Below are 72089 nucleotides of genomic sequence, written 5' to 3'. Positions count from 1 at the left end.
AAATTGTTGAACTTTATGGTGGGAACTTTATTGAAGTTTTGTTATTGAATTAAATAGTGAAATAAAAATGTAAATAATTTAATGTTAAAATCCAGCTTAATTGACATTTGATTTATGGTGACTTGATGACTTTAATTTGAAATTTATTTGTCTGCTTTAGATTGTTGGGTCACATGTCAATGAATCAATGTCAACTTACAGAGATTTAGTGACCTTTTGTTATTAATTGCATTTGTAATTTGGAATGTAAAACAACTAAATATTAAATAAAAACAATGTTTTCTAAGTAATGGTAAACAAAATATTTAATATTAAAGAATTCCTTACACTTTATGTTAAATAGTAAAATAATTAGGACCTCCCCAAATTTAAGACAATTTGAAATTATTAAGTAGATGAAATACACATACTTTAAACTCTTTACATTGAAAATTTCCTATTTCTAAATAAAGAAATGTGAACATTTTCCAGATGTACTGTAATATTTTGATAAATGACTTCATCTAATTACGTTTTAAAATTCTATTAATATGCAAAACATCTTCATTTGCCAGCACGACTGCATACTATTTAATATTTATTCAAACATTTATATACCCAACTAATCAACGCATTAGAAAATTGTATAACAATCGAATTTCATGGAAATGTTTCTCTTACATTCTCAAATCTTTAGTTTAACACAATTTAAAAGATTTTCTATAGAAAATCTTGTGTGTTTTTTCACACAAATTTTTCTATAGAAAATCTTGTGTGTTTTTTCACACAAATTTTTCTATAGAAAATCTTGTGTGTTTTTTCACACAAATTTTTATATAGAAAATCTTGTGTGTTTTTTCACACAAATTTTTCTATAGAAAATCTTGTGTGTTTTTTCACACAAATTTTTCTATAGAAAATCTTGTGTGTGTTTTCACACAAATTTTTTCTATAGAAAATCTTGTGTGTGTTTTCACACAAATTTTTTCTATAGAAAATCTTGTGTGTGTTTTCACACAAATTTTTTCTATAGAAAATCTTGTGTGTGTTTTCACACAAATTTTTTCTATAGAAAATCTTGTGTGTGTTTTCACACAAATTTTTTCCATAGAAAATCTTGTGTGTGTTTTCACACAAATTTTTTCTATAGAAAATCTTGTGTGTGTTTTCACACAAATTTTTTCTATAGAAAATCTTGTGTGTGTTTTCACACAAATTTTTTCTATAGAAAATCTTGTGTGTGTTTTCACACAAATTTTTTCTATAGAAAATCTTGTGTGTGTTTTCACACAAATTTTTTCTATAGAAAATCTTGTGTGTGTTTTCACACAAATTTTTTCTATAGAAAATCTTGTGTGTGTTTTCACACAAATTTTTTCTATAGAAAATCTTGTGTGTGTTTTCACACAAATTTTTTCTATAGAAAATCTTGTGTGTGTTTTCACACAAATTTTTTCTATAGAAAATCTTGTGTGTGTTTTCACACAAATTTTTTCTATAGAAAATCTTGTGTGTTTTTTCACACAATTTTTTATATAGAAAATCTTGTGTGTTTTTTCACACAAATTTTTCTATAGAAAATCTTGTGTGTTTTTTCACACAAATTTTTATATAGAAAATCTTGTGTGTTTTTTCACACAAATTTTTATATAGAAAATCTTGTGTTTTTCACACAAGTTTTCTATAGAAAATCTTTGATATAACAGTACTGTTTGGACGGGTGGGTATATCCAAACATATTTTAAAATCAAAATGACTTTAAACATCTTCATTATCATTTTTCTATTGTACGTATTTTCCCATCAACAACTTGTCTTGGCAACTTAACAACCAGAAAAAAAATATAAGAAAATAAAAATTATTTCAAAAAGGCAATGAAATTTCATAAATAAACATGATTTTTCATTAAACACGCCTTCATATCTCTGAATATCTGTTCATTCCCTTTAATTTTTTTTACTGTTTAACGGAAATTATTTTTTGCGAAATGTATTTTTCGTGTTTAAATGAAGATCTTCTAAAAAAAACATACAAAAAATTGTGATAAAAAAACCGGCAAAAACTCACTTCCCTACTTTTGCAATACAATTTTACCAATTTAAATTAAAGGCAGAGGCAACGAAGAAGTTAGCTGCAGCGCCAGCAGAGATAACAATAAAATGTATTGTTATTGTTAAAGTAATTTAAAGTTATTACTGTTTTTTTTTGTACAAACTTTGTTTCCACATAAAATTGATAACGTTAAAAATATATTAAACACAGTTCTATCTATGAAATGTCACAATAATAAAATAATGACAAAAAATAAAACAAAATTGCTCGGAATTGCAAAATAATATCAATCATTTGTTAAATTAACAAAAAAAAATATATAATAAATATAAACAAGTAAGAGAGCTATAATCGGCAGTCCCAAAAATTATGTACTCTACATCAAATTATGCTAAAAACAAAATTTAAATTTTTTTGTTTTTAATTTTCATTTCAAAAAATTTTTTTAATATTTTAGGGGAAAAAAAATTATTCCGAATTTTTTTTTATTTTTTTTTTTAAATTTTTTTATTTTTTTAAAAAATTTTTTTTTATCTTTTAAAAAGTCTTTTTTAAAAATTTTTTTAGAGAAAGAAAGTTAATGATAAAAATTTTTTTTTTGGTAAACAAAAATCAGTTTATAAAATATTTTTCCCGATTTTGACCCATTGCAGGTCCGACTTACTAGTTCGTTGTAAACGTCTTCCAAATATCTGTCATTAGATATCCATATTGTCTATATTAATGACTTAGTAATTCAGATATAGATCAAAAATAGGTAAAAAATCGAGGTTGTCTTGTTAACTTATATCTCAGCCATTTGTGGGCCGATTTTATCGATTTTAAATAGCAACCGAACCGGGTCTATAGCGGATATATATATATATGAATCATGTATGTAAGTTATTTGGGGGCTACGGCAAATTAATTTCAACGATCCAGAATATTTTAATTACAAACGGAATGACAAACTTATATTTCTTTGCCACTTATGGTGAAGTATATAAAAAAGTAACTGTGAAATATATGCATAAATACAATACAAACAAAAAGCTAGATATTGAAATTATTATTATTATGGCTGTTGTTAAAATTACTTTGGTGACAACCACGACACACAAGGCCAACAAAAAGACAAAAAAACTGTAGATAATGAGCATGTAAAAAAATATTATTACAGAAAAAAATTGTATTTAAACAAAAAATATACTGTGTTTGCCATTAGTAAAATGAACAGATGTTTTGTTTAACATTAAAAAATCTTAAATTACACACTATTCAAAACCACAAAAATCGGTGTAACAGTTCCACTGTTGTCGAGAATTCTTTCTCGGGGGATAAACTATAGGTTGATACAGCTGTCGCTGGGTTGACAATCTTTGTCTTAGTGAGACTCGGCTAGTTCCGAAACGTTTTCTTTCCAATTATCGTGCTCCTAGGCCTTGGTTGTGATAATCTAATGATTCAGTCTTAATAACACTGTGTGTAATTTTTTAAGTAATGGAAATATAACCATTTACGGACACCACTACGCGATAAAAGACCAAAAAAAAAAAAGCCGTATCTCCCAGTTTTGCCCCCAAAGATTTGGGGCCTCGGTATAATTTTTGCAAAAAAGTGATAATTTTCTCAGGCTTATATCTTGGAAACAGTTCCGAATTTTTATTTACTCTCTGAGGCAAAGTTGTAGCCCTGTCCATAAAGAACAAAAATTGTGAACATATAAAATCAAAAAAACTTCATCTGAAGATCGAAATCTTCAAAAAATTCGAAATAAATTTAGAAATTAATTTTTTTAAAAGCTGCCTAAAAGTATGCTTTAGTTTATAATAATTTAATACTTAATTCCTTTAGTGTTTTCTTACTAACTTATATTGACCTACCTAAACGGTATTAAGAATCATTCCTAGGAAGTTCATAAGTTCTAGAAAGTTGTTTATTGAGATCTTAGGAACATTTTTGTAGTTAATTGTTTCCTTGAATTTTGAACGGTTTGCTACCTATGGACCTGAACAGTGAAAAAATTTAAAAAAAATCGATTTTTTTGAAGTTTTTTGCGATTTTCATTTTGAAGATGAAGTTTTTTTGATTTTATTTGTTCACAATTTTTATTCTTTATGACAAGGACTACAACTTTGCCTCAGAGTGTAAATCAAAATTCCGAACTGTTTGCAAGATATGACACCGAGGCCCAAAATCTTTTGGGGGCTCATAAGAAAAACAGTGCATGACTTTGGGCAAAACTGGGAGACACGGGTCTTTGGAACTGTTACACCGTTTTTTGCCTCAGAGATTAAATCAATATTCCAAACTGTTTGCAAGATATGAGCCTGAGAAAATTATCACTTTTTTGCCGATGACACCGAGGCCCCAAATCTTTGGGGGTCCATAAAAACCAGTACATGACTTTGGGCAAAACTGAGAGACACGGGTCTTTTTTTTTGGTCTTTTATCACGTAGTGGTGTCCGTATATGTTTATTTTTTTCGTGTTGCACTGTGTAATAGAATTTGTTTGTTGTGACTGAAAAAATTTAGTTGTTGAGACAAAAATTCGGTTATTTCAATCATAATTCTTTTTTTTCTACAAATTAATTGTTGCTAAAACCGAAAATATAAATGTTGCAAATTTATGTCGTCTCTTCTTAACCATGCTAGGTACAAAATAATGAATTTATTATTTATTTTCCATTACGTGTAAAATAATATTTTATTTAAATATTTACAATACTTGATCTTCAAATTTTTGGTCATATTTAAAAAGACATTGACTGGAATAATAAATCACAATTTCAATGACCAAAACAAAATAAATATTTATACAAATATGGATTTCAATAGAACGATTTGTTATTTACCACCAAACTAAATAAAAAGCCTAAAATTATATGCACAAGAAATTTTCATTTTTGTTTAAATAAAAATTTACATTTTCAAACAAAGAGAAATAAATGTGTTGTTGTGACAGTTGATTTCGATATAAATATGGGACTATTTTGATAGATGTTTTAATTAACAAATATAAATATTTGTGATGTGTTATTATTAATAATAAATATGTTTATTTTAATGGCAATTAAGTTTTCCTAATTGAATTTCTTTTGTTGCTTACTATAGCAACAAAAGAGGTATATTGATATAATTAAACCTCAAGATCAGAGTCAACCAAGAAGAGAAATGTTTTAAATCAGAATGTACTGATTTTAGAATCTTCATTGTTTGTAGGTAAGCTTAATTTTGAATTCTTTGTTGAACTCGTGTTGTGTTAGTGAAAGAAGTCGTGTCACGGGGCTGTTATTTTGACTCTTATTTCTTTAGATCATTGGTAGGCTCTTATAGATTCCAGGAGCAAAGGTTAATTTACTGTAAACAATACGAAAGGAAACTTAAATCACTGTCAGTAGCAGGTCAGTTTACAACAGAGAAAGAAAGAGCATAACGTGTTATTTAAATCCATATTCTCTCTATGCCGACCACTGCTTTAGACTCATTTTAAATTTAAATTCAATGCTCAAAGTCTAACCAATGAAAACTGTGGAATTTTTCAAAGATTTACAAGTGGCAGAGTAATACAAAATCTAACAGTTAGCAATAGTAATGACAGGTGGTAGATTTTTGGATCTAATGGTTTTGCTCTGGAAGCAGATGTGAAATGTCACTAAAATTAATATCTCTGCCGCCAAAAAAAGTGTTTACATGAATAGCTCAGCTACTTTAATTTTTTTTTGTAGAATATAATCAACAATTTTCTATTAAATATACCGTATTAAACAATTTAAACTGTTTATTAAATTCTAGGAATTTTTTTTATATTCCAAAAAATTCTACTGCTTTTGTGATATGCATTTAATTCTTTCGAAATATTTCATATTCATTTCATGATTTTGTAATTAATAAAAATCAATGCCAGTTTCATTTATTTATTTTTCTTTTTTTGTGTTACAACAGCCATTTAATTACATTTAATACACTTATCAAAACAAATAATTTGTTTTTATAATATTTTAAATGCCACTGATATTTCAATTGTAAAACTAAAATTTCATTTATTAAAAAAGATAATAATTATTTAACGCATACATATAACAAAGTTAAAGACATACAAAAAAATTAAATACAATATTTTATTCACTTGGTGTAATTAAATATAGTATTTCAAATTGGTATTTATCTTTCTGATGCATACAAAAAAATATATTTATGGATTTGTTTGCAAAAGTGGCTGGCTGGAAAATAGGGGTTATTCCATGAAATGGATGAAATCTGAAACTAAAATTTTAAAATTATAAAGGAAATTTTGTAATTTGCAAGAGTTTAGGAAATCAAAGGAAAAATTTTATTGAAAAATATTGAAATTTTTCAAATCTATTCAGCTGATTTTTTTTATTCGATTCGAAATTTTTTGGAGATGGTTTGTCAAAAATTCCGGGTAAAACTCTGATTTTTTTTTTTTGAGTTCAGTCAACTATAATAAAAAAGCTCAATAAAGTATGCAGTACAAATTTATTTTATTTGCAAATAAGTGAGAACAGGCAGGTGTATGTGGGTTGGAGAAACTTGAAGAACTAACATTAGTAAATGCTACCGGGCGAAGCCGGGGCGGTCAACTAGTTTGTTATAAATTGAGGTCATTCAACTCCGATATTATGAAAATAATATCTTAAAAACTATTAAATTGTTCCCTATCATATGGAATGGCCCATATGTTGTAGCTTTACTCACAAATTAAGCTTACAAAACAATTCACGAACAATTTTACATATTTTAAAGGAAGTTAGTCTATTATCACAAATAAAATGTTAAAAACTATAAAAAATTGAGTTTAATATGTTTCCTTTCAATGGAATGACCCATACGTTGAAGAATCTCTAACAAATTAAGCTCACAAAACAATTCACGACAAATTTTAAGATTTTTCAATTTAGATTAAAAAAATATTTTATCAATAATTATCATTCAAATAAAAATTATTCGGATAATGGTCAAAAAAAACAAATTTTTTATTCGAATGAAATAACATTTTTCAATTGTGAATAAAAAATGATTCGATTAATAATTGTCGATTAATCGATTGCCATTGGAATAAAAAAATATTCGAATAATCGAGGAAGAAATATATTTTTTATTCGAATGAAAACTATTTTTCAATTTAGAATAAAAAAATATTCGATCAATAATTGCCGAATAACCGAATAAATTGACTGTCATTCGAATAAACAACAAAAAAAATTTCTTTAAAGGAATAAATTTTTTTTAATCTTGAAGAAGAAATTATTCGATCAATAATTGTCGAATTGTCCTTCGAATAATCGTAAAAACACACATTTTTTATTCGAATGAAATAATATTTTTAAATTATAAATAAAAAATTAATCGATTGGCATTTGAAGAATCTAGAAAAAATATTATTTTTATTCGAATGAAAACAAATTTTCAATTTAGAATAAAAAAATATTCGATTATTTGTCGAATAACCGAATAAATTGACAGTCATTCGAATAAAAATTTTCGAATAAACAACAAAAAAAAAATTTATTTGAATGAGTAAAATTTTTTTATTTTGAAGAAGAAATTATTCGATTAATAATTGTCGAATAATCGAATATATTGATGGTCATTCGAATAAAAATTATTCCAAAAAATACAAATTTTTTATTCGAATGAAATAATATTTTTCAATTACGAATAAAAAATTATTCGATAATTAATTGTGGAATAATCGAATATATTGATTGTCATGCGAATATTAATTATTCGAATTACCGTCAAAAAAAACTGTTTTTTTATTCGAATGAAATAATATTTTTTAATTACAAATAAAAAATTATTCGATCATTAATTGTAAAGTAATCGATTGTCATTCGAATAAAAATTATTCGAATAATCGAGTAAAAAATATATTTTTTATTCAAATGAAAACGATTTTTCAATTTAAAATAAAAAAATATTTAATCAATAATTGTCGAATAATCAAATAAATTGGCTGTCATTCGAATAAAATTTTTCGAATAAACGACAAAAAAAAATTCATTTGAATGAATAACAGTTTTTGATTTTGAAGAAGAAATTATTCGATCAATAATTGTCGAATAATCGAATATATTGATTGTAATTCGAATAATCGTAAAAAAAAAAACTTTTTTTCGCATAAAATAACATTTTTAAATTATGAATAAAAAATTATTCGATCAATAATTGTCGAATAATCGATTGTCATACGAATAAAAATTATTCGAATAATCGAGGAAAAAATATATTTTATTATTCGAATTAAGAAGATTTTTTAATTTAGAATAAAAAAAATATTCGATCAATAATTGTCGAATAACCGAATAAATTGACTCTCTTCGAATAAAAATTATTCGAATAATCGACAAAAAATACTTCATTGAATGAACCAAATTTTTAAATTTTGAAGAAGATATTATTCGATCACTAATTGTCGAATAATCGAATATATTGATTGTCATTCGAATAATCGTCAAAAAAACAAATTATTTATTCGAATGAAATAATATTTTTCAATTACGAATAAAAAATTATTCGATCAATAATTGTCGAATCGATTGTCATTCGAATAAAAAATATTCGAATATTCGTGGAAAAATATATTTTTTATTCGAATGTATAGGATCTTTCGATTTAGAATAAAAAATAATAACCGAATAAATAGACTGTCATCGAATCAAAATTTTCGAATAAACGACAAAAAAATATGTCGTTTTATGATAAAAATTTCGTATTGCATAATGGTATAAACTAAAGTTGTTATTCGAATAATCGAGGAAAAATTTAATTTTTCAATTCAGAATAAAAAATATTCGATCAATAAATAATTGTCGAATAATCAAGTATTCGAGTAAATTGATTATCGAATAATTTTATTGTCACTCATAGAAAAAATCTATTTTTTAATCGAGTAAATAAGATTTTTAAATTTGGTGTAAAATAATTTATTGAATAATCGAATGTCATTCGAATAATCGAGGAAAAAAAATATTTTTTTTATTCTAATGAATAAGATTTTCCAATTTAGAATAAGAGAATATTCGATCAATAATTGTTGAATCAAATATATTGATTGTAATTCGAATAAAAATTATTCGAATAATCAACAATAAATTTTTTATTTCAATGAATAAAATTTTTAAATTTTTTATAAAAAATTATTCGATCAATAATTGTCGAATAACAATTATTCTGTGTGTTAGAGTATCATGCTGATGACTGTTATTTGAAATGCATATTTTAGCAGCTAGGTTTTTCTTTTTCTCTCTCTCTCCATACAATGTACGAGTTCAAAAAAATAATCAACAAAATAACAGAAAAAAAATACAAAAATCCAATTATTCAATACAATATTGTCGTGAATGTGTAAAAGTTGAGATAACAGTGGCAGGAATGGCAACAGCAAACACATTGGACGCAGTGGCAATGTTTTCGCACTAATGTTGGGTTGGTCGGTTGGTGGGACTTGTGGTATTTTTGGTTGTTTGTGTGGCATACATGCATAAATGTAGCACCACATAAACCAAAATTAGCAACAAAAACCAACAAAATAAAAAAAAGAAACTTCAACAACACCAGCAAATAATATGCATGTATGACAGTGGTCGGCAGTTATAGCCATCAGGGGACAAACATGATCTGTTATTATTTACCTGTTAACATGGCGAATAACATCCAAAATTTATAAAAATTATCACATAAGAAATAAAAATACAACAGAGAATGCAAGTGCATAACATGTTATTATAATCCATATGCTCTTTATGCCGACCACTGATGTATGACTACATATGACAACTAAACTATATACGACAAGAGTTGCCGGTATTTCAAAGGCAATTTCAAGGGAAGGAGGGCAATGAAACTGAATAATTTTGCATATTCATTGGAGACTCACTTGCTTGCCCCTCTAAAACAAACTTGCATGTGTCTCCCTCCCCTCTTTGCATCACACATTTATATTTGATGATTCACACTTGTACACACACATGATACCTAATGTATCATTAGTCTTGGAACGTACTGTATGTTGTATTGTGTTACAAAAATAACCGTTAAATGGCATTTATTTAAAGCCATAAACAAATTCCATCCAAAAAAAAAACAAACAGCAACAACATAAATGCCAGTACAAATAACCCAACATGTTTGGCAACATTGAATTTTAAACAATTTTTTGTAAATTTTTATCTATTGCTGTTTTTATACTCTTCACATTGTATGTAGTTGTTTGTTGGTTTTTGTAGTTTTTTTTTTATTGGCTTTTAATCCTACCGATAGCCATGAACATGAATTTATTTATAAATTTTTTATTTGGTTTGTTTTTGTTTTCTCTTTCTCTCTTTCGAAACTTTAAAGATATTTTGAAGTTAGACATCAAATAGTCTACAGCAGAATTATATTGTTACACTCATAGCAATATGTTGGATGAATTTATATGTCCAAGAATTAAAATATTGCATTGCAAAATGGTACAAACTAGAGTTCGAATAAAAATTATTCGAATAATCTAGGAAATTAATAAAAATGTTCAATTTAGAATAAAAAATTATTCTATCAAGTATTCGAATAAATTGATGGTTGAATAATCAAATATGTATTCGAATAAATTTATTGTTATTCGTGGAAAAAATATATTTTTTTATTCGAATAAATAATATATTTTAATTTGGAATGAAATAATTTTTTTAACAATGATTGTCGAATAATCGAATAAATTGATTTTAATTCGAATACAAATTATTCGAATAATCGAGGAAAAATATGTTTTTTTATTTTAATGAACACAATTTTTTGATTTAAAAAAGAAAAATATTCGATTATCAATTGTTGAATAATCGAATAAATTTATTGTTATTCGAATTAAAATTATTCGAATAATCGAAAAAAAATAAATAAATTTGTTATTCAAATAACATTTTATAAATTTAGAATAAAAAATTATTCGATCAATAACTGTCGAATAATCGAGGACAAAATTTGTTCTATTTGAATGAATAACATTTATAAATTTAGAATAACAAAATATTCGATCAATAATTACGAATAATCGATTGTCATTCGAATAATAGAGGAAAAAATACATTTTTTATTCGAATGAATAAGATTTTTGAATTTAGATTAAAAAATTTGTTGATCAAGAATTGTCGAATAATCGAATAAATTGTATACAATTATTCGAATAATCGAGGAAAAAATATATTTTTTATTCTAACGAATAAAATTTATAAATTTAGAATAACAAAATATACGATTTAGTTGTCGAATAATCGATTAAATTAATTGTCATTCGAATAAAAATGATAATCGTCAAAAAATATTATTCGAATGAATAACATTTTTAAATTTTGAATAAAAAATTATTCGAATAATCGAGGAAAAATATTTTTTATTCAAAAGAATAATATTTTTGAATTTGAATTAACAAATTATTCGATCAATAATTGTCGAATAAATTGATTGTGATTCGAATAAAAATTATTCGAATAATCGAGGAAAAAATATATTTTTTATTCTAACGAATAAAATTTATTAAATTTAGAATAACAAAATATACGATCTATAATTGTCGAATGAATAACATTTTTAAATTTTGAATAAAAAATTATTCGATCAATAATTGTCGAATAATTGATTGTCATTCGAATAAAAATTATTCGAATAATCGAGGAAAAAATATTTTTTATTCAAAAGAATAATATTTTTGAATTTGGATTAAAAAATTATTCGATCAATAATTGTCGAATAAATTGATAATGATTCGAATAAAAATTATTGGAATAATCGAGGAAAAAATATATTTTGTATTCAAATGAATAGTACATATTAATAAATTTAGAATAACAAATATTCTATTAATAATTGCTGAATAATCGAATAAGTTGATTAACATTCGAATAATCGACAAAAAGAAATTGTATTCGAATGAATAACAATTTTCAATTTTGAACAATCGATTCGAATAAAAATTATTCGAATAATCGAGGACAGGCATATTTTTTATTCGTATGAATATGATTTTTCAATTTAAAATAAAAAAATATTCGATCAATAATTTTTGAAAAAATATATTTTTCATTTAAATGAATTACATTTTTCAATTTTGAATATTTATTCGATTAATAAGCATTCGAATAATCGAAAAAGAATATTTCTTTATTCGAATGAATAACATTTTTCAATTTAAAAAAAAAAATGTTCGATCAATAATTGTCGATAATCGATTGTCATTCGAATAATCGAATCGAAAAATATATTTTGTATTTGAATGAACAACAAAATATTTGATCAACAATTTGTATGGGTATAAATAAAAATTTTCAATTTAGATTAAAAAATTATTCGATCCATAATTGTCGAATAATCGAATAAATTGATTGTAATTCAAAGACGAATTATTCGAATAAAATATATTTGAATAATAATAATAATATCTATAAATTTAGAATAACAAAATATTCGATTAATAATTGACGAATAATCGAATAAATCGATTGACATTCGAATAACCACCAAAAATAAAATTAAATTCGAATGAATAACAATTTTAAATTTTGAAGAATAAATTTCACGATCAATAATTGTCGAATAATCGATTGTCATTCGAATACAAATTATTCGAATAATTGAGGAAAAACTATATTTTTTATTCGAATGAATACGATTTTATAATTTAAGATAAGAAAAATATTCGATCAATAATTGTCGAATAATCGATTGTTATTCGAATAAAAATTATTCGAATAATCGAGGAAAAAATATGTTTTTTATTGGAATAAAATAATTATTAAATTTAGATAAAAAATTATTCGAATAAATTAATTTTCTTTAATTATTCGAGTAAATAAGAAAAATATACATATATTTTGTATTTGAATGAAAAATTTTGAAATTAATAATTATTCGATCAATAATAATCGAATAAATTGATTATCATTAAAATTAAAAAAAAATTAAATTAAAAATTATTCGAATAATCGAGAAAAAAAATATAATTTATTCGAATAACATATTTAAATTTAGTGTAAAAAAAATTCGATCAATAATTTTCGAATACTCGAATAAATCTATTGTGATTCGAATAAAAATTATTCGAAAAAATGTATTTTTTATTCGAAATAATATTTTTTTTAATTCAAAATAAAAAATTGTTGGTTCTTGGCCTCAAAAATATGTTGCCAGAAAGATGGAAAAAGTTCATAGCTAACAATGGCCAATACTTTGAATAAATTTTTATTGTACAAATGTTTCAAAATAAAATCTAAAAATTTGAAAACAACCCACATTTGTATGCCCAATATGTTAAATATATCATACTTTTCAGTTTTATATCTACATTTTGTATATGATTAGGGTTCTATAAATCGACAATAGATTAGGTTATCTCAAAAATGTTGACTAACAAAAAAGAAAAATTTAAAAAAAAAATTCTTATCAGTAAATTTTACATCAAATTAGGTTAAAGAGTCGAAAAAAGTCAGCTTTTCATAAATTAGCAAAATTTGAAAAGTTTACTATTCAAAACTGTATAAAAGTCGAAAACTCAAATCCTAATATGATGGGAGGACCACCATGACTTACCATTTTCTCTGAGTGCGATTATGGTAAACTTTGCACACTTTGTCATATCCACAAGAAGAACATCAACAGCAGCAGATTGTTTTAGTGCAGTTTTTGTTGGTCAACAGACACGAAACACTAGCAATCATACACTTGAACTCAGTTATAGCAGCATATAGTCAGTTGTAATCCCGTAGCAGGGACTGGGAGACAATGTTGTTTGTAAATCACCAACAACAATCAGCAAGCAGCATAGTTTATCTTTCGTTCTGTTCTGGTCGTCTGTTTACTATTCTCCACAATATTTGTGCAAAAAAAAAATTGTTTTAGGTTTTGAGTTTTGGTTTTATTTTATTTGAAATTGGTCTAAAGGATTACGAGGAGTTAAAGTTGTGTTGTGTGGATGAGAGAGAGAGTGTGTGTTTATGAGATTGAGAGATTTTTGTAGACATCTTTTTATATGTTATTTATAGTATTACTGTGCAAGTCTGTGCATGTTTGTATCTATGTTGAGTTTTATAAACAATTTACAAAGTTTTGTTGTTCAAAACCAAGAGCGTGATGTGTGTACCAAAGAAAAACAACAACAGCAGTAGTATCAACAAAATAGTTTAATCCAACAAACCAATGTAGAATACTCGAATACTAAACTGATACTTGCTTGTGTGTATGCTTAGATTTGTTCGTTCTTTCATAAAATTTTGTACGAAAGTCCAACAAATCTTTTGTATTAACTACTGACCAAACCATTCATTTTATGCACATTTTACTGCATTTATTTTCAACCACTTTAGATTTTGTGTTGTGTTGTCTTATTTGTTGAACATAGGACTGTCACTGACAACCAGTTAAATTTACCTTCGTGATGACAATTTAGAGAGAGTACCCTACTTTGAGGGAAGTATATGTTTATGAATTTTGAGACCATAGTTTTGATTGTTTAAACTGATATTAAGTTGATATCACAGTGCAACACGAAAAAAATAACCATATACGAACACCACTACGTGAAAAAAAGACCAAAAAAAAGACCCATGTCTCCCAGTTTTTCCCAAAGTCATGACTTTTTTTGTTATGGGCCCCCAAAAATGTTGGGCCTTGGCGTAATTTTAGCAAGTGATCATTTTCTCAGGCTCATATCTTGCTAACAGTTAGGAATTTTGATTTACTCTTTGAGGCAAACTTTGAGTCCTTGTCATAAGGAACAAAAATTGTGAACATATGAAATCAAGAAAACATCATCTTTAAGATCAAAATCGCAAAAAATTATAAAAAAATCGAAAATTTTTTATACCTTTTTTCCCCTGTTCAGGTCCTTAGGTAGCAAACCGTTCAAAATTCTAGGAAATTATCAACTACAAAAATGTATCTAAGATCTCAATAAACAACTTTCTAGAACATATGAACTTCCTAGGAATGATTCTTAATACCGTTTAGGTAGGTCAATATAAGTTAGTAAGAAAAAACTATTAAATTATTATAAACTAAAGCATACTTTTAGGCAGCTTAAAAAAATTATTTCTAAATTTACTTATTTCGATTTTTTTAAAATTTTTTGGAATTTTCAGCTTGAAGATGAAGTTCTTTTGATTTTATATGTTCACAATTTTTGTGACAAGGGCTACTACTTTGCCTCAGAGAATAAATCAAAATTCCGAACTGTGTGCAAGATATGAGCCTGAGAACATGATCAGGTTTTTGCAAAAATGACACCGAGGCCCCAAAACTTTAAGGGCTCATTAAAAAAAGGTGCATGACTTTGGGCAAAATTGTTAGACACGGGCTAAAGCATACTTTTAGGCAGCTTAAAAAAAATTATTTCTAAATTTATTTATTTCGAATTTTTTAAAGTTTTTTTTTGAATTTTCAGCCTGAAGATGAAGTTCTTTTGATTTTATATGTTCACAATTTTTGTTCTTTATGACAAGGGCTACTACTTTGCCTCAGAGAATAAATCAAAATTCCGAACTGTGTGCAAGATATGACCCTGAGAAAATTATCAGGTTTTTGCAAAAATGACACTGAGGCCCCAAAACTTTAAGGGCCCATTAAAAAAAGGTGCATGACTTTGGGTAAAATTGTTAGACACGGGCCCCTTTTTTTGGTCTTTTATCATGTAGAGGTGTCCGTATATGGTTATATTTCCATGATTCAAAAAATAACACACAGTGTATTTAATTAGCTTGGGTTTAAACTCGGGTTTTGTAAAACTTAGCTTTTCTTAAGTTCCTTGTTGAACTTATCTAAAATTTTGAAATTGTAGCTCTTAAATAATTCATTTATGCCTATTACTAGACCCCTTCATTGTTGTCTCTTTATTACTGCAACTGAGTTTGTTGTCAATAAACTTTAAATGAAAATGTTTGGTTCATTGTTCAGAGTTATGGTCTCGGTGCGTGTGTCTGTTTTAACATTGATAATTTAAATTACACCAACCAACAAATCCCCCAAGCACATGGTTAATGGCATGACATGTGTGCCAACAATTTACAAACTTTAAACATTTCAACTATTTTATATTTTCTTAAATTTTCCACAAATCAAGCCAAGAAAATAACAAACCAGTACTTTTGAAACGAATACCAAATATTTCATAAATTTAAATACACGTTTAACGAAAATTATTTTCCATAATTTAAATATTTCATTGCTAATTATATCGATAGATATATTGTAGATTAATAAATAACGTGATACGGTACGTAACTACATGGCAAACATTCAATATTTAATAGTACCTAATATTTCATAAATTATCATGAAATCAAGCATTTTGCAAGCTAATTTTACTACTACATACAACAACAGAAATACAATTTTACACTTGGTTTGTTAGTTTAATAATAATTACCATATTTAACACGTTACTGACCATACACACTGAATTTATGCTCCGTAACTCGATTTTTTACACACAAACACAGATATTTCCCTATAGTTTCAACCGGCAGTTACCCAGCAGTTTTGGAAAGGTTATTTTGTAATTCGTTTACAGAACTGCTGGGAAACTTCTGTGTTTGTGTGTATAAAAGCGAGTTAGGTAGCATAACTTTAATGCTCAAACTACTGATTTCACACCTTTTATAAGGGGCACCGAAAATTTGGAAAAAAAATTTAAAATTTTGGAATTGAGCTAGATCTAGTCCTAATAGGATGGAAAGTTATGACTTCATAGATTTCAGAGTTGGTTAGCTTTTATGCAGAATTTATTTCAGATCGAAGTTATATGATTTTGAAAATAGTGAAATTTCACACTGCGTTAAAAGGTGCAGATGGATATTTGGAAAAATAAGTCAAATTTGGAATTAAGCTAGATCTAGTTCTAATGAAGTGAAAAGCTATGACTTCAGAGATTTCAAAACTGTTTAGCTTATATTCAGAATTTATTTCAAATCGGAGTTATATGATTTTGAAAAATAGTGAAATTTCACACTTCGTTAAAAGGGACAGATAGAAATTTGGAGAAAATGGGTAAATTTTGGAATTGAGCTAGATTTTGTCCTAATAGAGTGGAAAGCCATCACCTCAGGGATTTCAGAACTGGTGGGATTATATTCAGAATTTATTTCAAATCGGAGTTATATGATTTTGAAAATTATGAAATTTCAAAAATTCTTAAATTTTGGAATTGTTCTACATACATCTAGTCCTCATAAGGTATAAAGCTATGACTTCAGAGATTTCAGAACTGTTTAGCTTATATTCAGAATTAATTTCAGATCGGAGTTATATGATTTTGAAAATAGTGAAATTTCATACTTCGTTAAAAGGGACAGATATAAATTTGGAGAAAATGGTTAAATTTTGGAATTGTGCTAGATCTAGACCTAATAGGGTGGCTGGGATTTCAGAACTTTGATTCAGATGGGAGTTATACGACTTTAAAAATAGTGAAATTTTAAATTTTTGTACATGGAACTTTTTTTTTCAGCATAACTAGTTCCAAAACCTGCCGGGTATTGACTACTGTAATACACCAAACAATAGCAATAAATAGCAAAAGTATGATTAATGAAAATTTACAACTCACTGAACTAATGACACATATTTCAAACCGAAAATTAGTGATTGTGGGAGGGGAGTATGCGTGAGAATGGGGAGAGAGCCGAAGAAAAATACATAAATATTTGTTTTTTGGGTTAACAGTTTATTTATGTAATAAACATTTGTTGTTATTTTAATGCTTATTCTTGTTGCTGGTTTTTTTTTTTTGCTAAACAGTCAGCTAAAAGATAAATGATTCATTATTATTTATTATTGTCAGAATTAATGAATAGATAACAAGCATAAAATTGTAACAGTGACTAAATATAATATATATTACTAAATATACATACATATTAATTAAGTTAACAGCAGAACTTGAAAGAGTTTAATTGTTGGATTTTAGCTTCATAAGTTGATTGGTGGAGAAAATATTCGAATAAAAAAAGTACCAAAAAATCTACCCCTGGTATTCTCAGTCACTTAGGACCATATATGCTTAATTTCGTGTTTCTAAGTCCATTGTTATAGAAAATTCAAAAAGTTCAAAAAGGTACCATTAAAATAAAGAAAAAGTACCATGACATACTTCATGGTCCCTATAATCTTTACTTCATATTTCTAGGTTTATTTAGAAAAAGTACCATACTAATAAAGGAAAAGTACCATAAAGTCTCCCCCTAGAATTTTCACTCACTTAGGACTATATATGTTTAATTTCATGTTTCTAGGTCCATTGTTATAAAAAATTTTTAAAAAAAGTACCAGTAGAATAAAGAAAAAGTACCATAAGACCTTTACTTGTAGATTTTTACACAATCGGATCCTTATAAGCTGTATTTCATGCTTCTAGTTTCATTAATGATTCTTCTTGGATTCTAACTCATTCAAGGTCATATGTGCCTAATTTCATTATTCCAGGTTCATAATAAATGTATTACCATAAAGTCTTACCATAAAGATTCTTATTCATTCAGACCATATATGCTTAATTTTATATTTCTAGGTCCATTATTAAAAAAAAGTACCATTGGTAGAACGAAAAAGTACCTATAGTTCAGTTCTCACATTTTGGTACCTAAACATTATCCCATATTTCTAACTTTAACTTCACTCAGATATATATAAGCTAACTTTAATGTCGATATGTTATAATTTAAAATATTGTTACGAAATTGTACTTGAATTCAAATATAACGATTTTAAGGGCTGAATTAAAAGTAGCATAATGCTTTCAAATAACAGTGCTGTAATAGCAAACTGTAACATATCTGTGGGCATTATTAAATAAAAGCTTTCAGTTGATTTGGTCGTAAGTTGGCAACGCTGTATTCGAATTCGAATATTCAGTTAAAGAACATTGTAGAAAGTACACCACAGATGGCGTATGTATTAGTAAGATCTAGAATATTCGAATTTTGACAGTTAAAGAACAATCTAGAGTGCAGATGGCAGTGTTATAAATAGTGGCAGAGGTTGCAGTCGTGAGTCAGTTTTATCAGAGACGCTATTTGAATAAACATCAACTGAGTGCCTTAAAGTGTGCTGTATTTTTCAAGTGAATTCGTATACATTATAAAGTATCTGTATTTCTGAGAATTTATAAACGTGTATAAAAAAAATAACATTGAGTGACTATTTAATTCTGTTGTTGTACATTTTAAATAAATAAAGAGTTGTTACAATTTTCAAACTACTAAACGGCTTTTATTTGCAATCAAAAGTATCCGGTTTATTTAAAGGAAATAAACCAAACGTTTTGAAAAGGTTAAAACGTAACAATATTAAAAAAATGAACCATTAGGAGAAAAGTACCAATTTCCCTTTTCCTTTATAAATACCCCCTAAGTTTGAAATTTAAAAAATACTCCATTTTGCCAAAAATGTTGGTGCTACAGGCATCTCTTAAACGATTAAAATATTTTTTTAAAAAAGTTTACCCGGATTTGGCCCAATATACACCTTGGCACTCTAGTTTCAAATAACAATAAGTCGATATGTCCGTCTGTATGTTGAAATCAACTTTCCGTAGCCCCCAAATAACTTAAATACATGATTCATACATCAATAAATCGTGAATTCTTAAGACTCGGTTGTAAGATATCAAAAATTTTTTTTTGTCATAAATTCTTTTTTCAAAAAAAAATTTAAAAAAAAATTTAAAACAATTTAAAAAAAATATTTTTAATTTTGTTTAAATAAAAATACATATTTAAAAAAAAATATTTTTAAATATAATTTGGTGAAGGGTAAGATTCGGCACAGCCGCAAATTGCAAAAAACTTTAGAAAATTCGAAATAAATTGTTTTAAAGCTGCCTAAAAGTATGCTTTAGTTTATAATAATTTAATAGATTATGGGCCAAAACACTTAATTCCTTTAGTTTTTTCTTACTAACTTACATATATTGACCTACCTAAACGGTGTTAAGAATCATTCCTATGAAATTAATATGTTCTAGAAAGTTGTTTATTGAGATCTTAGATACATTTTTGTAGTTGATTGTTTCCTTGAATTTTGAACGGTTAGCTACCTATGGACCTGAACAGGGGAAAAAATGATAAAAAAAATCGAATTTTTTAAGTTTTTTGCGATTTTGATCTTGAAGATGAAGTTTTTTTGAATTTATATCTTCACAATTTTTGTTCTTTATGACAAGGGCTACAACTATGTCTCAGAGAGTAAGTCAAAATTGCGAACCGTTTACAAGATATGAGCCTGAGAAAATTATAACTTTTTTTGCAAAAATTACACCGACATCTTTGGGGGCCCATAAAAAAAAGTGCATGACTTTGGGCAAAACTGGGAGACACGGGTCTTTTTTTTGGGTCTTTTATCAAGAAGTCGTGTCCAAATATGGTTATTTTTGTTGGTTTGCACTGTGTAATTCTTTGAACATCTTATTCTATAAGTTTAAATACTTTTAAATTCCTGCCAATTAACAATTGCCATATAAATTTCAGTATTTTGTTTACTTTTATTTTCCTTCTTCTTTTTTTAACTTTAAATTTATTTTGTTTAAAGTTTAATTTGTTTGTTCATCTCTAACCTCACTTTATTCTGTGTTCTCTTTCTTCTTGTTGTGTTTCTTTACAGTTTCTGAATTTCGTTTCGTTTGCACATGAATAAATTTCAAGGTCTAACAACTTTATTTTGAATAATACGGGGCATGAACAAAGCAAAAAAAGGCCGACCAACCTAAAGTCATTAGAAATGCATGGACTACAAAAACCAGATACAGGGGGATAAAAGATTATAAACACCCACCCAAACACACCTACATTTCCATTCACATAAAAAAGAACAACAAAAACTTGAGAAGAAGAAAAATGTAAAACAAAAAACAACAAAAATATGCATAAAATTTGCATTTAAATCAAAAAAAAAAAAATAGCTCTAGTACTAGCAAAATAGAAGAAAAATCACAACAAAAAGTTGTAAAAGGAAATTCATTTGTTTATATTGTTTGATGTGAATACACATACAAATTGTTGTAATTTTTGTGTTTTTGTTTAATACTTAGACTCTCTCTCTTTTTTTTTTTGTTTACAAATTTTTACCCATTGACCGAGAGACCAGCATAATAATGTTGTTTTTTTTTTGTTTCCTTTATTCTTTTCATTCATTCATATTCACTCATTATATGGTACAAAAATGGCAAAACTTATTGAAAAGAAAATATTACTTTTTTTTCTGTATAAAATGTGCTAAAACTAGAACTAGATAAAAGAAATAATGGTAAAAAAATACTGATTAAATAAGGTAGAAGCTATCAACAGAATTATTAAACCGGAAAAAGAGCCATCAACACTTAACAAATTTATACAGAATGAAATAAATAAACTTTTAGTTTTAAAAGTGAGAAGTTTATAAGTTTAACTGCAATTTGTAAAACGTTAAATTTGCTAACACTGTTGCAAATGTAATGATTTGAAGACTATCACAATTATAGCATTCCAGATATTGGAAATTAACTATTTAATTTGTATGAAAGGTACTACTTCCCATTTTCACCCAAACTCCCTATAGTGATAAGAAATTAATGCATACAAAGTTTAAATACTTTTGCAATTATAGTTCTTCAGATATTCGAAATAAACCATTTGTATGGGAGGTGCCCGCCCACTAATTCAATACCGCTCATTTTCAGCCAAACTATCTGAAATGATAAGGGTGCTATTTGAAAATAACTGTATTTTTTGCGATTTTTCAGATATTCCATAATAACTATATACTTTGTACGGAAGGTGCCACGCCCACTTGAAATTGAAAATAAAAAGTAGCCTATTGTTCCTTCCAAATATGGAGGAATATACAGTAAACATTTTAAGAGGATCGTTGCAGTGGTTTTGCCTCTTATAAGGTACAAACAAACAAATAAATATACATAAATATTGTTACGTTTTAACCTTTTCAAAACGTTTGGTTTATTTACTTTAAATAAACCGGATACTTTTGATTGCAAATAAAAGCCGTTAAGTAGTTTGAAAATTGTAACAACTCTTTATTTATTTAAAATGTACAACAACAGAATTAAATAGTCACTCAATGTTTTTTTTTTTATACACGTTTATAAATTCTCAGAAATACAGACACTTTATAATGTATACGAATTCACTTGAAAAATACAGCACACGTTAAGGCACTCAGTTGATGTTTATTCAAATAGCGTCTCTGATAAAACTGACTCACGACTGCAACACTGCCATCTGCACTCTAGATTGTTCTTTAACTGTCAAAATTCGAATATTCTAGATCTTACTAATACATACGCCATCTGTTGTGTACTTTCTACAATGTTCTTTAACTGAATATTCGAATTCGAATACAGCGTTGCCAACTTACGATCAAATCAACTGAAAGCTTTTATTTAATAATGCCCACAGATATGTTACAGTTTGCTATTACAGCACTGTTATTTGAAAGCATTATGCTACCTTAAAATCGTTATATTTGAATTCAAGTACAATTTCGTAACAATATGGATAAATACAAAATTCATGGTGATCGGTCCATAATTGGTCATAGCTCCAATATAAGGCCCATTTCAAAAATCACTCACGAATAAATATTATTGATATTTTAAAAGAAAAATCTTTTTGCTCATTTACTTGGTGTAGGGTATTATATGGTCGGGCTTGACCGACCATACTTTCTTACTTGTTATATATATAGAAGATAGATTAATATCACAGATAGTTTTATCTCAAATCCAGCACTTTTAGATAACTGAAATTACGGGAAATAAAAGAGTTTTCTAGAAAAAGTTTCCATTGTATTGTTGTTCACTGTAAGTATCTCGGATACTAAGGTCTGATCGTAGTCAATATGCAAATGGAAGACATTTCCAATGCGGTTTACTATTTTTTGAAATATTTCGCTATTTCGGAAACTATTGGAACACATGTAGATCATCTCATTTTTAAAATTTCAACTCATTTGGATCATAAATGGATTTTTGGCGATTTTTTAAAAAAATTGAGACCCGAGGTGACCAATTTTGATGGGCTACACAATGGCCCCCATTAGAGCTAGGAAGCTGAAAAAGCTAAATCAACTTGAAAACTCCTCAGCTCCAACCATATGAAACTTCATAACAATATCTCAAATAGTTCCCGCGATACCGAATTATTTCCAAAAAAAATGTTTCTAAACCACTGTGCGCTCTTACTTGTTTGTTTTTGATTGCGAAACAGTGTAGATTTATATTTTTTATTAACTAACCCCCCTATTAACTCCGATAGCAGTGCAAAACAATAACAACAATTGTAATAAAACTTTAGCAAAATGTTAATATTTAATGCATCACTGAATTCATTTGTTTCTTTTTTTTTTTATTATTTTATAGATAAATGTGGCTGGCTGCTGCTACCGATGTTTGCTGTCTTTAATTACAATTATGACAACAGCAACCTCTGCAACAACATTTACAACAACAACAATATTAAAAACAAAAGCAACAACAACAACTAATAAGAGTACGAGTAGACTGTAATATTAATGATCTTGTTAATGATAATGATATTACACCAAAGGCAACATTTAAACAATTGCATTTTACATAATAATAATAAAAATAAAACAACAGCAACGTGATAAAGTTGTTCAACCAACATAATTACAAAACTACACTAAACATCTAGAGCAACTAAACAACAATAATAACAGAAGAAAAAAAAAACAAATTTTATTAAAACAATCATTATAATTCCGATTTTTTTGTATATATACAAATCTTTATTCCACAATTCTTATGATTTTTTTAAAGAATTAAGCTTTTAACTACAAACTGCAACTGCAACTTTATCTTTAACGTTATACATTTAATTTGAATCCTTTAAGGACAAGAAGCAAGAAACAATAAGCAACAATTTTATGCTTCATTTCATTATATTATTGTTTTTTTTAAATAAAGCCATTAATATCACTCCTGTTTGCTGCTGTCATTATCACTTTGTAATTGTTGCTGATTACATTTGCCAGCCCAGAAATTTACACTTCATGCTCTTTATCATTTAAACGAGCTCAACCATATGTTGATGTTGCAACAACAACAATAATAATAATAAATCCATACTACAGCTTGACAAATCGAGAGCTAACTACATATATAGTTAATAAATATTAAAACAAACCATGTCTTCGTTAAGTTTAACACGCAAATTACGTGGTCGTATGCGTTCAAATACCTGCCGTATTATTTTACTCACATCCTTAGTTTGGGTGATTGTGGACTTTGTGCTAATTGCCCATTATTCCGACTGCATTGGCAAAGATGGCTGGCGCTGCAAACGTAGTGGTGAATATGATATAGAGGTAAGTTTTCATTAATTTTTAATTTTTTTTATATTTAATTCAATACATGTTGTGACTTGCCTTAATATCAGTGTATTATTTAATGACATTTCATTTAAACATTAAAAACGATTTTGGCATTAAAAAAAGATCGTAAATTTTGGTAAAAGTTTGTTTAAGTTGTGGTTAAACCATTTAAATATTTATTTAGCTTATGTGAGTAATTGTGTTTCTTTAAAAATCACAAGTTTGAACATGTTTTTCTAAAAATCACTTCGTAAAATTTCACACCCTAAATAAAGACCATTTGGAAAATGAAACAAGTAAGAGAGCTATATTCGTCTGTGCCGAATCTAATATATGCTTCTCCAAAGTATACTTTAAGATTGAAAATATTTTTTTGTTGAAATATTTTAATTTCGCTGAAAAAATATTTTTGTTGTAAAAAAAAAAACTTGGGTTAAAAAAAATATTTACGGATCCGTTAAAATCCGTAATATATTAGGGTGGGTCAAAAAGTCCGTGATTTTTTTAATGAAACACAGGTCATCAAAATATGTATTTTTTGTGAGATGATTTTATCGTTGGAGTCAAATCTCTTTCCGCCGTGATATTTCTTTAGGTTCGGAAACAAGTCACTTAGGTCTAAATCCGGAGAATAGGGCGGAATAATGAGCATTTTGTAGTTGCATTCATGATTTTTTTTTTCCATAGAAAACACACATGTACGTATCCTTTTGTGAGCAAACGCTCACAAAAGTTCGCATACTCAAGAGGTCATTCAAAATCGAATCCACTGAGCCATGTGAGATACCTATGACATCCACAATCTCTAGCACTTTCAATCGGCCAACACCATATCATGATTTGTTCAATTGTTTCGGCTGTAAAGACCTCAACTGGGCATCCAGAACGTTAGGCATATTCCGTGGTTGTACGGCCACAAAGAAATTCAGTAAATCACTTTTTTACCATTGAAATTGATGGTGCAGAGTTCCCATAGTATTTATCGAGCTTAGCCTTTATTTGAGTGATGTTTTTTTTTCGCAGAGGAAATTAATTTTATTCCAATTTCTCCTCAAGTCACGAGGTAGTCTGCTATCAATGGCTGTCAAACACAAACTAAATGACGTAGTTTGTTAAATATTTTGCATTTATTTTGAAACATTTGTACAATATAAAGTTATTCAAAGTATTGGCCATTGTTAGCTATGATCGTTTCCCATCTTTCTGGCTACATATGGATTCCGAGCCAAAAGAACTGCTCAACTTTTGAGGCTAAGAACGAATCAAGCCAATATTGGACACTCTGTTCCAAAGAGAGAGTGTACTGCATCGATCGAAACCAATAGTAGTCGGACGGGGCACAGTCTGGACTATAAAACGGGTGAGGAAAAACTTCTTAACCACTTCTTTCCAAATACTTTTTAACAGGTATTACAGCATGTGGCCGAGCGTTGTCATGATGGAATATTACGGTTTCGTGTCTGGCCACATATTCTGGGCGTTTTTCGGGCAATGATAGCTTTAAACGAATTAGTTGCATTCGGTACAGACTCCATGTCTGGTCAGATTTCAGCAGATAATACAGATAATTACCTTATAGCCATGGATATTTGGCTTTGGTGTCGATTCGGCTGGTTGGCTTCGCTGGTTGGTCGATCCGGGCTTCACATACGACCTCTTACGCTTCAGGTTATTGTAATGGATCCATTTTTTATAGCGTGCAAGCATCATTTCGGACATGCAAAATTTACTTTCAATGTCTCTCGGCTTAAATTCACATGGTACCCAATTTCCCTGCTGCTCGCAAACGTTTTGAAATTGCTAGAGTTGCTCCCAATGATTTTGCAAGCTCTTGTTGAGTTTTACAACAATCTTCATGAAGTAATGCCTCCAATTCTTTCATTGTTCTGAAAAAATGTAAAATTGTGTGTTAAAATATATTTATTTTAGTTTAGTTACCTTTTTCATATTGAATAAAAATTTAATATAAAACCGGTTTAAGCGATATTGTTTTTATACCCTTCACCTTCGTGAGAAGGGTATATATAAGTTTGTCATTCCGTTTGTAATTTCTACATTTTTCATTTCCGATCCTATAAAGTATATACATATATTCTGGATCCTTATAGATAGCGGAGTCGATTAAGCCGTGTCCTTCTGTCTATCTGTTGAAATCAATTTTCTGAAGACCCCTGATATCTTCGGGATCCAAATCTTCAATAATTCATGCTTTCGAGAAGTTTCCTATTTAAAATCAGCAAAATCGGTCGACAAATGGCTAAGATATGAGGAAAAAACTAGGACAACCTCGATTTTTTACCTATTTTTGACCTATGTATATCTGGATTACTAAGACATTAATATAGACAATACGGATATCTAATGATAGATATTTCAAAGACCTTTACAACGACGTATATAAGACCATAGTAAGTTAGACCTGAAATGGGTCAAAATCGAAAAAAATATTTTTTAAGCCGAATTTTTTCCACCAAAAAAAAATTGAAAAAACAAAATTTTTTTTTTAAATTTAAAAACAATAAAAAATTTTAAAATTTAAAATAACAATTCGATAAAAAAATTTTCCAAAAAATTAAAATTTGTTTACCGAAAAATATTTATTTTGAAGTATACTTGTATACTTACTTGTTTTAATACACTTTTCACCGGAAACCAGTTTTTTGAATTTGCTGATTTTTTGGACACTCTATTGTTTTGATTAGTTTATATTATTTAATAAAATCCTTAAATTCCCCTTTTTTAGTTTTAATAAATATTACTCATACGTCCTGGGGGCTAAATGTTAAAATAAACTTTAATAAACACAGAATTTTCAAACGCTTGTTTCAATTGGTATGAAATTTTAAACAATTGTTAAGAAATAGTTAAGTTTTTAAAATAATATTTGTAGAGTCATATTGTTTTAACATCGGCGCAGCTACAATGAATCAAACTTGCCCATTACAGATGTAATTTCAGTCTTGGAAAATGTAAAATATTCGAAACAGGTCGTTTTATGAAACAGAAACCATGTTAGATTAATGTATCTTCATATTTTCTAACATATCTCAAAACATAAGTAGTAGCCGTCGTATATACAATGTTTCTTATAATTAAATATAATACATAGTTTTTCCAAAAACTTTTTTCCTCAATAATTTTTGTTCTATCTCGTTAATTACACTTATTATAAATCAAATCCAGCAATTAAAATAAATTTCAAACAAACTTAAAATTTATTAAAAAAATTCATCAGAAAATAAAATTATGCAACTAATATTTTGCACAACCTTGATTTCTGTCTAAATAACTGTCAAAAGCAACAAAAAAAAAAACACACAAAATTAAAAAATTATTTATGTATGTTTGTAGGTATGTTTTCTATGAATGTTCGTTCGTTCACTCAGCATATTTTTTAATTAACACCATGTTGTTAAGCTTAATTTATGTATCCATGTACTAGAATGGGTGTTTGGTTTGAGTGTGTTTGAGATACTATGCAGTTTTTAGTAGAGTATTGTCTTACCAAACATCTGTACATTCGTTTCATTTACCAACTACAACAACAACAACAATACAAAACATCATTCAAAACTTCCTCAGCATGTTGTAGAGGAATTTGCATAAACATCATTCATACTCGAACACGACTATGACTAAGTATTGTTGCTGTTGTTGTTTCTGATGATGATGTTGTCGTTGTTGTTGTCATTGCATTCTGTTGTGTTTAGACTTTATGAGAGCGAGAGATAGATGCGCGCTAAAGCAAGAATAATTAATATTTTCAAAAATCTCACAAATAAACAAAGTTGAACTTGAAGTATGATAATGTGTTAAAGAACACATGAAGGCAAACATACATACATCACATACATTTACATTACATGCATTTACATTTACATTTCTAAATATGTGTGAATAAACTAAATAGTACATACAGTGGCTGTCAAAATAATGTAAAATTAAAGAAAAAGTATTTGAACAAATTATGTATATTTTTCTTAATTTAAAATCAAAATTAGCCTGTAGACAATTGCTTGGTGTAAATTGATCCGTATCTAACTAAAATGAATAAATAGTATTTTAAAAATATCAATCAATATCTGCTTTATTCTTAAAAAAAAATTTCAAAAATATTATTTTTATTCAAATTTTTATGCAATTGAAAAAATACTAAAATCTGCTCTATTGTCAACGTTTTTGTGCGGACGGTTAACAATTAAATGGCATTAGAGTAAATATATTTATTACAATTTGTGAAGAAATTTGAAAACTGGACGTACATTTTTTTTATTTAACGATAAACTTATAATTTTGTTACAAAAAATCATTATTTTCGACCATTGCTGAAGTAGGATGCACGTTTATATTGATTTAAAAATTTATCATTAGTAATTTTGGAAGCTAGTTCTTATTAATAGAAACATTTAGGAAAATTAAGCTTAATTTCTGTCAAAATGTATGCATTTTTCATACTCTTTTCAAAATTTTAAATTTGATTATTTTTCACGACTAGGCGTATTAAGATTTTCGAAAAAAGTTTTTTGCTTATAATTTTGGAGTTAATGGTGCGTTTATGTTTGGAGTTATTTTTGCATAGTTATTGAACAATAAACTGTAAACAACAAAGTTTTTTTGCTTCGAAAATGTCGAATTTTTTGCCAACAAAGCATCATTTGCAGGAAGTTTTGCTTTACTTCTTTAATGTGAAAAAAGTGCCGCTGAAGCACATCGATTGCTGATCAAAGCTTATGGTGAATGTGTTGCAACGGTTTCTTAGAATGAAGTGGTTGGGAAGTTTTGCCTCACTCGTTTTATAGTCTAGACCTTTCCCCGTTCGACTATTATTAAAAGGTACTTTCTTTAAAAGGTACTTTCTTTAAAAGGTACTTTCTTTAAAAGGTACTTTCTTTAAAAGGTACTTTCTTTAAAAGGTACTTTCTTTAAAAGGTACTTTCTTTAAAAGGTACTTTCTTTAAAAGGTACTTTCTTTAAAAGGTACTTTCTTTAAAAGGTACTTTCTTTAAAAGGTACTTTCTTTAAAAGGTACTTTCTTTAAAAGGTACTTTCTTTAAAAGGTACTTTCTTTAAAAGGTACTTTCTTTAAAAGGTACTTTCTTTAAAAGGTACTTTCTTTAAAAGGTACTTTCTTTAAAAGGTACTTTCTTTAAAAGGTACTTTCTTTAAAAGGTACTTTCTTTAAAAGGTACTTTCTTTAAAAGGTACTTTCTTTAAAAGGTACTTTCTTTAAAAGGTACTTTCTTTAAAAGGTACTTTCTTTAAAAGGTACTTTCTTTAAAAGGTACTTTCTTTAAAAGGTACTTTCTTTAAAAGGTACTTTCTTTAAAAGGTACTTTCTTTAAAAGGTACTTTCTTTAAAAGGTACTTTCTTTAAAAGGTACTTTCTTTAAAAGGTACTTTCTTTAAAAGGTACTTTCTTTAAAAGGTACTTTCTTTAAAAGGTACTTTCTTTAAAAGGTACTTTCTTTAAAAGGTACTTTCTTTAAAAGGTACTTTCTTTAAAAGGTACTTTCTTTAAAAGGTACTTTCTTTAAAAGGTACTTTCTTTAAAAGGTACTTTCTTTAAAAGGTACTTTCTTTAAAAGGTACTTTCTTTAAAAGGTACTTTCTTTAAAAGGTACTTTCTTTAAAAGGTACTTTCTTTAAAAGGTACTTTCTTTAAAAGGTACTTTCTTTAAAAGGTACTTTCTTTAAAAGGTTGTTTCTTTAAAAAGCATTTTCTCTAAAGTATCGACAAAGTAGCGACAAATTTTCTGAAAATAAATTGATCACTCTTGTTAAGAATGATATATTTACTATAGAATAGCTCACACGACTATCACGCAGATCGCACCAATTTGCTATAAATTTCAGTAATATTTCATATTTTAATGTCGCGTTCTTGTACCTAAATCATCGCTTGTTAACGGTACTCCGAGATGCTAATTTTTCATACAAATTTTTTCCGCTGCTCTTTCTTTCGACATCGTGAAACAGGCCTTAAGCATTTCATTTTCAAAATGTGTCACATTCACTATCGATAGCTCATTTCGATGCAATAAATAAATAATCAGTACTAAGCTTCTGAAAGTTTATGCAATTTTGAGTTGAAATTACTTGAATTAATCCTTATTTCAAATGTGACGGGAAAATTTGTTAAAAATGTCACGTGCTAAATCATAGTAAAGATTGTTAAGAACTGAATTCAAATATTTCAACATGACAACTATCAACATATAGCCAGCCACATTATTCTATTTAGTTTAAATTGTTGAAAACGAGTTATATTTTGCATCACGTTCTTGATCCCATTATTATTGCTAATATCGTTATTTTAGTGTGCAAACGTGATAACTCACTTTTCAAAAATGTTACAGGAGTCACAAAAAACGTTTGCTTATTAAGCTAAGTCATTACTAGACTACTTCTATGTAATGCAGGCGGTATGTAGATATAATTGAAAAGTATGTTATTCAGTTTTCGCTGAACTTAATTAGATTTAGTCACATTTCCCCCCAATTCAACTTATTTTGTCAGCCATTGTTCATATATTCAAAACAAACTATATAAATTTACATGCACAGAGGGGGGGGGGGGTCTATGATTATAATTCTTACTACCTAGTAAAGCAGTGTTTAGATGATATATCACTTCATCTTTGAAGTTACAACCATGTGCAAACAATATTTATGTTTTTTCTTTTTAAATTTAATTTTCCAAAGAAACCCATTTGTTTGAGTGCATATTATTTTGTTTTTGTTGAAAAAAAAAAAAATAGAAGTGCAAATATACGACTCTATATAACAGGCAGATATGAATTTTGGCCAAAAGCCAACCAGCATATATTGAGGAACGACCAAAAAATAGTGGAAAAAATTATACTTATGTACACATTGAGTTTCCCATAAAAACCAATGTTTAACAATAAGAAGATATTGTGGTTTTAAATACTATGTGGCACATGGAAAATTCAACAAAATATTCATGGAAATGTATGTATGTATTTTCAACATCAACTATAGTTAAGCAAACTATAGTTGAAATTTTTGATGGAGTGTGTATTGTTTAAGATAAAACCAGACAAAAAAAAAACTAACTAAATTTGAATCTAATTAAATCATCATAGAGGAATGCATATAAATTTTGGCAAAAACAAAAAAAGAAATATGAAAAATAAATTATGATTACTGTGATTCTGTGTTTATAAAAATATAGAAGGTATGTAGTTAAGTTTATAAGTTTATATTAACAAGTCGTTAGCTTAGTGAGCAAACAAGCCAAGTCCACTTTTTAAGAAAATTGAGATTTCAATACAAAATATTAGAATAAGTAAAACTAACTATTTGCTTATCAGCCAGTTAGAAATGGCAGATTTATTTCCAATATTTCATAAGTTTGTGCTAAATAAATGTCAAAGGCTCAATTCTTGACATTTCGTTATTTGACAGACAATCTTCATAATCATAAATAATCATAAATATGCCCACCCTGTGTTAATGATAATTTAATGTAAAAACTAATCACAATTTTCTTCTATTTTTTTTCCAGCTCCCAGACGCTCAAAAACAAATCGATCAAAATATGGTCGATGACAATGAAATCAATACAGAGAAAAACCTCGATAACGATGGAGGAGGAGGTGGTGGTGTCGGCAACATCTATGTGGGTGAAATAGGACACGGATTTGTGTCGGGTGGCATATCAGCAACATATCGTAGTACAATATTGCGTAAATGGTATTCGGCGCCAACGATTAAAGAACACAAAGGCAAGCCGGGTGAAATGGGAAAACCCGTTAAAATACCACCAGAGATGAAAGAATTGACCAAGGAGAAATTCAAAGAGAATCAATTTAATTTGGTAGCTAGTGATATGATCTCACTCAATCGTTCACTCACCGATGTGAGACATGAAAAGTAAGTTTCTTAAATTCTTTCGTATTTTATTTATTTAATTTTTTTTATTTTCTGTAGCTGTAAAAAGAAACATTATCCCTCAAAACTGCCAACCACCTCAATAGTTATAGTATTTCATAATGAAGCCTGGACAACGCTATTGCGTACCGTATGGAGTGTTATAAATCGTTCGCCACGCTCCTTGTTAAAAGAAGTTATCCTAGTCGATGATGCTAGTGAAAGAGGTATGTAGAATAAAATAACGTCAGCTAAAATGCAAAACGATGTAACTAGTTTTTCAATAAATTTATAGAAGCAAATTACACATTTCCTTATATTCTATAAATTTATTTGAAATTTCATTTAAAACTTTTTGCATTTCCATTGACCATACTCATTTATTTTATGTAGTTTTGTATCGTTTATTTACTTATTTCCCATTTTACTCTTCATTTTGTCTTTTACAGATTATCTTGGTAAAAAATTAGAAGACTATGTTGCCACACTACCCGTACATACGTTCGTTTTACGTACTCAAAAACGTTCTGGTTTAATACGTGCTCGTTTATTAGGTGCTGAACATGTGACGGTAAGTCTTTTCTCTTTCCATTTTCCTTTTAGTTTTATTAGCTACTATTTATTTGATTTTAAATATGATACTTGCTGCTACAATAGATGGTAATTTTAAGATAACTATTTATTAATTTTATAGAGAGAAATATTGTATTGATTATACTTACTTTACTACCCCCACAATTACTTAGAAATGCTTCTTTAGTTTATTGTAATGTTGAGTTCTTTAAAATTTTAAATATTACACAGATGTTAATTTAAAGAAAACTGTCTTATAAAGACTGTTTTCATATAGAAAACTGTCTTGTGTAGACTGTTTTCATATAGAAAACTGTCTTGTGTAGACTGTTTTCATATAGAAAACTGTCTTGTGTAGACTGTTTTCATAAAGAAAACTGTCTTGTGTAGACTGTTTTCTATATGAAAACTGTCTTGTGAAGACTGTTTTCTATATGAAAACTGTCTTGTGAAGACTGTTTTCTATATGAAAACTGTCTTGTGAAGACTGTTTTCTATATGAAAACTGTCTTGTGAAGACTGTTTTCTATATGAAAACTGTCTTGTGAAGACTGTTTTCTATATGAAAACTGTCTTGTGAAGACTGTTTTCTATATGAAAACTGTCTTGTGAAGACTGTTTTCTATATGAAAACTGTCTTGTGAAGACTGTTTTCTATATGAAAACTGTCTTGTGAAGACTGTTTTCTATATGAAAACTGTCTTGTGAAGACTGTTTTCTATATGAAAACTGTCTTGTGAAGACTGTTTTCTATATGAAAACTGTCTTGTGAAGACTGTTTTCTATATGAAAACTGTCTTGTGAAGACTGTTTTCTATATGAAAACTGTCTTGTGAAGACTGTTTTCTATATGAAAACTGTCTTGTGAAGACTGTTTTCTATATGAAAACTGTCTTGTGAAGACTGTTTTCTATATGAAAACTGTCTTGTGAAGACTGTTTTCTATATGAAAACTGTCTTGTGAAGACTGTTTTCTATATGAAAACTGTCTTGTGAAGACTGTTTTCTATATGAAAACTGTCTTGTGAAGACTGTTTTCTATATGAAAACTGTCTTGTGAAGACTGTTTTCTATATGAAAACTGTCTTGTGAAGACATTTTTCTATATGAAAACTGTCTTGTGAAGACATTTTTCTATATTAAAACTGTCTTTTGGAGACTGTTTTGTATATGAAAACTGTCTTGTGGAGACTGTTTTCAATATGAAAGCTGTCTTGTGAAGACTGTTTTCTTTATAAAGACTTTTTCATAACACTTTTTTTACAAAAAGAATATATTTTTCTCCAATAATTTGATTTACCTTGTTTTTCATTCCAGGGCGAAGTCATAACATTCCTTGATGCCCATTGCGAGTGTACAGAAGGTTGGCTGGAACCCTTATTAGCTCGTATTGTGCAAAATCGTCGCACCGTTGTGTGTCCCATTATCGATGTTATATCCGATGAAACATTTGAATATATAACAGCTTCTGATTCCACATGGGGTGGTTTCAATTGGAAATTAAACTTTAGATGGTAAGCATTTTGCTAAAACAAAATATGATTTCAAGTGTTTATTAATTCTCAACAATTTACAGGTATCGTGTTCCTCAACGTGAAATGGAGCGACGCAATAATGATCGTACGTCTCCTTTGCGTACACCCACCATGGCTGGTGGTCTGTTTTCCATAGATAAAGACTATTTTTATGAAATCGGTTCCTACGATGAAGGCATGGACATCTGGGGCGGTGAAAATTTAGAAATGTCCTTTAGGGTAAGTTCAAGTTTAAACTAATTTTCTGTTTTTTTTTATATGTTGAAGTATAAAAATGTAGTTTTAATTATTATAATTATTATTTGTTTTAAAAATAATTTTATAATTTGTTTTTAGCCAATTTTTGTATTATTTTTAATTTTTTAAGTTTTAATTTTGTCTTATTTGTATATAATTTATTTACAATTTATAAAATTCTTTATTTATTTTATTTTTACAAACAAACAAAAAAAATATTCAAAATTTTGAAAAAAAAAAACCAAAAATCTGAAATATAAAAACATATTTAGATTTGGCAATGTGGCGGCATTTTAGAAATTATACCATGTTCCCATGTGGGTCATGTTTTCCGCGATAAATCTCCCTATACGTTCCCCGGTGGTGTTGCCAAAATTGTGCTGCATAATGCAGCACGTGTGGCCGAAGTCTGGCTGGATGAATGGCGCGATTTTTACTATGCCATGAGCACAGGTTCGATATTTGTGAAATTTATTCTACTTCTACTTACATTTTCAAATATTACTCGTACAATAAATAATAACACAACAACTTAATAAGCGTATAATAACTTTTGATTTTGAGCTTTTACTTACATATTTTATTATTATTTTTAATTTTTTTTTTTTTAAATTTTGTGTTTTGCTATTTCCATATAAAAATAATAAATTTTAATTCTTTTTTAATTTTTAAATATTGAAATATAGGAGGGTGGATAGATTTTAAAGTAATATTCAAAATATTCTATTGGATTTACCCAATTTTAAATGATTATAATCATAAATAAATTAACAAGTTGGAAAATTAATAAAATTCAAAGTTTTTTTTACAAATTTTAAAAATTTTTAAATGAAATTGATCTCCTTATTTGAAATTTAATATTTTTAAATAGATATCAAACATTTTCCGTTCCGAATTGTGAAAATTTAAACAAAAGTAAACATTTTTTTTAATAATATTAATGACTTAAAATTGAGGAATTTACAATAGATGGCGTAACTTTTAAACTAGAAAAAATTCAAACAAAAAAATTACACATTTTTCTTTACTAACACATTATCATCACTTAGGTTTTTATCAACTGAGTTAGGTCCATAGAGAAATTCACATAGAGAGGAAAGTAGAAAAAAACTCAAACAAAAAAATTACTTAAAATAATCACACGAGTTTTGTTTTTGTTTTCACATAGTTTTTTTTATTTTTTATTAATACACACCACTTAGGTTTTTGAAAACTGAGTTAGGTATTTGACAATAGAGTTTTCGATCTATGTGTATTCATCTGTGGTTAGGTCTTCGACAGCTGAATTTCAAATATTTAGCCCCCACCCTCTAAACTTTTCAAATCAATAACCAAAGAACTTCTTTCTAACTTATTAGCTTGTCATACTTTTTATTTTTGTAATCAACAAAATTTTGATTTAAATTTTGTCAGCATTTTATTCCGTTTTAATTTCATTTTTATTTTAAATGCAAAATTTTGATTTAGTTTTCATTTTTTTTGTGTGTAACTAAACAAACAAACAATCAAATCAAATGTTAAATGCACCTAAATTGTTGTAACAAAATTAGTTTTCTTTCTTATTTGTTTATAATTCAAAATAAATGTGGTTGAATTTTGTGCTCATATATTTAATTTTTTTTTATATAAATGTCAGTATGTTTTTCTATAAAATGCAAAAATAAAAAAATTAAACATGAAACACCTTTTTTTGCAACGTACTTAAAACTTACTAAAAAAAAAATACTACTTCTATGTTGTGTGTTTAAACAAAAACCAAAACAATGCAAACAAAAGAATATTCAAAGTACATAATTAATAAATAATAATTGTTTTATGCTTAAAACAACAACAACAACTACAACAAAAATCCACTAACAACACATTGCTAATAATTAATAAATATAATAATTATACATAATTGGTATTGTATTGAAATTCTTTTTTTTTACTTACTTACATATTTATTTAACTATAATTTGTTTTAATTATTTATTAATTCAATTTGTCAAATTGTTGTTTTTATAGTTTTTATTTAGTTGTATTTTTTTTGTTTCAATTAACTTTAGTTTGTTTTTTTATATATTATTTGCCATTTGTTTAACAAATTACAAAGAATAATACCAGTTTAATTTAATTGTAACTAATTTAGTTTAATATTTCTTTTTTTTATTATTATTTAAATTTAAATATTTAATTTAGAAGGTTTATTTTTTAAGTATTAAGATTATATTATAAACAAATTTAATGCTTGATCTCATTGGTAGTTAGTATGGTAATTTTTTGGAAATAATTTTAATAGAATTTGTATAAAAATTATGAAAATATATTATTGTTACATTCATGTAACAATTTAGATAACGTTGGGTTTTTGTATTTAAAAGATATTTAAGATTAGAAATAAGTAAATCTACAAACTAATTTGCGAAGGTTAACACTTAAGTTTTAAGAAAAAAATTTCCAAATAATGCATCCCAATGATGTTAAATTTAATTTTTTCGATGATTTTGAAATTAATCATCATAACCTGAGTTTAAAATGCATCAACAGCTTATTTAGACGTCCATTTCTATGTTGAAATAAACTTTTCGAAGCCCCCAAATAACTTACATACATGATTGGTACATCAATATATCTGCTTTAGTTCAGGCTAGCTTGCTATTTAAATTCTAAAAATGGCTACTTATAAGCAAAAAACCACGAACATTAATATATCTAAAAATAAAACCTTTATAACGTTGTCAGTACTTTACGCAGACAGTAATCGTTGAACGATATCAAGATCCTTAAGTGACATTTTAAAACATACTACGAGCCAAATGCGAGGGGTACTAATTAAACCCTACACCTCCATAGTGGGGAAGGTATAATGCGTTTGTGCAGATGTTTGTAACGCCCAAAATTAGTAGTCTAACACCCACCTTAAAGTATACCGATCGACTTAGAATCACTTTCTAAACGATGTCCGTCCGGCCTTCCGTCTGGCTGGCTGTCTGTCCATGTAAACCTTGTGCGCAGAGTACAGGTCGCAATTTTGAAGATATTTCGATGAAATTTGGTACAAGGATCAAGCCTATTGAAACTGGCAAAAGGAGAAATAGAGCGATCTAGAAACACATCCTTCAAAAAGTACATTATGGAGCTACCTGAGCTTGAAGTTAAATAGTTTTGTTGGAACAACATGATCTCAAATCCATATTTTCCAAGCGACTTCGATAAAAGAGCGATCTAGAAACACATCCTTCAAAAAGTACATTATGAAGCTAGCTGAGCTTGAAGTTAAATAGTTTTGTTGGAACAACATGATCTCAAATCCATATTGGTCAAATTCGTTGATCATGGTGTGTTGCTCACCAGTCATAGTAACCATATTTTCCAAGCGACTTCGGTAAAAGTTTTACTAGTCAAGGAACAGCTTCAATCAAAGGAACATCTTCAATCGAGGGATTTTACGAGTCAAGAAACACCTTCAATCGTGAGTCTTTTACTAGTCAGGAAACTGCTTAAATCGTCGATATTTTACTAGTCAAGAAACAGCTTCAATCATGGATCTTTTAGTATTCAAGGAACAGCTTCAATCATGGATGTTTTACTAGTCAAGGAATAGCTGCAATCGTAGATCTTTTAGTAGTCAAAGAACTTCTTTAATCGTGGGTCTTTCAGTAGTCAAGGAACAGCTTCAATCATGTGTATTTTACTAATCAGAGAACGGCTTCAATCGTGGGTATTTTACTAATCAAGGAACAGCTTCAATCATGGGTCTTTTAATTAGTCTAAAAACAGCTTTAATCGAGGATGTTTTACTAGTCATGGAACAATTTCAATCGTGAGTCTTTTACTAGTCAATGAACAGCTTCAATTCTGGGTCTTTTACTAGTCAAGGAACAGATTCAATCGTGGGTCTTTTACTAATCAAGGAACATCCTCAATCGTGGGTCTTTAACTAGTCAATGATTATCCTCAATCGTGGGTCTTTTAGTAGTCAAGGAACATCATCAATCGTGGGAGTTTTAATGGTCAAGGAACATCATCAATCGTGGGTCTTTTAATAGTCAAGGAACTGCCTGAATCGAGGATTTTTTACTAGTCAAGGAACAGCTCCAATCGTGGATCTTTTAGTAGTCAAGGAACAGCTTCAATCGTGGGTATTTTAATAGTCAAGGAACTGCCTGAATCGAGGATTTTTTACTAGTCAAGGAACAGCTCCAATCGTGGATCTTTTAGTAGTCAAGGAACAGCTTCAATCGTGGGTATTTTACTAGTCAAGCGACAGTTTCAATCCTGAGTATATTACTAGTTAAGGAATAGATCCAATCGTTAGTATTTTACTAGTCGAGGAACAGCTTCAATCGTGGGTCTTTTACTAGTTAAGGAATAGATCCAATCGTTAGTATTTTACTAGTCGAGGAACAGCTTCAATCGTGGGTCTTTTACTAGTCAAAGACTAGCTTTAATCATGGGTCTTTTACTAGTCAAGGGACAGCTCTAATCGTTGATATTTCACTAGTCAAAGAACAGCATCAATCGGGGGATTTTACGAGTCAAGGAACAGCTTCAATCGTGGATCTTTCATTAGTCAAGAAACAGCTTCAATCATGTGTCTTTTACTAGTCAGGGAACGACTTCAATCGTGGGTATTTTACTAGTCAAAGAACATCTTCAATCGTGGATCTTTCACTAGTCAAGAAACAGCTTCAATCGTGTGTCTTTTACTAATCAGGGAACGGCTTCAATCGTGGATCTTTCACTAGTCAAGGAACGGCTTCAATTGTGGGTCTTTTACTAGTCAAGAAACAGCATCAATTGAGGATCTTTCATTAGTCAAGGAACGGCTTCAATTGTAGGTCTTTTACTAGTCAAGGAATAGCTTCAATCGTGGATCCTTTACTAGTCAAGGAACGGCTTCAATTGTAGGTCTTTTACTAGTCAAGGAATAGCTTCAATCGTGGATCCTTTACTAGTCAAGGAACGGCTTCAATTGTAGGTCTTTTACTAGTCAAGGAATAGCTTCAATCGTGGATCCTTTACTAGTCAAGGAACAGCCATAGAAGGAATAAATATCTTCTTATTTATTACAGATTTCTAAATTTAGGGGAGTTTTATTAAAAAACTGAAGATACAAGTTTTCCAAAAAAGTTTTTCAGGCCTTTTAAACTACCAATGAGATCTACTAATATGACAAAAACTCAATGCTAAGCTTGTTTTTAATCCAATATAGCCAGCAGCTTTCTTTAACAAACTTTGTTAAATCTCTAACTACTATCTATTGCTATTTTTAATAATATTTATTTTTTTTTTCGATTTTTTTCTTTTATTTTCTTCTTTATCCACTCATTTTTGTAATCATCTCTGCATAAACTCTCCTAATAACATAATAACAACAACGTAACTAACTTTAAAACAAACCAAAAAAATATTACATAAAAAATATAAATCATATTTGGGGTTTTATAAATGCTAAAAAAAAACAACTCATAATTTTAACGTAACATAACATAACGTAATGAAATGTAATGTAACATTAGGTATGGATGTGTGGCGGTGTTTTAGAAATTGCTCCATGTTCACGTGTTGGCCATGTTTTTCGCAAATCAACGCCATATACATTTCCTGGCGGTACAACGGAAATTGTTAATCATAATAATGCTCGTCTGGTTGAGGTTTGGCTGGACGATTGGAAAGAATTTTACTACAGTTTTTATCCAGGTTATAATTGCTTACTAATGAAAACTAAAAACAAAAAAAAACTAAATTATTTACATACTTCATACATAAAATACTACATATACAATATATGGGCCACATTTTCATTTATACATACATCCATACATACATAACTACTCGTATTTACATACATATGTATGTATCTACAAATATATGTATATAAAATTTAAAAAAATATCCTTTGGCTTTTAATGCGTTTAATCATGTTTTTTCTTTACTTTCGAATCCAAGTGTGTTTTTCATTTTTCTTCTGTCTTTCTTTATGTTAAATTTTCATCTTTCAAATCTTATGTTTTCTATTTAGTTGTTAAATTCGCTTAATTTTAAATTGTAATTTATTATTTATAACCTAAATACTTGGTGTTGGTTTTATGTTGTGCTCTGTATTGGTTTTTTAAGCTTTTATTTAATGTTTTTAAGTTATAAATAAATAATTTTGTTGCATGCTGTCTAAATGTTGAAATATGTATCTTTATGTGTTTGTTTTGTTGTATTTCGTATTTTATTTATTTCATGTATTTGTTTTGCACACACACACATCTGTTATCCTTGTGTGCTGATGTCCTTGTTATAGCAACCAACTCCACTCCAATTACACAACCCATGAGCACAAAAGCAAACGCTTATTTTGTTTAATTTTCTTTTCAATTGTAGCAAAATTATAAATTACACATATTATTCGTATTGTGACAAAAAAAAATTAATCTTTATTAGGGGTTAATTGAAAAATATGCTATTATATTTATAGACAAGTTATATGCTTTAATTTAAAGTGATTTTTTCAAATTTTTTAATTAGTATCCAGCAATTAATTATATCAAGTTCCTCAGGCAAGATCAGATCCTTAGGGTCCAATGTTTATGTAATTTGAAAGCAGTTAAAACATTCAGCTTACTTTACTTTAGATATATTACTAGTCAAGCAAGAGCTTCTAGTCAAGACACAGCTTTAATCGTAGGAATTTAACTGGTCAACGAACGGTTTTAATCGTTTGGGTATAACTAGTCAAGAAACACTAGTAAAATAACATCTTCAATCTTGAGTCAAGGAATATCTTCAATCGTGAATCTTTTACTAGTCAAGGAAAATCATCAATAGTGGGTATTTTAGTAGTCAAGGAACATCCTCAATCATGGATTTTTTACTAGTCAAGAATTATCATCAATCGTGGGTCTTTTACAACTCAAGGAACATTATCAATCTTTGGTCTATTACTAGTCAAGGAATATTATCAATCGTGGTTTGTTTACTAGTCAAGGAACATCATCAAAGAACAAGGAAAATCATTAATCGTGGGTCTTTAACTAGTGAAGGTACATCATCAATCGTGGGTCTTTTAATAGTCAAGGATTATCATTAATCGTGGGTCTATTAATATTCAAAGAACATCCTCAATCGTGGGTCTATTAATATTCAAATATCATCCTCAATCGTGGGTCTTTTACTAGTCAAGGAACATCATCAATCGTGGGTCTTGGAATAGTCAAGGATCATCATCAATCGTGGGTTTTTAGTAGTCAATGAACATCATCAATCGGGGGTCTTTTAATAGTCAAGAATTATCATCAATCGGGGGTCTTTTACTAGTCAAGGAACATCATCAATCGTGGGTCTTGGAATAGTCAAGGATCATCATCAATCGTGGGTTTTTAGTAGTCAATGAACATCATCAATCGGGGGTCTTTTAATAGTCAAGAATTATCATCAATCGGGGGTCTTTTACTAGTCAAGGAACATCATCAATCGTGGGTCTTGGTATAGTCAAGGATCATCATCAATCGTGGGTTTTTAGTAGTCAATGAACATCATCAATCGGGGGTCTTTTAATAGTCAAGAATTATCATCAATCGGGGGTCTTTTAATAGTCAAGGAACATCATCAATCGTGGGTCTTGGAATAGTCAAGGAACATCATCAATCGTGGGTCGTTTAGTAGTCAATGAACATAATTTTACTAGTCAAGGAACATCCCCAATCGTGGGTCTTTGAATAGTCAAGGAACATCCTCATCAATCGTGGGTCTTTTACTAGTCAAGTAACATCATCAATCGTGGGTCTTGGAATAGTCAAGTAACATCCTCAATCGTGGGTCTTGGAATAGTCAAGGAACATCCTCAATCGTGGGTCTTTTACTAGTCAAGGAACATCATCAATCGTGGGTCTTTTAATAGTCAAAGAACATCCTCAATCGTGGGTCTTGGAATAGTCAAGGAACATCATCAATCGTGGGTCTTTTACTACTCAAGGAAAATCCTCAATCATGGGTCTTTTACTAGTCAAGGATCATCATCAATCGTGGGTCTTTTAATAGTCAAAGAACATCCTCAATCGTTGGTCTTGGAATAGTCAAGGAACATCATCAATCGTGGGTCTTTTACTACTCAAGAAACATCCTCAATCGTGGGTCTTTTACTAGTCAAGGAACTTCATCAATCGTGGGTCTTTTAATAGTCAAAGAACATCATCAATCGTGGGTCTTGGAATAGTCAAGGAACATCCTCAATCGTGGGTCTTTTACTAGTCAAGGAACATCCTCAATCGTGGGTCTTTTACTAGTCAAGGAACATCCTCAATCGTGGGTCTTTTACTAGTCAAGGAACATCCTCAATCGTGGGTCTTTTACTAGTCAAGGAACATCCTCAATCGTGGGTCTTGGAATAGTCAAGGAATATCCTCATCAATCGGGGGTTTTTTACTAGTCAAGGAACATCCTCAATCGTGGGTCTTTTACTAGTCAAGGAACATCCTCAATCGTGGGTCTTTTACTAGTCAAGGAACATCCTCAATCGTGGGTCTTTTACTAGTCAAGGAACATCCTCAATCGTGGGTCTTTTACTAGTCAAGGAACATCCTCAATCGTGGGTCTTTTACTAGTCAAGGAACATCCTCAATCGTGGGTCTTGGAATAGTCAAGGAATATCCTCATCAATCGGGGGTCTTTTACTAGTCAATGAACATCATCAATCTTGGTTATTTTACTGGGAACAAGGAAAATCACCAATCGTAAGAATATATGACTAGTCAAGGACCATCATCAATTGTGGATATTTGACTAGTGAAGGATTATCGTCAATCGTGTGTAGTTTACTAGTCAAGGAATAGCTTTAATCGTGACACTTGTACTAATCAACAAACTGTTTCAATTGTAGGTCATTCTTTAAACAAGAAACAACTTCAATCATTTTTATTTTACTAGCCAAAGAGCAGCCTCAATCGTGGGTCTTTTAATAAACAGAGAACAGCTTCAATTGTGCTTCTTTTAGTAGTATAGGAACAGCTTCAAATGTTAAGGAAGGTCTTCAAGTGTGGGTCTTTTACATCATAACTAACAACTTCAATCCTGTTTCTTTTAATAACCAAGGAACATTTTCAATCGTGGTTATTTATGGATTCTCAAACTTTTTGACGGATATTCTCTGCAAGATCTTCTTGCGTTTACAGCTTTTCCATGACTATTAATCATGGAAAAGCTGTAAACGCAAGAAGATCGTGCAGAGAATATCCGTCAAAAAGTTTGAGAATCCATCAATAGAACCAAAGATGTTTAAATAGGCAAGAGTCATTATCTATATACATATATAAAAATGAAATGGTCCATGTATGTAATGGCATCACGTGAGAACGGCTGGGGCGATTTGGCAGATTTTTTTTATTCGATTCGAAATTTTCAGGAGATGGTTTGTAAAGAAAAAAAATTCAAAAATTCCGGGTAAACTCGGAAATTCTTTTTTTTTTGTATTAAAAAAGCTCCCTAAATTATGCAATTCAAATTTAGATATTTTATTTGCAAATAAATAAGAACAGGCAGGTATATATGGGTTCGTGAAACTTGAAGAACTAACATTAGTAAATGCTACAGGGCAAAGCCAGGGAGGTCAACTAGTTTAATAATAAAAATTGATTTTGAATATATTGGAGAAATAGTCCTCATAGAATAACTATTTTAGTGAGGTCAGAAATCAAATAAACATTACTTTAATTGAAAGCATATTTATAATAAAGTTGTTTTTAGTAGATAGAACAATTTTAGCAATTAATTTCCTAATAAGATTAATTTTTTTAGTTTACATATTTATTTGTTCAAATGTTTTTTTTTATGAATGTAACGCGTAAATTTACAATACATCTGAATAAAAATGTAATTAAATGCACACAAAATTTTAAGTTCTTTACAGCACTAACAGTCACATACAAAATATTTATAAAGAAAATGTTAAATTTCATTTATATTTTAATAAAATAATTTTAAACATTTTCCCCTCTCCCTTCAAAACAAAAACCAATATAGGTGCTCGCAAAGCTTCTGCAGGTGATGTAAGTGAACGTAAATCCTTGCGTGATCGTCTTAAATGTAAATCTTTCCGCTGGTATTTGGAAAATATTTATCCGGAAAGTTTAATGCCATTAGACTACTACTATTTGGGTGAAGTAAGTTTGAAGTTTTTTCAAGAAGTAAATTAAACAAATATTTTTAAATCTTTTTAACATTAATTTTAGATACGCAATGCTGAGACAGAAACCTGTTTGGATACCATGGGCCGTAAATATGGCGAAAAGATTGGTGTGAGTTATTGTCATGGCTTGGGCGGCAATCAAGTGTTTGCCTATACAAAACGACAGCAAATCATGTCCGATGATTTGTGTTTGGATGCATCTGCAGCTCTGGGGCCGGTGAATATGGTGCGTTGTCATAATATGGGCGGTAATCAGGAATGGGTGTATGATGCAGAGGTAAGTTTGAAAATTGTCTTAAATATAAAACAATCAATAATTAATGTATTGCTTTTTAGGACAAATCCATACGACACACAAACACTGGCAATTGTTTGCAACGACCCTCCCGCGAAGATCCCACAACACCGCTGTTACGTCCCTGTGACTACAGTCAGGGTCAACAATGGCTAATGGAATCGAAATTCAAATGGCAAGCTCATTAGTTGTAATTGTTGTTGGAGTTTTCTAAAACTTTAGTTAGTTTATTATTTTTTAGAAATTGTTTACATTTTTTAAATAACATCATTTTGCCGTTTTGTATAAAATTTTGTTTTGGTTTTATTTTGAAAAATTTTTAATTTTTTTTCTTTGCCTCCTTTTTAGTTCTAGAATTTAACTTTTTCATTTTGTTTAGTTGCTATTTATTAAATTTAAAATTTTCAGTTTAACTAGAGAGAAAAAAATCAATAATGTTAACAAAAAAAAAGGAATTTGAAAATTCAGTTATTAAACTTTCTTTTATTTTGATTTAATTATGACTTTTTCCCGATAACTGTTTTTTCAAATACCTGGTAATGTATTTAAAATTCTTTAAATGAACTTTAAGTATTTAGTTATTTAAATATATAATAATTATTTTAATTTTGTTTTAGAGTTCTTTTTTTGTAATATGGTATTTTTTATAAGTTTTTTTATTTAATTTTTTCGATTTTATTTTCTTTTAAATACCAAAACTATCACATTTTTTGTTTTATCTTAATCTTAATTTTTTTATATAAATTTTTACAAAAAAAAGTCACTGACATTCTGTTTAAGCATTCTCTTTTTATATAAATTTATTTAATATAAACAAAAAACAAAAGAAAAGTAAGAAAAACGTCTTCCCTAAATGATTTATTTTTAATTTTTAAATACATACATACATTTAAAGAAAAACTCTTGTTTATTTTAAAGAGTATTTTTTTATTAATTTGTTTAGAAACGACTAACATGTGTATAAAATAATTAAAACTAGTTTTAAATATTTTAAATTCATTAATTAATACTAGCATAACCCGGTGCACTTCGCTACCCCTACCCTAGTAAAATTAAAAAACTATGAATGGAAATACGAAAATAACACATACAAAATTTGAGAATCTCTCAATTACAGTTCACTTGATAGTCGAAAATAACTAACTAATTTTGTATGGGAGATACCACTCCACTGCTCTGATCCCACCCATTTTTAAACCTTTTATGTAAATATCAAGCATTACATTAACTTTCCTTTATAAGGGAGGGGTCATTCCTACTAAGCCGATCATGCTTAGCTAAACTTCGAACAGGGATCAGGAATAAATTCGTTTTTAGCTAACCTTCTTAGAATGGTAATAAATTTATTGATACAGAGTTTAAATTCTTTTAGAATTATAGTTCTCCAGATATTCAAAATTAATTATTTACTTTGCGCCATAACCATAACCATTTTCAGCCAATCTGTGTAAAATGGTAAGAGAGCTATGCGGACAAAGTTTGAAGAACCTTGCAATTATTACTTTTTATGGGACGTGACTCACATCCTTTTCCGACCTCTCCCATTTTGGGAGCTATGCCCTCTAATCTAATTTCGTCTATATTCAGCTAAACTCCGCACAGTAATAAGAAATTAATTCGCTAAAAGTTTAAACACTTTTACAATTATAGTTCCACAGATATTCGAAATTAATTATATACTTTGTATAGGGTGTGCCACGAATACTATTCCAATCCCGAACAATTTCAGAGAATTTATAAAAGAGCCATTTAGACTAACTTTGAAGAATCTTGCAATTATATTTCACAAAATATTTAGAAATTACTATTTACTTTGTATGGGAGGCGACTCACCATTTTATCCGACCCGTCCCATTTTTCATTAAACTTCATGCAGTGATAAACCGTTGAAAATCGTCACAATTATAAAATAACTATTTACTTATCTACATTTACATATTTACCCCCATATGCCTAAACAGTTTTTTAAATTTCTCAAAGGTTTATAAAACAAATTTTGTTTGGGAGTTAGAAAATAAAAAAAAACACCTTCAAAATATATTTATTAAAGCGAATTTAAATTACTAAATTCTTCTTTGTTTTCTATAACAACTCTCACTTAAAACAGAGCGAAGTCAATACTGTTTAATTGTTTCTCTTATTTATTTACAACAACAAATTAGACAAACACACATTGCTTTGTTTACATTTTAGCTTAAGATTCACATGTACACGTTTTTGCATATGTGTTAGTAACATCTTTAAACGCTTATAACTCCTAAAAAACTGAACCGATTTCAATAAAATATATATTCTGCACTTCTGTGCACAAATCCCTTTAAAATGGTATATTTCTTGCCCAAATTAAATGTATACTGTGAGAGTAAAAGGGGTCTAAAGAAATCGACTTGCCTATTAATATTATGATTAATAATAAATAACTAAATGAATGATGAATGATTGAAAACATGGAGTGTATTTAAAATAAAAATACATTGTTGCTAAAGTCAACCTAAATAAAATAATTTGGATTTTTTTTTATTAATTTATTAAGTTATATATTTTGTTATTAAAGCCTTTATAATAATGGGGTACTAAAATTCTCATAGTTTTATAAATGAAAATTTAGTTTTTTAAACTTTTGATAAATTTAACATTGTATTGGTTGTATGACTTAAAAATACGGTATTTTTTTTCAATTTTTTAGCTTTTCTTTAGAATCATTTGTACAATATAAATTTATTCAAAGTATTGGCCATTGTTAGCTATGACCATTTCCAATTTTTCTGGCAAAATGTGGATTCCCATCCAAAATAACTGCTCATCTTTTGAGGCCAATTACGAATAAAGCCAATATCGGATACTCTGTTCCAAAGTAAAGCGTATCCCAGAAAGAGCGTGCTGCATCGATCGTTCACTTCTTTCTAAATAGTTTTTTAAAGATATTGTAACATGTGGTCTTGCGTTGTCATAATGGAATATTACGGTTTCATATCTGGGCGTTTTTCGGCAAATGCTCTCTTCATACGAATCAGTTGTGTTCGGTACAGGTTCCCTGTGATAGTCTGGGTGGTTACTCTTTATAGCGATGCGTAAGAATTTCGATGCGAAAGGTAAATGCGATAAGAATACAATTTGGTACTCTGTATCGTCTACGCAAACGCTTTCCCATAAAGAGGCAACACTGGCTCCACAAAATAAACAATAGCGAAGAATAACGAAATGAAATGTCAAAACTTGTTTATAAAAACGATGCGAAAACGCAATAAAAGGTACCAATTACACCATTTTTCTTTCGCATCGCAATAGAGAGTAACCCCTCTGGTCAGACTTCAGCAGCTCATAATAGATAGAACCCTTATCTTAACGCCATGGATATTTGACTTTGGTGTCGACTCGTCTGGCTGGCCGTGCTTAACGTAAGATCTTTACGTTTCGGGTTATCTTAATGGATCCATTTTTCATCGCAAATAATGATTCGGTGCAATAATAATTTTATTTTTGCAATAATCTTTTATAGCGTTCAAAAATCATTTCGGACATGCAAAATCGTCTTTAAAAATATCGACTTCAATTCGTATGGTACCAAATTTTGAATGAATCCGGCTGCTCGCAAACATTTTGAAATTGCTGCTTGAATAGCTACCAATTATCTTGCAAGCTCTTGTTGAGTTTTACCATAATCTTCCTGGAGTAATGCCTCCAATTGTTGGTCTTCTAATTTTTGTTTTCTGGTCTGGGCGATCTTTGTCTTCCGTGTCAAAATCGCCACTTTTGAACCGCACAAACCATCTCTTGCATGTTGAAACCGATGAAACACATTCACCATAAGCTTTGGTGAGTAATCAGTGTGCTGAATCGGCAATTTTTTCAAATTAAAGAAGAAAAGCAAAACATCCCACATCGTTGGTACAAAATTCGATTTTCGAAACAAAAAAAAAAACAAAAAAGTTGTTTACACTATAAGGTTCAATAACTAAGTGAGAATAAATGACGGATATGTACTCTTCAAAATGACTTATAAGTTATTAAAAACAAAAATCGCGTTTAAAAGATACGCCATGTATCGTAAATCCCGCATTTTTAAGTCATACATATTCACCCCTATCGCGAATCAATATTTCACATGAAATATTTTCCTTTTTTCGTTCATCAACTTTGTTCACGTGAAAAAATTCCCCTTGTGAAATTTTTAGATGGAATTTTGTAAACAATAAACAGCTGCTACGAACAAAATCAACTATTGTGAATGTAAAGTTCATCGTGATATTCCCGATAACAATTTTCCCTTCGAGGGAAATGGATATTTCATGGGAACAAAATTTCACATGTTATTGCCGATAGGGGTGATTATAAATAAGTCTAAGATTCGAATAATTTAATTAAATTTGAGCTTAATTCCCTAAAATCTTTCTTTAGAATTGAAAAATATCCGTAACGTAATAATCCGAGTAACGTTTTCGTTTCAAAAACGAATTCACATATTTTGGTGTTCTGTAAATCGAATCTACTCGTTTTACATTTGAGTAAAGAAACATGTTCCAATTTACAAAATCGGGCTCTTTATAGAATCATTCGTTTTTAAAATCACTCGATTCAGGTCCGAAAATATTTGTTCTTAATTCAATTTGTAAATATTTTCCATTTGTTCTTCATTATTTTACAAAATGAATGAAGAATCATTTTTCTAAAGCTAAAGTGTAATGGTTTTAAATTTAATGATTTAAAAAGAAGGAATTAATTCAGTGTCTAAAGAAAGAGCTGTCGGAGCAATGAATTCAGTACATTTGAAGTGCTAAGCAATAAAGCCCATCCCTTGAATGTGGAGAAAACATGTCAATTGATGTTGGTGGGACCATTTGAATTATTTGCCGGAATGTTTAATAAAGAATTATGGCGTAATTATCCCCATGATAAGGAAACTTTACTGGTGGCCTGTAATTTGTTTGGCCGCAATGCATTTGATGTCTTTTTAAGCTTTTTGGAAACAAACAAATTTGACATCATAAATTTTGAATAAAAAACTTTTTTCTTAAGCAAAATTTTTAATGGATTTAGATTGAATGATTCAAACAGGTATTTATTCCAGAAAGATAGAATGAATTTAATATGTAATTCAAGCAGTAATTCGCATAAAATTCTTTTGTGGAATAGTTGGGCGAAAATTTTATTTTGAAAATTTAATTAATACTTTCGAACTTTTGTAAATGTATTTAAAAGTATTTGCAGTTGAAAATGCTAACATTTTATTCTAAACAACCAGACGACATTCAGATGTTGCTAAATTAGCAGATTGTCAATAGTTTAGACATGTTGTAGGGATTTCAATACTTTTCACAATATCCTGATTTAGTTGAGGGGTATTATTTTGCAATTCGATTCGAAATAAAACATTTACAAATAATAATTTATAAAGCATACAAATTCGAACGTTTTTCCCCAAGCTCAAAATATAAAGAGGTGACAATATTGACGTTTCAAAAAAGCCAAATCAGTTTCCTAGGGCAGCTCTCAAGGAATGAGAAAGATATACAGCCCAATTATGAATCAATTTTTCCCATTTTTTCCTATTCAAATCAAATATTAAAATAAGAAAGGGGAAAAAACTCCCGGGGAATTTTTATTCATAATTGGGCTGATAATAATTTTGGTACCTAATTAATTGTGTGTTAAAGCAATAGGTAGTTCTCAAAGGACCAGAGAAATATAAATATTTTTTATCTTCTGTCTCGTGTTCTCATCAAAAAAAACATTAGCACATTTTTGTATATTATCATAAACATTTTAGATTTCACTGGTATTTATTGAGACCTTAAATCAATTTTGCAGTTGTCTTTACTAAAACAGCTTTAAATCGTGCCAAGTTTTAAAATATTAAAAATGGAAGTTTCATATTTCATTAAAATATAAATGATTCATAATATACTGTAATTGGCCCAGTAGATAGATGGTTTATAATAACTAAACATTTTATATAGATAACTTGTGTAAAAGGATTATTTGTATAATACGCAAGTCCAATTTTTTAACGCATTATAAATACATATATTCTAGTTATATGAAAAAACTCTGACCCTCTCATACTCTCTCGAGATTTCAGTATCACTTGACAAAATTTATGAGAATTTGGGATATTGCTATTAGTTTTTTATTAATTTTTTGGTTTTATTTTATTTCTTAAAAATATTTGAATTTAATTAAAGTAGATTTTACAATCTAAATATAATTTTCATTGTTAATATCATTAAAAATAAATAGGCATATCATAAGAATTTCATATTAAAAAGAAAACAACTAAAAATTATTTAGAAAACAAAATATTTATTGTAAATAAAATATAAAAATTAAACATAAAATTAATAAATTTCAAATCACTTTATTCATAAAAAGAAATTGTAATGATATGAAAGGATATTAATAAAAGTAGATGTAATAAATAATTTTGATTAAAAATTAATGAATAAAAATTAAAATTTATAAATGATTTTGAATATAAGCAATTGGAAATTGATAATTTTAAAAACAATTCATATAAAATTCAGAATTTAAGAAATTTTTAAAAGATTTCTAAAAGATTCATAAAATTTGTTAAAACTAATTTCGAAAATAAATTATAAACTTTTAAGTAATAAAATAATATTGAGAGAATATTTCAAACTACATATGTAATTGAGTTGCTATAAAATTGGTTTTGTTTTGTTTTAATTTATCAATATTTAATTTTATTAAGAATTAGTTTTTAAACAGTTATCCTACCATTTTCTATTTGCATTTATAATTTTTTTAACTTTTTTAGAATTTCCCTTAGAATTTCATTATGTTGTATAGTTAAAAAGAAATTATAAATATTAATACCACAAAACAAAACATCATATTATAAAACATTGTAAAAAAAAAACAAGAAAAATCATATTGCTCAATTAAAATGTATTAAGTAACACAAAATCTAATTAGATTAATAATAATAATAAAAGTCCAATTAATAAATTAATATGAATAAGATTTAATAAAACCAACACAGCAACCACAAATACTATAAATACAGGAACTTTAACTCCTTTATAAATTATTTTATAAACAAAAACTTCATCATATATAAATCCATAAAAACTTAATTTTTTAGCTAAATAAATTTTTCTAATTTTTAATAATTCCCTTAAAAAAAATACAAAAATATATTAGTATTTAACAAAAACATAAAATAATTAAAAATCACACCTCATTCATAAGAAGTTAAACATACAAACCACAAAACTAACTAACTAATAGTATAATTTAGGTGAAGGTGCAATAAAACAAATTTACTCATACTAACTAAATATTAATTGAATAATAATTAATCAATGATTGATCTAAACTCAGTTTCATTTATAATTACAATTGTCATCATTAAAATAACACAATACAACAACATCATCAGTCCTATATTTGTAAAATCATTATAAATATGTTTTTTTTTAAATAAAATAATAAAACTAACAACAATTTCCAAAACAAAAATAAATTTAAAAATAAAAAAAAAATTACAATTTTTGTAAATGTTTTCTATTAAAATTTTTATTATGTTTAAGATAAAAATTAAATATTTAATATTATAAATAAAAAACAACAAATACTATTAAAAGAATGAATCTAAAAATTTCGAAATAAAAAAAGTAATAAAACTGATATTTGCATTCAATGATTTGTGGTTAATTTAATAAAAAGAATTAAAAAGAAAAAATATGTGAAACGGCAGATGAATTTAATTTCAGAGTATCCAAAACCGAAAACCGGTCAATCGGTTTTTTCATCTTTGTAAACTCGACCTGTTTCTGTTTTTTGAAAAACCGGCTTTTGTAAGACGGTTAACCGGTTTTAATGAAATATATTTCCAAAAGCTCATTTCAACATATTTTAGAAAAACTTTGATACCATTTTTAAAAATAATGATTAATTTTATAGAAAATTGTAGCATTTGACAATATTTCGTAAAATATATAAGAATTCAAAAAATTTTAAATAAGCGTATTTTTCATATTGAATAAAAATTTAATATAAAACGGTTAACCGGTTTTTTTGAAGACAAAAAACGAAACCGGATAATCGGTTTTTTCAAAAACACACCTTTTCGATTAAACCGAAAACCGGTTTTTTGGACACTCTAGTTTTTACCATAATTTGAAGTACCTCAGAACATGTGTTTGTGGTGTTTTTTCCTCTTGTTTTTTCTCACATTTTTTGGAAATATTTAATTTTTCAAAATTAATTTAATTTCTTCTAAGCCATCTATTACGAATTAACACAAAATCTTCACATACCTTAAGGCGCCACTTTAATTTATGGCTCGTAAAAGTATGCATGAAATATTTTTTTATGTTTCTCTTTTTTATACATTTTGATTTTGTCATTCCGTTTGTAACATATCGAAATATTGGTTGTACATATAATCAAAAAGTATATTTATATATCCTGGTTCATCATAAGATTCTAAGACGATCTAGCTATGTTCGCCCATCTGTCTGTCTAATGAAAACACGATAGGGCCCAAACGAAAGGTGCTAGGGAAAATGGGAAATATCGGTCCATGACTTCACCTAGCCCCCATTCAAATGACCCTCAAGAATACTGTTTGAGCAGTCATAAATAGCATGTTGATTATGCTGCAATCATGAAGTTTTGCACAAATTAGTTCTAAGTACTCTAAAATTATTCTGTAAAGTATTGTGAAAATCGGTCAACATTTTCCCCTAGATTACAAGGCCATCCTCAGAAATGACTTGAACATTCATAATTGTATTATAATAATTAATATCATGATGGAATTGGACATAAACTAGTTTTATATGAACCTAAATCTTTCTACAAACTTTTGTGAGGATCGGTCCATAACCTATAAATAAATAATTTATATACATACATATCTCTCATTTGCTGCAACAACGTCATAATTCAAAAAAAGTCGTTTGAGAAAAACGGCTTTATATGTTTTATGACATTTTACTATTTCTTAAATAAATTTGTAGATAGACTTTATTTTAGAGAGTAAAAATAAATTACTCTCAATCTGAAAAATTGCAAAAAAAAAGTACGCGAACAACAATTTGTAAAAATATGTTGTATTTTATTATAAATCAATTCAAAACGTTTGTTTTTTGTTATTTTACATATTTTCTTTGAAACTTGTAAATTGTATTAATTTTCAAGTTTTTATTTTTGATTTTATTTGCAACCATATGTTTTAAACATATTTTTATGATGATATTTTTTACTGGACAAAAAATGTCCATTAAAAAATATCATGTTCTCTATCTACGAACTGTCACTTTTAACACTCTCTTGCTCTCTCGTTACAAGTTTTTAAAAGTAAACGAACGGAATCCCGTAACTTCCAGTGATAATTTGTACAAATTATTACAAATTATCAAGTACGCGAACACTACTATTAATATCTTTCTAATCTGTATTTAACCCAATTTTGTACTTGTCAAATATACGAGAAAACATGAATTTTAATTTTGACGGTTAGAAGATAGAAGAAGAGTCATACGATCGTATGAACTTGATGTCTGTGACATACCTGAATGAATTCCATTTAAATACAACATTGGTTAAGAATTATTTTTTTTGAGCTGAATGAAGATTTCAGTAAATAGTTGGTTATGTCATTGTAATGAACTTGTTACTTGAATTTTCATTGCCTCAAATATTTTCTTTATATTGATAAAGACAGATAACATTTCATTGATAACTATTGCACATAAGAGTTTTTATCGTATGGTTTGCGGAAATTTCATTAATATTTTTTTAAACTCAGATTGATTAAAGAGAGGGAATGGTCTTGATCATCAAGACTGGCACTCTTAATAATGTCATTCCCATCTGCTATTTCATTCTTAAGTTTCTGACAGGCTAATCTTAATATTGATCTTTTCTTTGTTCATAGTCATGTGTCATTTGCTTTGTTTTCTTGTAATTTATTCAGCTTGTTTTCTTTTCCTTCAGGTTGTTTTTCAGTTATTTTTGCTCTTAATATGTTGATATATTCTGAAGATATTAACTCTGATTTGGCATTGATAAAGTTTTGGTTATCATTAATCCTCTTATGCTTTTTGACTACTATCAATCGTGGTTCTTTATGGGGTAATTGATGTAAGCATTGCTAATGGATTTTTTTTATTATCATATGATTTTCTGCATACTTAGTCATTGTCATGTTAATTTATTTCCATTCCGTTGTTGTGGATTTTATGAGACTGTCTTGACTGTGTTATGTTTGTGAATTCCTGAAATGTTGTTTAGTAAGCTGTCTTGGTGTTTGGAGTTACATTTAGAGCTAGTTTCTGGGATAGAGATAATCTACATTCTTCGCTTAAACCTAAATTAAACTAAAAATTGTGTTTCTCACTTATTGTTTATATGCTATATAATCTAGGTTTAACTGAGCATCATTGGTGAGTTAAACCTAAGTATAAAATGCCAAAGCACAAACAGATGGAAAATAAAATAAACAATTCAGCACAGCAGCTCTTTGTTTTTATTTGCTTTATTAACATCAATATAATTTTTAATATACATTTTATATACTTTTATGTCGCTTTTTCTTTTAGAAAGTTAAAATTTACAAAAAAAGTTATGTAACGCGGTTGCTTTTTCTTATAAAATGTATAGTATTGCCATATTTATATGAAAAAATTTGAAGAATAAACATGTGATTTGACTGAAAAGTATGGCAATGCTAACAAAATTAATCCACTAGTGAGAAACACAATCATTGGTTAAATTCCGGCAAAATATGTTTCAGGATTAATATAACAGCGTGTTAAGCTGAGTTTAACTGACAAGTAAGAAACTAGCTCTTAGTGTTTGATTTACGTGTTGCAATAGTGCAATTGGTTGAGGCGCCAAAATAGTATATATGTATGTTTGAAGTTTAATTTGCGGATAGTGTGTAGACATTGATTTGTGGACTGTGATAGGTACCTTTCCGGTGAATTTATCAGTCTCTCATGAACTTATTCGAACTTGTTTTGATTATTGTTTGAATCACTTATGATATTAGGATTTGAGTATTGTAATTGATTATTAGATATACACCCTTTTGATGACATTGTTTATCATATAGGTTGGTCCCTCTACTGTTTATATCTCTGAAGGTGGTATCAACTAACAGACATTCAGTGACTAATATTTATATATACAGTGGTGGCCAGGTAATTAAGACAAAAATTGTTTGCTAAATTCCATGTAATTGTCAATTATTTTTTCAAATATTTCTACAAATATGTATGCATGAGGACTCTTTTAACACTCAAGTGTGTTTTATTCGACTGTATCAATTCATACATATTCACCACGAACTCATAAGATTTTTCTACAACTTGACCAAAATTTTTTTTTTTTAAATAAACATATTTTCTCACATTTATATCATTATATTTTTATTATTATAAAATATTCGGACCAAATTTCGTATTTTTAGTTCCATTAGTTTCGGTCATATCATGTTAGTACCAGCGGATGTTCGCTGAGGTGGGTCAACGTATTTCCACATATCTTTGTCCAAATATGTTTTACCGATTTTTCAAAACATTTTTGAGAAACTGGAAATATTAATAATAAATTTCATACCATTAGAGGTCCTTTTATTTTGGCTCTATCGCACTTAAAATTCAGTTGATGAAAAAAATTCAAGTATTTGTCTTAAATTGGTGGCCACCACTGTACATATATTTGGCCCTTATAGTTTCTAGGTTGTACTGAGTACCATGTTTTCTCTTTTATATGGTTGATTATTTCTGTTACACATATACTTATCAAATTTCTTTTTTCCTAGTGGAAACTAGTTTTTCTTATCAAGTTGCTAATTTACTGACATCAATTAAAGAATCATTATCTAATAATAATGTTTTATAATGTAATATGTTTGAGTTTAAGTTTTGACTTTGTTCAATTTTATTTATAATATTTATTTTATTTATAGGTATCATAATTATTTAATTTATTTTATATTTAAATTTTTTAATGTAAACTATTTTTTTAAGTAGAAATTTATAACCGATTATGGCCAATAGGCTAGGTTGTTGAAAATAAATAATAATAAAAAAAAAAAAATAATGCAAACATTTTATTAAATCCTTGATCATATCACCTTTTAAATGTACGTTGATTCATTTCATAAAAATCTTTTAAATTCACAAGATCATTATCCAAATTCATTCGGCACTTCTAAGTAGAAATACATATGTATATCGAGACTTTACAAACCACTATCACACAATTATGAGAAATTAATCGTTTTCGTTTGAACAATAAAGGCCTGATTCACGATGTCGACAGAAAAATGATTCGAACAAATTTGTATGAAAACTATTCGAAAGAATCGAAATTTAGCGGGTGGTGTTACAATTAACCATTCAGCCATTTCGAGATAAATACAAAAAACTCATTTCAAGATGTATCAATAAAATTTGCAACTATAATTTGTAATTTTTCGGAAATTACTGATTGGAATGAGCTGGAAACGAAAACATTACTCGGATTAGATAAAAAAGACCTTTAAACGAATTTTTTTTTATACCCTTCACCTTCGTGAGAAGGGTATACATTACACCGGGTCTATTTGTATGAAGGATCAAAAAGTAAAAAATCGTATAGCAGAAACGCAATATACGGAAAATTCTAAGAAAGTTTCCTCAAGAAACCATAGGTCTAAAATCAAATCCTATCTTGGGCATTTCTTCTTTAATCCAATAAAAAAAACTATTAAAAAACAAGTAAGAGTGCTATATTCGGCTGTGCCGAATCTTAATACCCTTCACCAAATTATACTTCAAAATTTTAAAAATTTTTAGGTAAACAAAATTTAATTTTTTTTTAGTTGTTTTTTTCATTTTTTGGAAAAAGATTTTTCGATTGTTATTTTAATTTTTTTTTTAAATTAAAAAAAAAAATTTTTTGGTTTTATTTTTTTTTTTTTGGAAAAAAAAATTTTTGTTAAAATTTTTTTTCCCATTTTGACCCATTGTAGGTCCAACTTACTATGGTCTTATATACGTCGTTGCAAATGTCTTTGAAATATCTATCATTAGATATCCATATTGTCTATATTAATGTCTTAGTAATTTATTCTGGATCCTTATAGATAGCGGAGTCGATTAAGCCATGCCCGTCTGTCTGTTGAAATAAATTTTCTGAAGACCCCAGATATCTCGGAATCCAAATCTTCAATAATTCATTCAGACATGCTTTCGAGATGTTTCTTATTTAAAATCAGCAAAATCGGTCCACAAATGGCTGAGATATGAGGAAAAAACCAGGACAACATCGATTTTTGACCTATATCTGGATTAACAAGTCATTAATATAGACGATTTGGTTATCTAATGCTAGATATTTCAACAAAAAAAAAATAAAATAACAATTCGAAATTTTTTTTTTTTTTCAAAAAATGAAAAAACAACGGAATTAATTATTTAGCTTGATTCAGTCTTTTATTTACATAAAATTTATTCATCGTTGAATTAGTTCATAATAGAAGCCATTCAACCAACCTCTGAATTGTTAAATTTTTGTTCATTTAAAACTAATACAAATTGAATTAAAATATTTGTTCATCCAAATTTGTTTTGCACTTAATCGTTTATAAAATGAATTGAAAAAAATTTTAATTGAATTTTAAATCTATTTTGTAAGGATTTGAATTTAAGAAAATTTTAATGATCCTATAAGAAATTTATTCTCGATGGAATGAAGTCTACATTTGCAATACAAAGGAATTAAGACTGAGTTAATTCATTAACGGAAAGGTTAATAACATTAAGGGTGAATTCCAAAATGTATGTATGCAACCTTAAAGTTTCATATCCAAAATGTATGAAAAAGTAAAAACAGGCAGTACCTATAAGTTTTTTTTTTAAATTTTAACTACGCATTTGCATGCTTTGTCTTGATAAAGATATGACTGCATACATAGTTTGGAATTCACCCTAATTTGGATTTCGAACCTATGTCCCTTTATTTTCGCTAGATAGTAATATATCATTATTATGCATACAAATTCCATTTGGGACGGTTTCCTAAATTTGATTAAAATTTAATGCATTTTTCAATATCTAAAATAGAGTAACTTCGGGTAATGTGGACTACCGTTTTATTTTTTCTAAATTTTGGCCACAATATATATGGATATTAAAAGAGTTGTGAAGCAATAAATTAGCTAATGTATTCTCTAATGGTTTCTGCAGTTGAAAATTTTTTCCGTTAAAGGATAAAAAATTTATGTGAAAATATTTTAAGGAACCCAAAAATCAGCATTAAAAAAATTGGAGGGTAATATGGACCACTATATGAGGGTAATGTGGACTAGTATTTAATACATAAAATTCATGAACCAGCTAATCATGAATGATTAAAAAATTTAATTTCATATATTTTTATTAATACAAACTAAAAAGTCGCGTTCTTGGCTTAGATAGATTGCTTACAAAGTACATAGTTATTGTCGGGTAATATGGACCAGTAGTACATAATCAAGTAATTTAAGTGGTCCACATTACACGAACTAGGGTTACAGTGGTAAAAAGTTATTTTTACCTAATAATCTAAATGTGCTTAAATTCTTACCAAATATATGCAAAACTACGTGTCCACTTTTATATAAAACAACCAAACATTAAATTCTACCAAGTAACTGTACCAAATTTTGTTTCTTACTTGAGCCGAAAAAAATGTTGAGCAGGCGCATTAATTTCAATACAAGAATAAAAAGTCAACATATCAATAACTCATGAAAGCAAATGTGCAATTGTCGTTTCAAACAAATTGTAAAATGTACGACAAATCAGTTTTATCATACCTTCAATAGTTTCTGAAAAAAGACACTGGTCCACATTAGACGCATAGTCCACAATACCCGAAGTTACTCTATATGTAGATACATATTTAAAATTAAGTTGGAAATCAAATTAATTTAATAAGTTTCCAGATTTTTTTAGACAATTTCCAGAATTGAAAATAGCATTACATTCCAGTTATTTCTGATGGCATGTTTGAATTTGAAGACTATACCTAATTTTCTCTATTGAAAACCACTCCAATTCTATTTCAATTAAAATATTGCAACTTGTTTTAGAATGTTAACTGAACTGGATCTGTGGCTACTAGCCTTTTGTAATGAATGTAAATTTCCATGTATGGCTGTAGGTTTCAGAATTGAATATTTAAAAGATATATATTTGGGTATTCTATCAAATTCATGGTACACAATTCTACAACAAAACTTATTTATAGTCACTTAAACAGGTGGAGCAGTAAAAAATATAATTTTCAAAATAAAAACACTTTACACAGCTATGTATTTTTTTGTTTGTTTTCATCCGTTTTTTTAAGTAAAAAAATGGTTATTTCATTTTATTTAACTTCACATTCTTCTCGACCAATATTTACAGTAGATACACTGTAAATACAAGAGGCCAAACAACACAGATCTTGGCAAAACAGCACAAAAATTAGATAAAAACTAATTTTTATTTTATTTTTAAACTAAATTTTTGTTTTGTTAAATGTAAACGTCGTTAAAAACTAAGAAACTTGACTGCTTAAAAAAGTAAACAGTTTATTGTTCCTTGGTTTCGCGGAGACGACGTACAGCGGAGCGTACGGAGGCAGCAGCAGTGGTAGAGTAAACCCAGGCACCACCAGCTACGACGCGCTTGCAACGCTTGCATGACCAGATGCCGACACAGGCGCGCTTCATGGAATCCTAAAAGGAAAACAAAAACAAATACGTCAACACTTTTTTAAAATTTAAAACAAAGTCTTGTCAAACTTACCTTTCCGCAGAACGAGCAGGTATATTTGCTGTGCTGGGTGATTTCCATTTTCTTCACCATCTTACGTAGGGAAGCACCATAACGGGTACCATATTTACCTACGATTCCAACCTTCTTGGTGCGTTTGGCCTATAACAAAGTTAAAAAAGGGGGCACAAATTAGTTTATTTATTTTCCATAACATAAAATATGATCACTGTATAAAAAAATTATTACATATTAAAAATTATACATAAACAAAAACACTATTTTGAAAACGTTATTTTTTCCACTATTCTTATTTGTTTTCATCAAATTTTTAGCACAAACATTTCTCACATTATTAAATTTTGTTATTTTAACACTTTTATTTAATTTTATTAAAGGATTTTAGAAAAATTTTACGATTTTTTTATTCGTACCATTTTTTAGATGTTGATCTGTCAAAAATTCAACCGGAAAGAAACGGTTTACTGCGTGAAGTTGGCTGCTGTTCATTTTTGACATAACAAATACAACTCATTGTATTATGCTACTAAACGCAAGATGGCGGCACTGAAGACGATTTTATTTTGTTGTGTGACTGACTTTGATGTCCAACAAGGGTTGCCGTAACACTGAAATAAACATTATATTTAAATTATTTTTCATAAATAATTGATTTTTTTCTGCAATTTGGATTTATTTTTTATAGTTTCTTCACATTTATTGTTTCCCTTATTTTTATATATAAAAAAATACACCATACATATGAAAATAAAAAGTTTTTGAAGTTAAATCAATAAAATCAATTTGAAAATCTAATACAGGGTTGCGCAGAATGAGTCATATGGTTTGAATTCTTTATAACTTTTTTAATTATTTTTCTCTGTTTTATTTCATAATTTTTAATAAATATTATAAAACATTAAAAATAAAAACACGTTCATAAATGTTATAAAACTTTACTTATTATTTAAATTTTATAATAAATTTCATTATTAGTTTAAAATCAGAAAAAGCTGAAACGTCAAAATGTCATAGCCAAATATATATATTTTTTTGAGAAAATCAAGTAAATTTTCTGCTTATTTAATCACCTTAGCTACAAACCATAAACAAAAATTCCAAGAAAATTTTAAACATTTTTCAAATACTGTATAAATAAATTTATTCAAAACTTCTATATTTTATTTGAAAAAAAATATGAAGAAAACCATACTCTTTAAGAAATTATTTAAAATGTTATGAACTAAATTCAATTCAAATATTTATATATGAGGAACCGCAAAACAAAAGGTACTTTTTCGCATTTTTTGAAAATAGGGTATTTTTATAATATTTGGGTTATCAAAATTTTTTAAATGTTTTACTAAGTAAATGGGTTCTATAAAAATTGATGCATAACAAAACGTACAACACTAGTATAAAACGAAAAAAAAACTATTTAATTTCAATGTGTAATTTGTTTATATATTAGATCAGGATTAAAAGCATTCATTTAAAATATTATCGTTTTAAAAGCATAAAAAAACATAATTTTTAATTTTGTTTTTTTTTCGTTATTTTTTTAACAAAAGCTTCTTTTTCAAACAGTAAAATGGTTTTATATCAAACATCCTTACTCTTACTTGTTCGAAATGGTTTTGTTTTAGCAAAACTGCGTTGTGTCTTGGATGCCGTAAGATTATTACTCAAAAATCACAATTTCGGCCCATATATTACAGTGAAATGTCAGATTTACTTCTGATTTATTCATATGAAAATTTTAAAATATGTGTGGATATTTTAATAGTGGTGACTTAAACTATTTATGTAAAAACCAAGTTTTTTTTTAATAAGCATAGAATAGAGTGATATTGAAAAATAAAAACTTTATTTGACAGCCGCTAGAACTTTTCAATTAAAATTCCTGGAAATCGACGCACAAATGTCAGATATATGTATAGGGAAATATAATATAACTTCCTCGATTTTAAAAAAAATATTTTTGATCGATATCTAGATTACTAAGTCATTAACATAGGCAATATATAGTTCTGATTTGATTATTTACATTTCAAAGAACGTTCCAACGACATATAAACGCCATAGAAATTCGAACCGACAATGGGTTGTTATTAGTAATGTGAAGTAATATGAATATAAAAATGATCGTTTTAATGAATGTTAAAATTTTTATTTTTAATTCAAACTATTTCAACTTTGTTAGTTATTTAATGCAAATTTTGTTTTCAAACAATCATAATTTAAATTACTATTCAGAATATGTGATCAAATTAAAAATTGTCGATTAATAGAAGCTATTTTTGTTCAAAGCATTCCTTTCAGAGAGAAATCTTTCTTATTAACGAAAAATAAATAATTAATAAGATAATGAAAGTTGAGGATTACTGAAAATTGGAAGTAAACTTTAGTCATATTGTTAATTCAAAGACAACGATAAACATTAATTAATCACCACTGTACACATTTTAAAAGTATTTTGTGTTTATATTAAAGATATTCATATTTATTTTTATTTATTCATATTTTAAAAAACCTTGATAAAATAAAAATTTAATTATGACTCACGTGACACCCTCTACATTTTTAATTTATTTAATCAACTTTTAAATTACTTTTTTATAACCGTTTTATTTCTCTACCTTTTAATTTGTTTTGGCAACCCTTTATTCTTATCACTACTTTATAGCCAACGATAACCCTCTTTCCCTTTTCAAAACAAACAACAGCTGATTGTTGCTGTCAAAATTGTGGTTGTACATCGGTGCTGTTGTTGTTGTTGCAATTGTTGTCATCAAAATATTTTTGCTCTTTGTGTCAATTGCGGTTTTTTTGTTGTCATTTCACTACATTTGTTTGGCGTTATTATTATTGGTTTTATATTTTAATATTATTTTTTATCGCAAACACACTCGGCCGTTGGAAATTAACAACAAAAACAACTAAGAAAACACTAAATAAAGTAAACGAAACAATAGAAGTTAACATTATTACAAATTTTGCTATTTAAACAATTAAACAACTGATTCAAGCAACACATATTGAAATTGGAATTTAACAAAGTTTTAAGTAAAAGAGCTTGTTGCTGCTGACTGCTATTTGCTGTCTGTCTGTCTGCAAGTAGTTGGGGAGTTTAAATAGTTTTGAAAGTACGCAAATAAACAACAACTACACACACAGGTTAACAAACACCTACAAAGTAAAATTGCAAAAAAAATTTAAGAAAATTTGCAAACAATTTTAAACAAAAATCTTACTAAATCTTTAGCACAGGTAAGCAGAAAATGCAGTTTTTAATTTAATTAGCAGTTGTGTGTACACAAAATATAGATTTTTCCTTATCCCAAGATAAGATTATTAATTTAATTTTTTTCGTGTCGTTTTCTTTTTTTACGTTCTTCTCATTGTATGACCTTCTCGTGTGAAAACCTGGAAATGTAGGATGTGTGAGTGGCGTTGTAATGCTTTGGTCAAAGATGCCACAGCATACCAACCAGATACTTTGGATTTAAATAAAGATGAAGAGGCAGCCAATTATTGGTTTCCCTGCTTTCATGATATGATTGAAAAGTTCGCCCGCCAAGCGGCTAAGAGTCAGTGTGAAAGTGATAAAACTGCTGAAGACAGAGCCGAACAATTTAAACAAACTTATATAAAGAAATTGGAAGAATATTGTAGTGCCACCAAAGATAATGCGGCCAACAATCGTGTATTAGGCATACGAGAGTTGTTGGAACTCAATGATAAACAGCTGCGTTTGTATGGCTTTGAGGATCCATGGCTGGAACAGAAAAAATCAGAAAATGAGGTAGCATTGCCCTTGTTTGCAGAACGTATTAAAGAAATTGATGCCATTGAGGATGATACAGAGAGATGGATTGAATTGGTGCGTGGTGTATTAGCGGGTAATATGTTTGATTGGGGTGCCCAGGCAGTGGCCAATATTATACAGAAAGATAAAACGTTTGGTTTGCATGCGGCTCTGGAGCGCATACAGAAAAGGCCTTGGCTCATGGATGATTTGGATAAGTGGTTGCAGCGCCTACAAGGCGTTAGCCATAAATGTGCCGCCATTTTTGTAGACAACAGTGGAGTTGATGTTATACTTGGCATACTACCCTTTGCCCGAGAACTACTAAAAAGAGACACAAAAGTCATCTTGTGTGCCAACACCGAACCCTCTCTAAATGATGTTACTAGCAGCGAATTAACTACAATTCTAGACTCCTGCAATTGCCAATGTCCGGTCATTAAGCAGGCTCGCAGCAATGGCAAACTTGTGGTATTTGGTAACGGCCAACACGGGCCCTGTCTTGATATGCGCACGCTGCCACAAGATCTCTGCGAAGCTTTGCAACAGAATGAGACTGATTTACTGGTGATTGAGGGTATGGGTCGTGCACTACACACTAATCTCTACGCCCATTTCAATTGTGAGACATTAAAGTTGGCGGTGGTGAAGAATAAATGGTTGGCTCAACGTTTGGGCGGTGATACATTTTCGGTTATTTGTAAATACGAGCCTTTAAGCTGAGTTCAAATTTGTAAGCGTTTGTTGCAAACATTGTTTATAATTTTTTTTATTTTGGGCTTAAATTGTGTTATATTGTAGTATTTTGAATATTTTTTTTTAAATTTAAACTTTCTTAATCTCCTGCCTTGTTTTTGTTATTTGTTTTATACTCAGTTTTTCTATTCCTTAAATTTGATCTACAAAATTTTTCAAACACAAAGTGAAACAATGAAAATAATATGATTTTGTAACTATTATGTAATATTAAAGAAGCAAATTTAGATTATTTATAATAAAAATATTTAAGTTTTTCTCTTTCTCAAGTCATAATAAAAAAAATAATACAATAAAGTATTTAATACAAAAAGAACACGACTATTTTTTTTAAATTTCATTAATTTAATATAAAACAAGTAAGAGTGCTATATTCGGCTATGCCGAATCTTATATACCCTTCACCTTTGTTGTGGATGCATTATTATTTTTTATAATTAGTATATATGTATGTACATTGCCCACTTTCAGCGTACAGCATCCTAAATTTATCAAGAACACAAAAAACAACAACAACGCCAAACGAAACAAAACACCAAAAGAAAAAACAAAATACTCAAGGCAATGAAACCAACACACATCCAAACATACGTTTAATTGTATAAAAAACAACAACAACGCCAAAAGAAACAAAATACGCAAAGCATGCACATTCAAACATACGATTTGTTGATTTTTTGTCAAAAAAACCAACACACAACCAAACAAACGTTTAGTTGTATAAAAAACAACAACAGCGCCAAAAGAAACAAAACACAAAAAAAAACAAAATACGCAAAGCATGCACATCCAAAAACATACGTTTTGTTGCTTTTTTGTCAAAAAAACCAACACACAACCAAACAAACGTTTAGTTGTATAAAAAACAACAACAACGCCAAAAGAAACAAAAAACAAAAAAAAAACCAAATACACAAAGCTTGCACACCCAAGCATACGTTTTGTTGTTTTTTTTGTCAAAGCATGCAATACATTGTGTTTTTTGATGAAATTTTCAGAGGTTGTCTCGGATTTTTGCTCATATCTCCGTTATTTATGGACGGATTTTGCTGATTTTAAATAGCAAAATTCTCGAAAGTATGTCTGACAGAATTGTTGAAGATTTGGATCCCGGAGATATCTGGGGCCTTCAGAAAATTGATTTCAACAGACAGACAGACAGACAGACAGACGGACAGACAGACAGACAGACAGACAGACAGACAGACGGACATGGCTTAATCGACTCCGCTATCTATAAGGATCCAGAATATATATACTTTATAGGGTCGGAAATGAAAAATGTAGAAATTACAAACGGAATGACAAACTTATATATACCCTTCTCACGAAGCTGAAGGGTATAAAAATAAAGAAAAAATTCATAATATTGTTGTAAACAAATCAAAATATAACAATATCGAGGAAAGGAGAAAATCAATAACAAGAACTGTTATACTTATATTAACGCCAGTTTTCTAAAATTTATCAGTTACCAATTATAACGAAAATTGTTATATAAAAGTTGTAAAATTTTCAGTTTTGTTGCAATTTTATTACTGTCATTAAGTTCAGAATACGGGCAATTTAGACAATTTAATTTATATTCAGCCTAATTATGAATAAAAATTCCCTGGGAGTTTTTTTCCCATTTCTCATTTTTCCTATTCAAATTCAATGAGAAAAAACTCCCGGGGAACAAACTCCAGCGGAATTTTTTATTCATAATTGGGCTGATTATAACAGTTTTCTTTGCCATTCAAATATTAATATACATAGTTCTTTTCATTTAACATTTTTCACACTTTTTGCTGTCATCATCAACCACTAAATTATCTTATACAGATTTATTTATATAAATAAACATATTCGCAGACATTTAATAGATTTAATCTCGTCATAGTTGCAAAAAATACTTTAATCTTTTACGCAAACCAGCTACTAAATTATAAACAAACAAACTCTTATCTCTTTTAAAATCTTACAAAAATATAATCTTTTTTTTATAAAAATAGTAAATAAAATATTATCTCAGGTAAGTGTTTATTTCAGTGCATCAGAGCAACAAATATGAATTTCTCATTACTCTTACTACTTTTGAACGTTTTAATTTATTTTAATTAATCTTAATAAGCAAATCTTATCTATACAAACAATTTAAAATTACATTTACAACCATTAAATGAGTTAGTATGAGTATAAATAAAACTAAAAAACAGTGAATAAGATTATAATCTCCACATTTTTTTTAATCTGTAAGATAATTGTTATAATAGTTTTAAAATTAGCATTATTAATCAGAAGCATCTAAAATGAACTACTTAATTAATTCAAATTAATACTATGTATGTTTAACGGAAGACGCATATCAAGTAGTTAAATATTTTAAATATGAACCTGAACAGGTGTATGAGTTTGTTTAAGTTTTTGCTTATTATTTATGGAGTTGCAAATGCCAATTTTGTCAAATATTTATAATATATTTGTATACTATTCGTATTTCTTTTTGTTATTAAAATGTTTACGTTTTTTTCAACTAAAATATTAGAAGATTTTAAGAAACTACACCATTTAACAAGCAACAAAAAATCCAAAATTGAGTTATTGGTCGTTTACTGTTTTGTAAAGATTGAAACCAAAATTAAATACTGCCCCCTATTATGGTGAAGCAAACCCGAGACATCCGTTTTAGTGCAGTAAAAAGTCAAGTGACAGCGCTTGACTGACCTTACTAGAAACTAATCTTAATAAATGTGAAAAAAATAAAAGATTTACAAGCTCTAAAACCTTACTTGGTTCGATATGAAGAGTTTTATTGGAATATATTTCAATAGCCTACAACGGAAGCAGAATGCGTGTGTATGATGACGAATATTTATTTCAGAATAAATATGTATATGAAAAGTTCATTTGTCATTTTACTTTTGAAGTTATTAATAAAATTAGAATATTTCGTATGAAATTTATAATAGTGATGGTTATTTGTTTCAGAAACCAGTCAAGTGCCAATTTTATATAAAAATTAAATGGTCCATGTATGTAATGTCATCACGTGAGAACGGCTGGAGCGATTTGGCTGATTTTTTTTTATTCAATTCGAAATTATCAGGAGATGGTTTGTAAAGAAAAAAATTCAAAAATTCCGGGTAAAACTCGGAAATTCTTTTTTTTTGTGAATCCAGTCAACTGTAATAAAAAAGCTCCCTAAAGTATGCAGTACAAATTTAGATATTTTATTTTCAAATAAATAAGAACAGGCTGTTGTGAGGGGGTTGGAGAAACTTGAAGAACAACATTAGTAAATGCTACCGGGCGAAGCCGGGGCGATCAACTAGTTATTAATATAGATATGTACAAAAAAGTTTAATGTTTATCTGTTACTCAAATGGATAAATTTCATAGGAAAAAATATCAATTTTGTAAAAGTAATAATTTGTTGCTTGACTGGTTTTTGTAGTTTGGAAATTTGTTGATATTGCTACATACATATGTATGTATTAGGGTGATCGATTCTTCGACATTTTTTAGAAAAATTGCAATTTAATATAAACTGGTTTTGGTTTCGGTTTTTTAATAATAACCGGTTAACCGGTTTTTATGGAATAATATTGAAACGCATAGATATAAGAAGAAAAAAAGATTTATTTATTAAAATAATAGTTATTAAAACAAAAACAGTTCATGGAAAACCATAACACAACAAAAATGAGATCATATAACAAAAAAAAAGCCTGTTTAAAATGCTTAAAAACTTTTTAATTCTAATTTTGATTATTACTTTTAACCTTCACAAGGTCTTCGGATCAAATTTGAACCATGCTGAAATTAAAATTGATTTTTTTCTAAAAGTGAGTGGTTGATATTTTATTTAATTGCAAATGTCAACAACTACGTTAGGTTTTTAGAAACATAAATTGTCCAAAAAATATCTCGATTTTTTTCTTTTGTATTTATAAAGCTAGACATTGAAAATGATCCTTCTCAACAAAGCATTGAGTACGTTTTTAAGCTTTCCAGATCGCTTGTGACATTTATATAAATATAAAAAGTCTTCGAAAATATTTGGAGTATTTGTATTAAAAAAATTTTTTGGATTTTAATTTTTTTTTAAAGTTTTTAATACACGTGACGATAAACTGACAGTTCTCATACAAAAAAAATGTTAATTGGAGGTTTATCGTTACGAAAAACGATAACCAGATATTGAGAAAATGGGAGTAAAACTCATAAAAACACACTTTTAAAAAAACCGGCTATTCGAGGTGAAAAAACCCGGTTTCTTCGATATTCGAAATGTGAGCTTTTCAAAAAAACCGAAACCGACTTTGGATCTTTATAAATAGAAGAGTCGATTATGCGATGTTCGCCTATTTAAACATATTTATCGGTGACACCTAATTTTCCAATTTTGTTTGCCTATATCTCGGATACATAGTTCTGTTCTGTTCTTCAGAAAATGATTTGAATATTCATAATTGTCTTATTGTAAATAATATTGTTACGTTTTAACCTTTCAAAACGTTAGTTTATTTCCTTTAAATAAACCGGATACTTTTGATTGCAAATAAAAGCCGTTTAGTAGTTTGAAAATGGTAACAACTCTTTATTTATTTAAAATGTACAACAACAGAATTAAATAGTCACTCAATGTTTTTTTTATACACGTTTATAAATTCTAAGAATTACAGACACAATTTATAATGTACACGAATTTACTTGAAAAACACAACACACTTTAAGGCACTTAGATGATGTTTATTCGAAAAGCGTCTCTGATAAACTCACTCACGACTGCAACCTCTGCCACTATTTATAACACTGTATTACCATCTAGAAAGCTCTTTAACTGTCTAGAGGTTTCTAATACATACGCCATCTGTGGTGTACTTTCTACAATGTTCTTTAACTGAATATTCGAAATCGAATACAGCGTTGCCAACTTACGATCAAATCAACTGAAAGCTTCCACTCAACAATGCCCACAGATATGTTACAGTTTTACAGCACTGTTATTTGAAAGCATTATGCTACTTTTAAATCAGCCCTTAAAATCGTTATATTTGAATACAAGTACAATTTCGTAACAATATCGTGATGAAATTGAACATAAACAAGTATATAAACCAAAATCATTTAAAATTTTTAAAAATTAATAACTCTATCTGATGAGTGCGCAACCAACGGGTCGACCCTGGACGTATCTCTAGCGCAAAGGGATATTCACACTCCCCTGGTGACAGTATCGAGATTGATAGATAAATGGGCTTTGAGCGAGACGGAACTCAGGTGGTCAAATATCATCACTTGTAGAATATAGATAGAACTAGGACTCTTTTGTATCTTAGCAGGAATTCGATCAGGCTTCTTACGGGTATAATACTGGGCACTGTATGATTGGACATATGTCGGAACGTATGGGTTACCCACGTTATAGCTACTGTAGAAGTTGTTTAGATGAAAAGGAGGAGGAATCGGTACAGCACCTTCTATGTGAATGCCCAGCCTTACAAGAGCATAGAGTACTACATCTTGGTAAAGCTCTTTTCCATGATCTGGACTGTCTCAGAGATGTGTCACTAGTAAATATGATCAGATTTATTAGAAGTACCGGTTGGTTCCCACGGGGACCACAGGAATCACATAGTCGACGAAATTAGGGAGGGAAACTATTCTCACTTTATGAACGAATTTTCAGCAAAAGGGAATAGTATTTCTAAGGGTATCACAATGGGACACAAGGCCTCCGAGTGAACTCGCTAAATTGCGAGCAACCCACGTAACCTAACCTAATAACTCTATCAAATTCTCTACAGCTCGGGCAAAGTCCCCATAAAAGGCCAAAACTCCATATTGATGGTGGGTATACACCATCTAAATAAATTATACTTTTGAATAACAAATTTTGATGAAATTGAAAAGTGTTTTAAATGAACTTTTAAATGAAAAATTGTATGCACTTGAGTTTTAATTCAATATCATTAAAACCTGCAGAAATATTTTTCTAAAATTAAACTTATTTAAATAAAACTTTTTCATAAGCTCAAACAAATGTTTATCATAAAACTATAACCCACTAATATTTAATGAAATTAAATGTAATTTCATTATAAATTTTATTTCCTTGAAATGTTTAACATATTAAAAATATGTACGTTTGTTTATATGTATATGTTTCTACTACTTTTATTTTTTATCTACTACCACTGATAAACTATTTAAATTTTTAAATTAATTACATGCAACTACAACTTAGTAATAAATAGTGAATGTGATTGTGAAAAAAAAACAGATTAAACCACATGTGGTTAATTTGTAAAATTGTAAAAGAATTAATTTGTTTTTATTTGCCACATTTTTGCTTTATTTATTTATAAAATCTTAATTGTATTTACGGACAATGCAAATGTGTTTTTAATGGTTAAATTCAATTCTTGCAATAAACATTATCAACAGAGTGTGTACGTTCATTTGGACGTACGTACACGCACATTCTTAAATTCATACTGGGTAAATGGGGCAAGAATGTCTATGTGACTGACTACTGTTCCATGTACTACTTGTATCCTTCAAGTTGAAATGGTCGTTTTCAAAACTACCAACTATAAAACTCTAGGCCATTATGTACATTTTATATGCCATCATTACGAGGAAACGAGGTCTAGTTTGGTTTGTGAAATTTCCAAATAACCAGAGAAAAACAAAAAAACTGAAATGCCTG

General features: G+C 28.4%; 3 protein-coding genes across 4 annotated transcripts; 2 read left to right on the top strand and 1 right to left on the bottom strand.

The window, feature by feature from the left end:
• The first annotated feature begins 24023 nt into the window (after positions 1 to 24023).
• On the top strand, positions 24024 to 45970 carry Pgant5 (polypeptide N-acetylgalactosaminyltransferase 5). 2 transcript variants are annotated; one of them, XM_065499657.1, is made up of 10 exons: positions 24024 to 24376; positions 31910 to 32277; positions 32335 to 32501; positions 32724 to 32845; positions 34165 to 34361; positions 34424 to 34601; positions 40124 to 40304; positions 44610 to 44749; positions 44819 to 45052; positions 45112 to 45970. In XM_065499657.1, the coding sequence occupies exons 1-10, from the start codon at positions 24197 to 24199 to the stop codon at positions 45256 to 45258; spliced, it is 1914 nt and encodes a 637-aa protein (XP_065355729.1). In that variant the 5' UTR covers positions 24024 to 24196; the 3' UTR covers positions 45259 to 45970. The 2 variants fall into 2 exon arrangements, with proteins under 2 accessions (XP_065355729.1, XP_065355728.1); XM_065499656.1 differs by lacking the exon at positions 40124 to 40304 and adding an exon at positions 34892 to 35072 and having other exon boundaries at positions 24028 to 24376.
• A 14547-nt stretch (positions 45971 to 60517) lies between these two features.
• Positions 60518 to 61364, bottom strand: RpL37A (ribosomal protein L37A). Its single transcript, XM_065499686.1, has 3 exons — positions 61263 to 61364; positions 60862 to 60990; positions 60518 to 60791 (listed from the first exon to the last, which is right to left on the bottom strand). Exons 1-3 carry the CDS (start codon positions 61263 to 61265, stop codon positions 60645 to 60647), a joined length of 279 nt encoding a protein of 92 aa, XP_065355758.1. The 5' UTR covers positions 61266 to 61364; the 3' UTR covers positions 60518 to 60644.
• Positions 61365 to 63525: 2161 nt separating this feature from the next.
• On the top strand, positions 63526 to 65708 carry LOC135950158 (4'-phosphopantetheine phosphatase). The gene is made up of 2 exons (XM_065499685.1): positions 63526 to 64098; positions 64267 to 65708. Exon 2 carries the CDS (start codon positions 64268 to 64270, stop codon positions 65357 to 65359), a length of 1092 nt encoding a protein of 363 aa, XP_065355757.1. The 5' UTR covers positions 63526 to 64098; position 64267; the 3' UTR covers positions 65360 to 65708.
• The last annotated feature ends 6381 nt before the right edge of the window (positions 65709 to 72089 follow it).

Source organism: Calliphora vicina, chromosome 2 (genome assembly GCF_958450345.1).
Source record: "Calliphora vicina chromosome 2, idCalVici1.1, whole genome shotgun sequence".
Classification (NCBI taxonomy): Eukaryota; Metazoa; Arthropoda; class Insecta; order Diptera; family Calliphoridae; genus Calliphora; species Calliphora vicina.
The sequence above is the reverse complement of the archived record's forward strand: the minus strand, read 5'-3'. Positions and strand labels throughout refer to the sequence as shown.

Bases quoted from the DNA above. Each gene is read 5' to 3' on its own strand.
- Pgant5 (XM_065499657.1), top strand. From the start codon at position 24,197: ATGTCTTCGTTAAGTTTAACACGCAAATTACGTGGTCGTATGCGTTCA. The intron at 32,278-32,334 runs GTAAGTTTCTTA...TATTTTCTGTAG, and splicing joins ACCGATGTGAGACATGAAAA to CTGTAAAAAGAAACATTATC. The intron at 44,750-44,818 runs GTAAGTTTGAAG...CATTAATTTTAG, and splicing joins ACTACTACTATTTGGGTGAA to ATACGCAATGCTGAGACAGA.
- RpL37A (XM_065499686.1), bottom strand. The intron at 60,792-60,861 runs GTAAGTTTGACA...TTTTCCTTTTAG, and splicing joins CCTGCTCGTTCTGCGGAAAG to GATTCCATGAAGCGCGCCTG.
- LOC135950158 (XM_065499685.1), top strand. From the start codon at position 64,268: ATGTGTGAGTGGCGTTGTAATGCTTTGGTCAAAGATGCCACAGCATAC.